The 72,089-nt window shown below is 32.8% G+C and overlaps 1 protein-coding gene across 3 annotated transcripts; it reads left to right on the top strand.

Annotated features, from left to right (window-relative positions):
* Positions 1-5,758: 5,758 nt before the first annotated feature.
* Positions 5,759-46,525, top strand: LOC149417189 (uncharacterized). Of its 3 annotated transcripts, none has more exons than XM_089640162.1 (6): positions 5,759-5,831; positions 13,662-13,741; positions 35,395-35,590; positions 40,435-40,964; positions 44,002-44,247; positions 46,248-46,525. In XM_089640162.1, exons 2-6 carry the CDS (start codon positions 13,667-13,669, stop codon positions 46,350-46,352), a joined length of 1,152 nt encoding a protein of 383 aa, XP_089496288.1. In that variant the 5' UTR covers positions 5,759-5,831; positions 13,662-13,666; the 3' UTR covers positions 46,353-46,525. The 3 variants fall into 3 exon arrangements, with proteins under 3 accessions (XP_089496288.1, XP_089496289.1, XP_089496290.1); XM_089640163.1 differs by lacking the exon at positions 5,759-5,831 and adding an exon at positions 5,942-6,098; XM_089640164.1 differs by lacking the exon at positions 5,759-5,831 and adding an exon at positions 13,552-13,572.
* Positions 46,526-72,089: the final 25,564 nt, after the last annotated feature.

Consider the following 72,089-nt stretch of genomic DNA (forward strand, 5'->3'; position numbering starts at 1 on the left):
GTTATAATACGTTTGTTAAGATAGGGAAAACTATCAAACGTACCGCTGGTTTCTCCAGAGTCCAGGGTTTATTAAGGTTTTTTGGAGGTCTAGTCCAGACTGTCCAGAGGTGGCTGCCAAAATCAAAATTAGGGTGCACTTGCAAATTGTACAGGGTCAACAGCTGGATACTATTAATTAATTCGATTGCAGAGTAACACGAAGGCTTAAAGCAGCTAGAAAAGTGCTTATTATTATTATTTATCTCGTTACTATTTAAGTAACAGGGTGTCTAAATCTGAGGACATCGTATGAAAGAGAGAATGCCCAGTTTACAAAGGCGCCCGGGGTCATGAAATTTGTCTACAATTTACTGCACTACACAATGTGCAGTAAATTATTATTTTATCGGTTTAACCGGTAATAAATAATTTTAAATTGGGAGGGGGTTAAATAGAGTCATATAAATAAGTCGTCTAAACGTGGCTAAAACCACAGTTTGAAAATGGCCTTAAAAGCCGAAACAGCTGTGACAATAACAAAAACCAAAATATACTTGCAGAACTTAATAATTATATTATTAAATTTGATTTCATTAAATTTTAAGAACCAAAAATATATATATAGGTATATCGGTAATCCAGTTAAAAACGAGATTGTGGTCCTTAACGAATGAATTAACGGGCTTACTAATAAAATGTTAGTAAATGACGAACATATTATCACTATTTCGGAACACGTGTTCATGAACGTCCCAATATTTTCGCTTTTCGTTACTATAGACTATCAACGCAAATGCACGTGCATGAACACATATTCCGATATACCTTAAATATACCAAAAGTTTATCAGAAAACGGCCTGCAATCCCGTTTTAAGCAGATTACCAATAATAAGAGGTTCTCAAGCTCATTTATTTCCGTGTACCAGGTTTACACTTTATTAGATTATTATACACAATAATAATGCGGTTGGTGTAATTGTTGAAACATTTTCCTCGTTTTATGTTTTGAATATGTAATTACTAATTATTATGAATAATGTTTCTGAACTTTGAACGCGTCGAAGTTTTCAAAAGATTTTTTGTTGGATGATCCAACCTCAATGGGGAAAACCATTTTATAGATGCAAGCATCAATAATATGATAAGCCAAAAAGTTGTGACGAATACATACAATATTTTTTTTGTTATCAACGATTTTGCAGTACCGTGCAAAAGAGCCATTTTTTTTGTTTGTTAATTGCCAATTTTCGTTTGTTAATCATCCTATTAAAATTAAACCTTTTTTGTAAGACCTCTTTTCTTTTCCCTTCTCAAGTCAACAAATACTACACTCCCCGTTCATTGAATACCAATCTATGTAATCTTTATTTGATCATTGAATACAATATTAGCGATTCTCAAACGGAAAATTGAAACAGAAAATCGAAAAAACCTACGATCTAGGAAATTAACCCAGGACCTTAGCCTCTGCTCGACCCTATGTCCGTCGGTCATATATATCTGTATCATACTTCGAATAAGAACTACAAACATTATTTTCATTTTCTTAACGCATATTTTATTGGCTGCTTTCATTAAGTATGATCGCAAGATTCTTCCCGAACTAAATTTCATTTTTTGTGAGGAGGAATGTTTATAATGTATATAAAGTAAAGTTGAACACACCTCTGCCATAGGTCACCCCAAGTGGTTCACCATGTTTGGTGATTTAGCAGGGGTGCCCGGGTTCATTGAGTTAGGTGTGTTCTAAATGCGCTTGCATCCAGAGTTGCGTGGTGTGCCAGATCGGAAGAGGCTGGTCTGGGGAAACCCTTTGACCTGAGGAATATCCTTCACAAGCTGTACGCAAAACGGGTTATTTGTTTCACAAAATCATTAATTCGAAAAAAAGTCGCCATGAGGTTATCCTTCATAAGCTATTCGCAAAACGGGTTATTTGTTTCACAAAATCATTAATTGGATAAAAAAGAGTCCATAGGGAATATCCATCACAAGCTGTACGCAAAACGGGTTATTTGTTTCACAAAATCATTAATTGCATAAAAAAGAGTCCATAGGGAATATCCATCACAAGCTGTACGCAAAACGGGTTATTTGTTTCACAAAATCATTAATTGGATAAAAAAGAGTCCATAGGGAATATCCATCACAAGCTGTACGCAAAACGGGTTATTTGTTTCACAAAATCATTAATCGGAATAATAAACGCCATGAGGAATAACCTTCACAAGCTGTACGCAAAAGGGTTATTTGTTACACAAAACCATTAATCGGAAAAATAGACGCCACGAAGAATATCCTTTATAGGCTATACGCAAAACGTGATATTTGTTTTACAAAATCATTAATCGGTAAAAGAGACGCCATGAGAAATATCCTTAACAAGCTATACGCAAAACGGGTTATTTGTTTCAAAAAATATTTTTTTTCTCCATTTTCCTGAGGAAGAACTCTGGTATTGAAAGGATTAAACACAGGAATTATCAAATTATGAATGAAAGCTTTCACTGTCCAACTAGAAAAATTCCCGTTTGCAGATTTTTTTATTGTTTGTATATTGTAATTATGAAATACCAAAAAATTGACAATCTACGTCTTCTGTCAAAACGATAATTAATAAATAAAATAAAAACTGATGAATGAATGTCATAAATCAGTGATGTAAGCGGAAAAGTAAATGTATTGATATTTGCAATAATATGACCTAGGTTTTGGTAATGATAACAACTTTACGTAATTCGTGACCACTTAGCGCGTGTGTTGTATTAATTTTATTTCTAAGTTCGAGCACTTTTTGGAAGTGGAAATTAGATGCACACAAATTAGATGGTGAAAAGTTGTTAATTTACATAACGTTGAAAAATGTCACATAAAAGGCCACGGCTTAGCGGAAGTGTGATATGAGCTGAAGGGGTTTAGTTTGTACTTGGGTTGGAAGATATCCTTGCAGAATGTAATCCTGCAAAAAACTTGCACAAATCTGCAACGTTTCACCTTAACCTTTTTTACATAAGAAATGACCTTATCTCACAGAAGATGCAATGAGAACAGTAAGCACTGAGATTCCACACGGAAGATTCTGTGAACAAAATCATACTAGATATAATACAAATATTACTTTTACAATAAATTATTATTATAAGCAATAATAATTCGCCTGAAATACCCATACAAATTGAAAAAAATCTGCTAAGTAAAATCGGACAACAGTCCGATTTCCGGTCAGTTGCTCTAAACCACTAAGCTATGTCGACGTATTCCAAACCCGCCAAATAATACAATATGTAGGTACTAGTGTTTCATTCAACCATTATTACTTATTACATTATTTCACCTGTAAATAACCAACTTTATTTTTACACGGCAGATATTTTCAATTTGTATGCGTATTTCCGGCCAACAATTATTGCTTATATTAATTTGTTATCCTTTGTGCTATGCGTAAACCTTGTCTTATAAACATTATTTTATCATAAAAATATTTATCCAACAATTTTTGTTTCTAAGAGGGTCTAATGTATAAAATGTGTAATATATTAGTTTAGAAATCCATAATTTTGTAACGGAACACCGGGTCATTGTCTCCGTTGTAACCACAGCGGTAATCGGATTTTAATAATATGTTTGTACATCATACTCATTACTCATCACATGTTTAATATATTTAGGTAGTTTACATTTGTCCTGACAAAGTCACGGTTGTATCGAAACTGGTTGGCGTGTTGTTCTAAAATAAGTTACTACCACAAAGTCCTCTATATATATCATATATTATGGACATATTAATACTAGTATCAAAAACGTTTCAAATAATTGTTACATCACTGACAAAGTCCTCTCTCTCTCTCTCTATATATATATATATATCACATATTATGGACATATTAACACTAATAGCAAAAACGTTTCAAATAATTGTTACTTCACTGACAAAGTCCTCTATATATATATATCACATATTATGGACATACCAGTGCTTACGTACGCAGCCGAGACGTGGGTTCTAACTAAGAAGAATGAGAGAGCACTGGATGTTTTTGAAAGGAAAATTTTTGAGGCACATCTTCGGACCGGTTCTAGATAATGGATTTTGGCGCAGACGTTATAACAATGAGCTCTATACTCTGTTTAAGGAGCTAAACGTCACAAAGTTCATAAAACTGGGAAGACTTCGGTGGCTAGGTCATGTGGAGAGAATGACCGAGCATCAAGAACCAAAGTCCCTGCTGAGCTCAAGACCGATAGGGAGAAGGAGCCTGGGAAGGCCAAGGTTAAGATGGAGCGACAACGTCCTCAAAGATTTGTCTGCCTTGGAGCTTCGAAACTGGAGAGAGCTGGCGCGGGACCGAGATGAGTGGAGGAAGACTCTTGAGGAGGCCAAGCAAGACCCACCAGGGGTTGTAGAGCCAAAAGTGATGATGATTATGTACATATTAATACTAATATCAAAAACGTTTCAAATAATTGTTACAACTTTAATCATTCAGGCCTCTGGCATATTGACCGTTATATTTCCTAAAGATGCTGTTAGAGAATTTGTGTGTATTTTTGCTTCTCAATAAAATTCAAATAATGGTATATTTCTGAACGAATCCGAAAATGAAAACTATTTTTAAAAGGTGATAAAATAATACGCTTTCTAATTTTAAACATGTATTTTTTGATATACTATAATTTTGAAATCAAACATAAAAAGTTTCAAAAATTGCTCACCTATTTAACTGACCTGAAACAAAAAAGAATACTTATAATATCAGAAAAATGTATTATATACATTACCTCTACCTCATTTTTAGTCGTTTGATATAAAAATAATTATTTTATTTTTTTGAATAACTTAGTGAGTAAAACCTCAAATTTTAATATTTAATTATTGAAGACAATATTAGCGATTCCTAAACAAAAATCTAAAACAGAAAATCAGAAAAATATACGGTCACATCTAGGAATCGAACCCAGGACCCTTGTGTTGCCGGGGCACCGCTCTACCAACTGAGCTAATGGGACCCTATGTCCTTCAGCCATATTTAACTGTATCATACTTTTAAATAAGAACTACCAACATTGTCTTCATTTTTTCTCACCACACATTTTTATTGGCAACTATGTATGATCGCAAGATTCAACCCGAACTAAATGCAATCAAGACAGTGTCTTTTGATAAACATATCTTATTTTTTTATTTTAATGTGCGACATCTATTGACTTTTCTGCAAGTCTATCATGAATATTTTATTTTTTATTGTATCATTTTCTGTTTCAGATTTTCGTCTAGGAATCACAAAATTAATTGTCTTCAATAAATAAAAATAATTTATAAAAAAATCACATAGTTTCATGAACTTGTCTCAGTTTCCAATCGGAACCTTTGGTTCATAAAGGAACACATTTTAATTATTCTGTAATTATCTTCTATATTTGAATATAAAATTGTAATTTCTTACCCCGTTTAGTTCGTATTTCTAAGTATGACGGTAAGACTTCATAAGCTGTTCACAAAAACAAACAAATTTGTCTGTGAGTTAAAGATAAATACAATCACCTTTACACTCACACACGCAAATACTTATAAAATATAATATGTGCGTGAAGTATGTGGGTACATAAATCCATTTGCAATAAAACTTATATTCAAAACACCACATGCAAATAAAAGCATGCTCCGACTACAAAGCTACACATTACACTCAGTTCACTAACGATGAAAAATAGTTGAGCGCCGAACCTTGATATCAGAATGGTGATTCAATTGTAACCATGTGTGCTTGGACATTTAAAGAAAATTCTAAACTCAACTTGGGTAGTCTCTTCTTGTGGCTGTTCGAGATACATTCTTAGTTCCTACGCAGGTTAGTGCAATCTACTTTAGCCGTGTTTTATTTTACCATGGGGAGGAAGTGTGTACGTCAGGCAGTATAATATTGTAATGTAGCCTTGGATGGCGCATTTGTTTCCATATCAAAGTAGTAAACTTGTTTCTCTTTAGAGCTCTATCCGCAGTAGCATCGAGTCTGGCTTTGAACTCGCTGTGGCAAGGTTGAAAAAAAGTTAATACCCTGCGGTTAATTTATTGTGTTTTTCTCCACAATTTGTACATAATATTCAAATTATTCAATGTAAGTTTTTTTTGTAATTATTTTCGAAGTGCGTCGAAGTATTTTAAGCCTTACGTGAAGATTTTGATAAAAATTAATGTATTATAACATTGAATTAATCCTCTAAGACTTCTTAATGGCTATACGGAGTCAGTGAATTGATAGTAACCCAATATTAAGGAGTGTTTTGAGGGAAAATATACCTAATTGTTGAAGGATATATAAAAGAAAGTTGAAAACATTTCAGGCATTTCTCAAAAGTGTTTTTAAACTCGTAATAATATTACACCATTATTGATGATACTACTAGCAATCTTCAATTTTAATATATATTTTTTTAAATAGCGTACCCACTTGATCGATTTTTGGCATATTGTGCCAACTATAGCGATTTATTTTTGGGGTATTATGCCGTGTTGCGCTACCTCCTTTTTTAACCAACGTTTCGGACAGCAAATTTATTTTAAAAAATTACACATATGCCCTGGTGATGGACACTGCAATGCTGTCCGAAACGTTGGCTAGAGAAGGAGGTAGCGCAACACGGCATAATACCCCAAAAACAAATCACTTTAATACTTTTGGCCGTGAAAATCTCAAATCATACTACGCAAAGTTTGTAAAAACTTTTGAGCGATCGTTTGCCTAATGTGCCAAGTTTTTAGAACCTAAAAATATAGCATGACAAATGAAATCTTCTTTAATTTATTGTCTTTAAACCGCAGTAAGTAGTTACATTTGTTTCTATTTTAATATTTTATTAAATAATATGGTAAATGTATCAATATATGACACAAATTGTTCGAGTGGTATGTTTTTTCTTACGGATTTACAAATTGATTTATTGATTTCTTACGATTTATTTTCCATCCTTACGTCGAGTGTGAATGCAATTAAATAATGAAAGAAAAATCATTGCATTTAGAGGCTTTCTCATTATTTTTTATCGGGAAGCTATTAGCACGGATAATGTAACTTTGATGATCATAGTGTCATGGAATTTACCATTAAATGCAGATGTTATTTTATAGTAATAAATAAACAGCGTCTGATATAACTACTGGAACTGTTCAAAAAGCTGTAAAAAACGTATTCAATAAATTAATATTTTAAATAAAGAAATTGTTAAATTATGCACAGCAGAAAGTCGAACGGGGTTTTTAAAATACATTATTAGTTTTTCGTATATCAAATAATCAATACGCACAATAAGTATCAGACATGCTTTGTAATATATTAAATATAATGTGAGATTGCAATATATTATATTTTATTATTTACCTTTCTTATAGCACACAAGCAAAGCATTTCTATTGGCTTCTCTTTCGATATGATTCCAGTCATGTTTCCGAAACCAGTATAATATAAATTTAATATTTTTATTCCTTGTCTACTATTATTCCATCTTGCATTTTAAAGTATTCTGTGTTTGTATTTTTCTGCACATTTAGTTGTTCTTTGTCTTAACTTAAAAAACAAATAAATACATGAGTTATATCATTTAAATATAATAAATAACTTTGTATACAACACTATTTAATCAAAAAGAATGGAAATATTTCATAACCAATCCTGACTTAGAAACCATTGGATTTGAAACATATCGACACTTTTTGATTAAAAAGTGGTGTTAAAAAATTTATTTATTATGTTTTTTTATATTAAAATGACGCCATAATGTGAATTTGCAATTATTATAGAATATATTATGTCATATTTATTTGTTCCTTATTATTTGGATATTTTTTTAAATTGTGCTAATAATTGAAATTGAGTGACACATTTCCATCATTAAAAACATTATCTTTAAATATAATCATTAACTGTCATGAAAAATAAAAAACAAATACATACCAATCAATCTCTTTATAAAACTAATAATTTGCGTGTAGCGCAATATCTATTAATAAACGTTACAAATTTTATTTTTGAATTATTTAATTAATTTAATAAAATTGTCTCCACATTGTTTGTGAGACAGAAAAAAAAGTCTTTGAGTTAATAAATTAGTATTTAGTTTGGGAGGAGGGTTTTTGTACCGCCGCCCCTGATATCACGTATTGGATAACCAATATCTCTGCCATAGGTCACCTTAAGTGGATCGCTACGTTTGGTGATATAGCAGGGATGCCCGGGTTCATCGGGTGACATATGTTCAGGATGCGGCTGCCCGACATCTGCACGGAGTGCCAGATCGGGAGATGGCAGTTTGGGGAGACACTTTGTCCTCTCCAACTGGTCTCACGACCCATCGCCACACTGATCTCTAGATTCATACCAAACCCTTCCCATAAAATCCTCTCCTTTCTTTCCTCAACCCCCCCCCCCACAAAACATCCCCAAAGATGACATAGGCCCCGAAAGAAAATATTTTCCTCAGGGCCTCCTACGTGGGTTTAATTAAAAAAAAAAAATTACGATAATTTTATAACTTTGAACATGGGACTAATTTCCATCCAAAGAGTTAGAAAATCCATTAGTGGTTGATTAATATGATATGAAACGATTGACGTCAATTATAATTATATTAAATATGCAAGTTCATCAAATGATTCATGATCAATAGTGGTTTTATCAAAAAAATATTTGTCTTTGTTTCCAGAAGATTTTGATTTAGTTCTTTTCGTCTTTGAATACAACATTATAATATTAATTAAGTTTTATATTTTCAGTATTTATTTTATGAAACGTTTAATACTTCTTGTCTGTTTTAATATTAGTGAAGAAAAATAAATGCACACTTAAATAGTGCGTTTGATTATTTATTTATTAATTTTTAAAAAACATTACATATTACAGTGATCTTTGGCTGTCCAACTAGGAGATTAACCTGTTTTAGGACAGTCAGAAATAGGCAGATTTATTAAATGCGATTATTGTTTTGTCTAGTGTATTGACTTTTACTTAATTATTTGAACTTTATAAATAATTTGAAAAGTTTTATTGGTTGATATAAGAAGTTGCTAACTATATATTTTAAATAATATAGACTAAAAGAATATTCAAATATGATAATTCAAAAATAGCAATATAGTAAAAAATTATTGACATGTGAGTTTATCACATTGAAAATTTTACTTTTTATTTAGATGAAATTAATAAGCTAGAGAATCAAAAATAGATAAAAGAAAGAAAGGAGATTAAAAGAAAATAGAGAATAAAAATAAAAATAAGCAAAAAAAAATAAAAATAGGAAATTAAAAAATATGCAAAAAAGAAAAAAGTATATGTATGTATAAATATAAAAAAATAGAAACATGTATTAAACATGTATTACTATCTAATAAAATAACAACCATCTTTAAACAATAACCCGAATATTTCAGCCATGTTTTCCTGTTTCAACACGAAACATGTTATTAATTTGAATCGTCAAAAGTGTTATAAAAATATATGAGTAAAAGTTGTTGGACCTCTGTTAATTATTTTTCGGCTGTACCAAGGTGAATGACTAAAGTGCATATTAGTATTGTAACATAATAAATTTACTGAGGATAATATCATATTGAAGGTTTTTTTCGTATTTTTGTGTAATTTATTTCTTATTTATTCATGTAGTATCAAAGGTTTAGAGGGTCTGTATCAAAAACACTTATTTTTAAATGTCGCAAAATTATTGTGATTAATGTGCTTAACCAAAAACTATTTAAATTATTTTAAGATGTGAGTATTACACTGTACAAGAGTCACAGCTGGGATTTTAGCATCCCCAATAATTGACAGACCAGCTCCCTTTCTGTGATTTGTCAGTAAATGAATCTGACAGTATACAGGAAACTCGCATTGTAATATCACTATTCAGTCCTGGAAAATAAAATCTGCTTACGAATTGCTAGCCCTAGTTAAAATACACTTAAGTGCAAATTCCAAATCGTTTTTTCTCCCTCACTCAGGGGGTTCGTTTAAAAACAAACATTCAGATCCAGCGCAAAAAAGTTCCGCAATGTACTGAGCTGCAAACCTTTGCCTTACTTTAGTGAATTTTACTTTTCTGCGCAGTCTGGTTATTTCAATGTGCGCTCTTCGGCGGTCAATGCACAACTAATGTCGTAGAATATTCAAAGCATTATTATGTGGTTTGCTTCAAGCTCGTCGAAATGATTCCCATTTTGCATGTTGGGCGAAGTCTATCAATTTGGAAGTCTATGGGGTATGTTTTGGTTAGTATCAACAGCGAAGGGATGAGAAGGAGGTGAGAAAGAGGAAGGTGTTGTAGTAATAGCGTACAATAAATTATTCTTTATCACATTTTTTTAAATTCATATTTACAATCGAAAATTGGAAATGGGGAAAACAAATTAAAACAAAAACAAAAACAAAAACAAAATGCTACAAGTTGTGTTAATATTAATATTCCCGATATTAAATTACTGGGCCCTAATGTCATTGAAAAATAAACTATGTCAATATAATTAAATTGGATTTTCCCGATTATGGGTTTCCAGTCTAAAAAAACAACTTTCAGTGATTCTAATCTTATGAAAGTAAAAATCAACAAATAAGCTTATAATTTTGTAAATGTAATCCTCTTTTTTCTCTTATATCTGTTACAATCTTAAAGGTTGGCTACGTTGGTATACATATTGGGGTCATGTGAACTATAAAGTATGTAATTAAAAATTGTACAACGGAACAATCAAATAGCAGTTACTTTTTTCAAACATTGACGTCCGGTAATTACTTAATGAAAATGAATGTTCACCGGACTTGATTTCAAAACAATATTAATTAAATCAGTTCAAAAACACATTTTTTATGCGATTTACATCGTGCAAGTTATTTAAGTGAGGTTAGTTAATTTATCAATATATCATAAAGCACACAGAATGTCTGCGCTCATAGTAAATTATTTGAAAATTGTGAAAATAAAAGCCACAACTAGCCCAGACCTGTGAAAATTCCCTAATAAAATTACACTCATAATTACAATTCATTTATAACTCAGAAAATTTAATAATAAAAAAGAATAGAATACCAACCAATTGATTGGAATTATTGACGATTACACAGCAAAATATAAAAAAAACGTATACATAAATTTGTTAATTATACTCAGTCTTACTTACAGATATTCCCTGCAGCGTTGGTATAGCTAAACAAGGAAAAGGGCCGTATACTGCTCGGGTTAAATTCGTTACTCATAATGATATTCATACAATATACTTACATCACTTGGTTCCAAACCTCAAAAAGAGAGTAATTTTTGCGTTTTGTTGCAAATTTCACGTTTCTTCAGATGACATTTGAAATGTCATTGACTCTGTCTGTTTTTATTTGCTTCGAAATCTGACTAATTCGATTATGAGTCGATTTAAAATATACTTTAAAATATATTTCGATTTAAAATATACTTGCGATAGTGCTACAAATGGGTATTACTGCTTTTTTACATTTTAATTACACGATCGATCGATAAAAACTACGCGAAAAACTTCAATAAATTCGCCATTCTTCATAATACCAAAACGATGACTTTTAATGGCCTCCGTGGTCGAGGGGTAAGGCTCTCGGCTAGCAGACCGAAGGTCACGTGTTCAAATCCCGGCGTGCGCAAGTAAATTTTATTTGACTAATTTTTGTTATTGCCACTAGCTCCAGAGAGTTGGAGCAGTTGGGACACCTGTGCGATATTATTTTTTTTTTGATTTTAATAGGCTTGTAAACGCATCCGCAGCGATTATGAGTAACGATTTTCACTATCCCTACCTTATACGCCCTTATAATATGCAATACCGCAATTATGAGTAAAACATACTGAAAATAACTATAAAATGCTACGTATACACAACCGACATTGTATTGTTTAATGATGTTTTATTGGAAGGCGCGTTTTGATCCCGCGACCTCTGTTCCCAGAGGTAATAAAATTAACGCTCTATTATCTGTAGGTACAATAATTCAACAATTTACTTGGAAATGTTATATATTTGTAGTTATAACGTTTTAAAAATATTTATCTCGGTTTTTATTGGAACTCTAAGAATGTAGTTGCTTACAATACTTACTTACCTTTTACCAATAAGACAGACGTGTCTTGAATATAAAGTTTTTTAAGCCGTTTGGCATGTGGAAATATGTTAATCTATTCATATACGTCCATTAATCCGTTAGACCAAACATGAGGGCTTCGGGGTGGCTAAGATAAATCTTGCTTTTTTTATGGTGTTATTTAGCAGCACATAACCCAACGATCACGATACATGATTAATGAACAGTTTTTTTTTCTCTTCAATTTCATAAATCTCATGGTCTAAATCAGTGATTCTCAACCTTATATGTTCCATGTTCCACTTCAACACTTACAAATTTCCATGTAGAAGTCCCCTTCCGTCACGCAAAGAAAAAAAAACATTAAAACAGTAATGTGAAAAGCGCCGCAGACGAAATTTTTCTTAGTTCTAAGAAAAAAACTAATAGTGATTTTCGCATATTTATAAGGAAAAACTCACGACGCGTATCATGAATTAACGCCAACAAGCGTTTTTTAGACATTTGCGCTAATGTTGGCATCTTCTTTTTCGGAAAATTGCCCCGGTGAGAACGAATATATCTCTCTCTATACCGAGAAAATAACAACAACAAAAAATTTGCATTAATTTGCTACTTTTCACAGTATTTTTAATAATAATTACAACGGTTTTAATCATTAAAAAATATTATAATTAAAATTTAAAAACTTCTTTATTATATATATTTCTTACCAACCGGTTAGAAATATATAAAAGTGGTATTCAAACAAAGTTATTTTTAAATTATTATTATTATGTATACCCACAACGTGTTTGTTACAAGTGAAACATTAAAAAATAATAATTTCATCATTTCATCACGGGTTTCTTGTCTGATGTAGCGTTGATAAAACTTGTTTTAACATTAACTCTACGCAAGAGTCTATGAGGAAAATTATTTCCCTCGGGGCCTGCGCCTTATTTGGGTTTGATGTGTGTCTTTTAGAGGGTCTTTTAAGGGTGGGAATGAGAATAAGTTCTGGGAAGGAAAAGGTACCAGGGTTGGGTTGGTAGTCTCCGGCCTCTCCCAGCCCGCTACCTATTTGCCTCCAAAACCTGGACAGACCTCTCCCCATGAACCCGGGCACCCCTGCTAATTTACCAAACGTAGCTAATCACTTGGAGTGACCAATGGCAGAGGTGTTGGTCATTCAATGAATGGTTCAAATTTGGGTCGTCACGATTTCTGATTAAGCCATTCAATTCCTCTGCAAATAATAAATAATACGATTTTATTATAAAATTCATAGATCACTCATACAAAGTCTCGAGTAGAATCATGGGTTAAATGTTAATTAGTACAACATATCCTAACCACACATAATATATTATACATGTGGTTAGGATTGAATCATTGATCATTTTCTTGTTGCATACTGAAGTGATAGGTTGTGTTTATATTCTGCATTATTACTTTGTGTCCATCAACGTCATTATATTCTTGATAACTCTTTTAAGATTTTTCATAGAATCATCGCCTTGAGAAGGTGTGCAATCATTTATATATGATTTAGATAGTTTGTTCATATGTGTATTATAATAAAATGTTGTATTTAACAATTTTGTACATTTTCAGATAAAATGGGGATCTTCAGAACCTTTCTGATGGCCTTTGGTTTGGCGGTGGCTTTCTTCGAACAAGTCCAAGGACAAGGAGTAAGTCCATAATTATGTAATAATAGAATTGAGAGCATGTGAAATAGTTAATAATCAAGATCAACACGTGGTATAGTAAAAATATCTTAGGTTCTTAGCCAAGCTTATAGTAATAATCAAATAATACTCTGAATAATTTTTGTTTTTTCTCACAGTTTTAATTTTTTTGGATGTTTATCCCACAGAGCTTACAAGGACCTTTGCAAAACCGGTCAGTGTTAAAGGCAGTGAAAAAATCAACCCGTTTTGTTATTTTTGTTGTTCGTTATGAAGATGGTTTTCCCCATGATTAATGTATTCAAATAATTTATCACACGAGAAAAGGTGCTTTAAAAATCAAGTGATAAACGTTAACTCCCGTCCATGAGATCAAAATTGTTATTTTAACAAAAATAATAGTTTATAAAAGGAACTAGTTAAATATTACTCAGTTACTTTATTTATCTTTGATTTTTATAAGATTATTTACGTCATTATAAGTTAACCTTTAGTGACCGTGACAGAATATATTTTTTAATTTCATTGTACCTCTGTTCATTAGTTAATATTACTGTAAATGAAACCATAAAATCAGTACGAAAGGTTAAATAAATAACAAACTATAGGTCAGGTATCTTTATCCAATAAAAATTTATTTAAAGTTATATTGGTATCGACACCGTCTTACTAAATAGATTCTTACACGCCCGTTCAACGTTGGCGAGACTGGTTTAAGACTGTTTCAAACGAACCAACTCCACAGAACTCTAGAAATAACTCATTTTTTTCACTGACCTTACGCGCCGCGTAATATTTACACCACGTTTTTTAGTAAAGCTGATTTTTATTTAATAAATGATTTTTATCTAAAGAATAATGCAGGAAGACTTTCACAGCTTCTAGCAGCAGAAACACACGAATGCCCGCAGATAATCTTGTCAAAGTGTTCGTATTCCTGTTAAAAACGGGACTGCAGGCCTTTAACGAATTAATTGACAATTTCCTAACAAAGTGTCAGTAAAACGCCACGTGTTATGAGAACGGCGGGACACGTGTTCATAAAAATTCTAATATTTTCTCATTTCGTCATTTTATATTGCCAGGACAAATACAGGTGCATGAACATGTGTTACGGTATATTATAAATATGCTAAAGGTTTATAAGAAAACGGCCTGCAATCCAGTTTTTAACAGGATTAAGAAATCAGCAACACTCATTTTTCTCGTGTATTGTAACTTTACAAAATTTGCCGCATTTTCTGCCTGTAATTTTAAGACCAACTCAAACGTTTCGTGCTAACAAAGTTATCTTTGACTTCATTTGAAATAATTATTAACAATAATAGCATTAATAATGTCTGTAGAGTAATCAACTTAAATTTAACATGTTTGAACTGTTAAATATAACACATTAACTTCTAGGCCAGTATTGCTAGTAATAAAAACAGGTTCTAAATTAAAATATTTAAGCAAAAAACATTATACAACATTACATTTGTCATCATTTTATGGCGTATTTCTCGGGGTATTATATTATTGGTTACGCATTACTTGTGCTTTGGAAGGTCATTCTTTAATGAGTACTTAGTAATCTTCCAAGGGACCCAAACACAGGTCTCAGAGACCTCAGATCACGTCAACTGGAACCTAAATGATCTGGTGTGTAGTCTAAGAGCCATTTACACCAGAGGCAATTATTTCAGCATAGTCGTTAGTTCTATGGAACAATACCAAAGACGTGCATATTTAAATGATAAATACCAAATGACACATTATGTAAGAAACAACTGCAGTGAATATACTGTCATGTGTTTATGATGAATCATGTTCAGACGTATTATCAAATTGAATATTTAAAGAAAGAATGGAAATTTTTGCCAGTTTTAAAAGAAATAAAATTGTAGTAGATTTGAATAGTTAGTTTAATTTTGTAAAAAATATTTAAGGCGCCGTAATTAACATTTTAAAAGAAGAAGAAGATGGTTTGATAGGGAGATATGTAAATACGAATGTAAGAGGAAGCGCGGTAGTAAAAACATATATATAACTAATAAATATAAGGGGAGATACGTTAGTACGAATGTTAGAGGGAGTGCGCTAATTAAAAAAAACTATAATAATTAAGCGAAAATGGTGAAAATATTTAATAAAACAAGGTTTGTTTGAAATAGAGCAAAAATCTCTCGACAATTTTTTTTTTATTTTTTATTTTTTTTATTTAGTAGCTATATTATACATTTTTTTTACATTTTTATAAGAATATATATATAAAAAATAGATGTTGATTATATTCATAGTCCTCCTCACTAGGAGATCCTGTGCTGAGGGGGACTAGGTTTTGGATAAGTTATTCAGCGACTTCTATGGTATGACTCCATGTTTTGGGTAAGGGTTTCCAGAAACTTCTACGACGATGTTTTAAATATGCTAGTAAGTTCTTTTTCCGGTAATTCCTTAAGCCAAGATTTAATGTTCTTAATGCAGTTGTTTTTTGTTTTGATTTGTTTGATACTAAGTGGGAGTTTGTTATATACCTTTACTGCTAAAAATTCAGAGCTTCTTTGTCCAAAGGTAGAGTTACACTTTGGTATAGTTAGTATCTCTGTTTGTTTGGCTCTGGTTTTATGAGTATGTGAGGTGTTTTCCTGAGAATTATTTTTGAGGTGTTGTACCAAAATGTTTTTGGCATAGATTTTCTGTATACTTGGAACGTCAAATTGTTTAAAAATTTCTGTTGTTGACGTCCTTATGGGAACCTTTAGTATGGTCTTTATGATGCAATTCTGAGTTACCTTCAGCTGTTTTATATGTTTTGATACTGCTGAGCCCCATCCTATTATTCCATATTCCAATTTGGAGTGGCATAAAGCATAGTAAACTCTCTTTAAATCCCTAGCTGACAAAATGTTCCGTAATTTTTTGAAGAAGTAGATGAGTTTAGTTAACTTTTTTGAAGTTCGATCAATGTGTGAATCCCAGTGTAGTTTATCGTCAATTTCAATACCAAGATATTTTATGCTTTTGGTTTGAGTTATAATCGAGCAGGAACATTGAGGAATTTTTTTTTGACATTCATGTAGTTTGAGTTTATGCTCATTCATTGGTTGTCCTCTTTTGTTTTTGGATAAAATTAAATATTTGGTTTTATTCACATTTAATGTAAGGGAGTTTGCTTTAAGCCAGTTTTGAAGAACAGTTAGGCCATGTTCAGCCTCCTTATATGTGCTTGTCCAATCTTGTTCATGGAATAAAATTACAGTTTCATCTGCAAAGCTCATTATGTTTCCTTTGATGGGAAGATTCATAAGGTCATTTATGTAAATTAGAAATAGTATAGGTCCTAATACGCTTCCCTGGGGGACACCGTACTTAATTGGTAGAGTTTTGCTCCTTCTTTTACCAATTTGTACAAATTGTTCTCTTCCCGTTAAGTAACTTCTAAGTAGGTTTAGGGTTGTTTCGGTTATTCCATTTTTTTTTTAGTTTTAAATACAGTATTTCGTGGTCAATGGTATCGAAAGCTTTTTGAAGATCAATGAAAACTGCTAGGCATTTTTTGCCTTCATCCAATTTTCTAATAATTGTATTTGTTACATTAGCTATAGCGTCACCAGTACCCAGGTTTTCCCTAAAACCATACTGCGTAGATGATAATATTTTATTAGAATCCAAAAATGTAAGCATTTGTTTTTTTATAACTTTTTCTAATATTTTTGATAGTGTAGTTAAAATACTAATTGGTCGATAGTTTGATACATCATTTTTGGGACCGTTTTTATATATTGGAATGATCGTAGCAATTTTAAGACAAGCAGGAAAAATACCATTTGATATTGACAGATTTATAAGATACGTCAGTGGGTGGATTAACTCATTTTGTAGATATTTAATTGATTTGCTTGATATCAGTTCATTTCCCGATGAAGTATTTATATTTAGGGAGGCTATAATATTTCTTATTTCATCATTTGTTATCTTGACAATATTGAGGCTGTTTTCTTGATTTACATCGTCAATCCTCACTGTATTTTCGATAGTACTAATTGAATTTTGTTTAATTTTATTTGCTAAGTTTGAGCCTATATTGCAAAAATAGTTGTTTATAAAGTCAAGAAGTTTGTCCGGGTGTTCTGTAAAAGATGTGGGAATCTCATCAATGTTTAATTCCTTAATGCTATTGTCATTATGTGAGGCTTTAGCATTAGTTATTTCATTTATGATCTGCCAGAGTTTACGTGAATCATTATTACATTCATCAATCTTGTTTTTATAGAATGTTTCTTCAGCATAACGTATTACATTTTTACATGTATTACGATATCTTTTGTAGAATCGAAGTGTTAGGATATCATAAGGGTTGTTTTTGACTTTTTTGTGCAGTTAATCTCTTTTTCTGATTGAGTTTATAATATTCTGACTAATCCAAGGTTTAATGTGTAAATTTTTATGAGATAACTTTTTTTCTATGGTTTTGGTGTTTGATAGGATAATGTTCTGTAAAACTTCTATAAAATAACTCCAAGCAGTATCAGTATCATCTTTTTCCAGAAGGCTTGTCCAGTCATTCACTGTTAACTCGCATTTGACGTTTTCCCAATTTGTTTCAGACTTCGTTAGGAGTGATTTCTTTTTTTGGTTTACATATGTATTTTTTTTGTAATAGATAGAATTATTGTATAATGGTCTGTCAGTGTGGTAGTACAAATAATGGCTTGAGTTTTTCTATTAGTTTTACAAAAGATATGATCAATGCAAGTTTTGCTTTCATTATATACACCTGTTGGTTCATCAATTAGGCTTTTATATCCATGGTATGCTAGTGTTTGCATATAATCAAATTTTTTTGGATGGCCATTTTCAAGAATATCAATATTTATATCACCGATGATAAATACATCTTTAGTTCTTTTTAGTAGACTTAGTTGATTAGATAAGGAGTTGAGGAATGGTTCTAGATTTTGTGTAGAAGGAGATCTATAAATTGCGAGTATTGTTGTGTCATTACCGATTGATATACTTAGACAGTTTGCATTATTGATACAGATCTCTCTGACATCAGCTTCTATATCTTCTTTAATATATACGATGACACCATCATTTTTTGTGTTGTTCATTATTGTAGAGTAAGGGACATAATTACCAATTTGTAGGGGGTAGTATTTATCAGTTAGCCAACATTCAGTAAGAATAATAATATCCCATTTTAAATTTAAACTTTTCATCAATATTTGTAGTTCGCAAAGTTTTTATTGATACTTCTAATATTCTGGTGCATTATGTTAAAATTATTGTTTATGGATGATATGTTTGGTATGTTTGTTGTTAGTGCGTTATTCATTTTCTCAATTTAAATTATTAAGTGGATTAAGTAATGTTGTTCATATTATTCACTAAATTATTTTCACCATATCATCAAGGTGCTTAATGTAGATAATTTTATCATCTTGTTTTTTGCGTATCATAACTTTACCCTGTTTGTACCATACATATTGGTAATTTTTTTCTTTTGATAATTGTTTTGTTTTCCATAGGATTACTTTATGATACGGGCTTAATTCTTCCCCGATGAAGATTCGAGATGTCGCCAGATCCTTGATTTCATTATAATTTATTTCCTTTTTCTTATCAAGGAGTGAATCTCTTTTTCTTTTATCGGAAAAGGTCACAAGAAGTTTAGGAGGGGCTTCATTTCGTCTGTCTGAGACTCTCGTGACGTCAGTTATATCAGTGTGTAAGAGGTGGATTCCTGCTGCGGCAGCAACTTTTTTAACAATTTCCAAAGGTTGTTCGCGGTTTTGTTGTGGAATTCCTGCTATTTCTAAACTATTAGATTTTGATAACGTTTCCAAATCAGAAAGTCGGATTTCAAGTTTTTTAATTATCATATTTTTTTCCATTTGGCCTTTTTTTATATTTTCAAAATCTGTTTGAATCGCTCGATTTAAATTATTTGAGACCTCAATTTTTTTTAACATCTCATCGTATTGAGCACTGATAAAATCAATACTTTTAGTAGTTTCTGTAGTTTGTAAATCATTTTTTGTAAATTTATCTCTTTTCAGGGTTTCAAATTTTTTATCAATGTATTCAATAATCTTATCCATGTTCAATTTATCTTCCGAAATTATTGGGGTTTTGCTACGTGTGCTAGACATCACTATTTTAGTAAGTTCACAAATGCCCCTCTTTAATTATGCTTGATGAAAAATTGATGGTGGCAATCACTATTTAATATTTGTTTTATTGCATAGACAAAGTCACTCAACTTGACATTTAATATTTTTTTACTTTAATTAGTTTTTACGCAAAAATCACTCACACTTTGAAATCTTAACTAAAACTTTTGATCCCACAAAACGTAGAAGGTTTAAACTTTAATTTAATCTATTTATTGTGGCTTTAACAACTTAACAACTCCTATTAATTTTTCGGCTAGTTTATAAGGGACGCGGAAATTTCAGATCTTAGCACAATAGTTGTATGTAGCATGTGAATACTTTAGTTGTTTCATTTAAAGATACGCTGTGAATTTTTTCATGCCTATAACATATTAAATAATAAAACAAAACGTGTTTTGATAGTTTTCGGAGCTTACTTTGATTTTTTTTCTATCGAGGGAATTTTATGTAATTAACGTATCGGCATAATAAATGAATAGATATTATCTTCAAAAATAATCAAAACTTCTTTTTTTAACTTCAAAACTTGATTTAATGAGAAACTTGTTATAAATCGATAGAAATTAAGTATGTAGGGGCTTAAAGAAACGCTGTGAATTTTTCACACCTAAAACATGATAAATAACGTGTTTTTTTAATTTTCGGAGCATGCTTTGCGATTTTTTTTAAGTAGGCAAACGTACAGAGATTATCTTTAAAAAAAAGATCACACACAGAGCTTAAAAACTTTAAACAAGTGTTCCAGGGAAGTATGAATCGGTAGAAATTCGGAATTCGGGGTCTTAAAGATGGAAAACGGGAAATACATAATTCACACCCCTAATGTTACGATATGTAAAAATTACGACTTGGGCCGGACTATCAGTAATTTTTAACAATGGTATCACTAGGATTATCTTGCCTAGGCTCCTACCAGAGAGCAACTTATAAAGCAACTGAAATACCGATTGTCATGATTTCCTTAGGTTAAAAAGATATAATAATTTGCCTAAAACAAGAATATACGTCAGTTCGTAAATATAAAGGAAACACAATAGTAGAAATAATTTTTCTACCCACCATATAACAGCAGTTTTGTGTCAACAGCTTGTTTGTTTGCAATAAATAAAGTTGCTAATGGCTCTAGTGGAAAAACCTAAAAATACATAATATATTCAACAATAACATCATTCACCTTTGTAGGTATTACTTTGATTATAAATAATATACTCGTAGTTATCATGAAGAATGTTGTGTTTTATCGCGTCGTGTATTTTGAAAAATTAATTTTTAAGTTTTTATATTATATAATTTTGTTCCATAATGTTTAGGTATCATGCATGTAATTTATAAAATCCACTGTACAAAAAAACAATCAACAACGAATATCAAGTTAAACAAGTTCAAATCATTAGAACTATTAAAACAAATAGCCTATTTGTTCTGAAGTAATTTTCCACTCTTAGAAGTAAGCCCATCGAACACGTTACGATGATACGTCATTCAACCACAAGTCACCTACTCGTACACGTTGCTCATCGTAACATAATTATACTGTACCCACCGTGTATAATTTTTCGTTCGTTCTTAAAGAAAATTTTAGGTTCACCCATACAACGAAAGAAATGCCGCCAAGGAATTATATACATGGGAATATGTCAACTTTACTTTTTTCCTGACCTTAATTCTCGCCGTTTCCGATAAATCTTTTCATACCTATTCGTATTACGCATAAATTAAACAGATAAATTTTCAGTCGGCATTACGAAATTTCGCATGACTCAGGACCAGGGTATCGATTCTCCAACTCAGACCGCTCGCAATCGCCTTCGAAAGTTCATTCATTGGTCGACGTTTTTTATTATCGAGTCTCGTCGAAGGTACCTAATACTTACATACGCCAAACGTTAAAAGTCACTCTCCTCGAAAAACGAGTGAGTCGAACTACTCATTGTTCGATTGGAATGACTTCGTGGAGAATCGAGGCCTAGAACTGTTGTAGTCAACGAGCCGTGTTGTGTACCAACCCCAGCAATATAGTATGGCAAAAACCCAAGAGCGACGCGTATGACACTCATACAAAACTAGCTCGATAATATCCCCGCGTGGATAGGGCCCAAGTATGGCATTTTAACAATGAACTTATCCATACTAATAAAACTAACGGGCTGTTTGCAAAGGAATATTTCAAATTTACAAAAAAAACGATAATAATGCCTTATTTGTTTTAATTTTTTGTAAACGAATAAATTTTTGATTTGCAGCCATAACGACATGTTCGTTTTTGTTTGTGAATGATGTCAATGATCCCATCATTGACATCACGCCGCCAGTGTCGCATTTTGTCGGGAACAGTCGAATTACCAGTTTAGTAGTTTCTACGTTAAAATAACGTCATAGTCAGTTCGAACCGCTGAATGAACGGTTTTAGACCATTTATTAAATCAATAAATGAAAATATTAAAATCACACATTTTCAGAACCACGATCAGAATTAGAAATATTATTTTTTTATCTTTAAGAGGAAGCTACAAGCCAAAAATGTGTAAATTCAAGCAAAAAAACTGTTTTTTTTTTATTTTGTAAATAATTTTATAAGAAAGCAAAAAAGTTGATCAAGTGAAACTTTTATTTATTTATTTAGTACAGGTATTTTTATTTATATATATTTAGTACAGGTATTTAGTACAAACTGTTACAGATAATCTTAGGTATAATACTTATGTTTAAAAGTTGTTTCCTTTTTGCCTTCATACATTTCTATAGACAAAATATTTCTTTTAGTAGTTTGCATTTATATTTTTTATTGAGTAATTTATTTATTTATTTGTATTTTACTCAAGCGAAGTGATAGAAAAATCTTCAATTTATCTAAAGTATATTTTTTGGTATTTGGTGTCGCGAAGCTGCGACTCCACTATATATTTTAGAGGTGGTGTGATATGCCACACGCCCAAAGGACCAGTCCCAAACTACTCCGAATGATAGGTATGGGACGATATATGCATCCGACAAACCCGATGGACAGTGCAATAATCAAAGGTATAAATCTGGGCTTCTGGAGCACAAGATAAGCCCAGATTGGAATGCAGGAAAGATGGACTCACCCGTTGATGACTATCACACGTCTTCAGGAGTATTAGTTGATTTCACTTCACAATTTATATGTATATTCGCCCTGTCTGATATTAATTATCACTCCGAACTCTGATAAGCAACTGACACCACTTGTCAGATTTTACATGTGTTGCAACAATATTTTTAATATGGTGACATTTTGGGATGGGTAAGAGGGTAGGTAGGACATTTGCAGGATTTGGTATTGACATTACACTTGTCCTTTAAGCCTGTGGATGCATACCTAACAATCCCATATATATTGCGCGAACATTCTCCCGGCGTTGAAAGTACCTTCCGAAATTTTAAGTACTTTCAAATAAAGTAAAAAGTTAAATGTAAAACGAAAGATGAAATATAAATATTCTTATCAATACGCTATTAATATTGCAAAGTTAAAACGAAAATTTATAAAATAATGAAATAAAGAAATAATAATTATTGTGTAGGCAAAGGACACAATTTTACGACTGGTCGTTTAAAGTTCCCGGAAGGGGTCCTTACGCGTGCGACACGAACCACTCCGTCTTTACCAGGGAACACCTCCTCAACAACGCCCACCGGCCAATAAAGTGGAGGCGCATCCTCTTGATGCACCAATACTATGGTACCTACTAGAATGTTATTCGCGGGACTATTCCATTTTTTTCTCATCTGCAGAGAGTGAAGATACTCTATATGCCACTTCTTCCAATAAGATTGAACGAGGTGGTCCAAAAGCTCTTTCCTTTTCAGTAGACTAATGCGTTCATTAGTCAAATCATAAGCAGGTAGATGCTGAATCGGGTTAGACATCAGAAAATGAGCCGGAGTAAGAGCTTCTGGATAATGAGAACTGCTTAATAAACATAATGGCCGTGAATTAAGTACAGCCTCTATTTGTGTCAGAACTGTGAGAAGTTCTTCATAACATAAAAGTTGAGTACCCACAACCCTATACAGATGCGATTTAATGCATTTAATATTTGACTCCCATAATCCTCCAAAGTGAGGAGCGCGGGGTGGAATCGTCTTCCATTCAATTCTCCGATTGTTAAATTCATTGCGAAGAACTTCTTTAGTTGAATTTGCCTCTAAAAAATTATATAAGTCATCCAGACAATTCTTTGCGCCTATGAAATTTGTCGCATTGTCACTGTACATACACGAAACCGGTCCGCGTCTGGATAGAAAACGCTTAAATGCGTTTAAAAATTTGTCCGTGCTTAGATCTGATACCACTTCCATATGTATAGCCTTCGTTGTTAAACAAATAAATAGACATATATATGCCTTTTGACTTTTTACCCCACGACGCCTAGAAAGGGTTATATTTATTGGTCCGGCAAAATCTACACCCGTATGTGTAAATGCCTTTGCTTCCTGAACTCTAGCTGTAGGTAAATCTGCCATTAGCGGTATAATATTAGAAGGTGCAGTTTTAAAACAGAAATTACAAGCATGTACTCTTTTGCGTATTAGATTTCTCCCCGATAAGATCCAATAACGCTGTCTAATTATTGACATAAGGAGATGTGCACCAGTATGACAATTCACACGATGGTGAAAGTCTATAATTATATCGACAATATGATCCTGTCTTGGCAAAAGTACTGGATGTTTGTTTTCAAAAGGTATATTCGCGTTTGTTAATCTACCACCTATACGTAACAAGCCATTATGATCTAGGAACGGGTTTAGTTTTCGGATTGAAGGTGAGCATAATTTATCCCTCTGTATTAATTGTATATCGGCACTAAAATACCTATTCTGTAAAGCTTTTAATACATTCATTTCAGCAATGTTTAATTCCGTGGAATTTATAACTGTTGAGCGTGATAACTTTCGCATAAATCGTAAAATATATACCACAATTCTCAGCAGTTTTGGCCATGAGGAAATTTTTAAAGCGAGATTATATATGGGAGAATTTTCCTCTATTGACGTTATCGTAAATGTATGCGATTTTTTCAATTCCAAAGTATTCTCCTCCTCTCGTGAGGGGGAAAATCTTTCGACAGGCCACTCGGATACTGGGTTCGCAGCCCAGGGCGGACCGTGCCACCAAAGAGAATGATCGACCAGCTGAGCAGGCAGTAGTCCTCGTGATAAACAATCACTAGGATTGGTAACGCCATCTATGTGATAAAAATGTTTCGCGGGTAAATTTTCCTGGATTTCACTAACTCGATTAGCTACAAAAGTTTGCCACCGGTGCGGGGACGAGTGAATCCAAGAAAGTGCTATTTTTGAATCTGAAAAAGCAAATATATCGTTTATCGAAACGCGATTTCTATAAGTATCTATAATAGATCTAACGAGTCTAGATAAAATAAGCGCAGCGCATAATTCCAATCGAGCGAGCGACACTGTTTTCAGAGGGGCCACCTTGGATTTAGAACATATCAAATTCATTGTAGTGTTGCCACCCTTATCCGTGACATGAAGATATATTACACAACCGTACGCTTTCAAACTCGCATCTGCGAAGGCGATAATATTTATCGTGCAGTCCTCCTTTACTCCCAAATATCGAGGTAAATTTAAATTAGAAAGCATCGGTAATTCTTCCTTGAATTTGACATATCTATTAACAATACTTTGGGGTAGTTCCTCGTCCCATCCTACTTTCTCTAACCACAGCTCTTGTAAAAGTAATTTGGCATATAAAATTACCGGAGCAACCAAACCTAATACATCGAATAAACGAGCTATTGTGGAAAGAATTGATCTTTTACATATAGTTTTTTCCTCCGTCGGACATATCATAAATCGAAAACAATCAGATATCGGATCCCATTTTAATCCTAAAATGCTACATTTATCCGAAAAATCCATTGTCGCGCGGTGCGACTCTGGTAATTGGGCCAGTAAATGAGGAGAATTACTCGACCATTTGACTAATTCAAATCCTCCACACTTGAACATCGCCATTAAATCTGTAGCCAAAGTGATGCCTTCACTTATAGTATTTACAGAATATACAAAATCGTCCATATATAAATCATTAATTGCAACTTCCGCCGCTTTCGGATAACGATTTCTTTCATCGCTCGCTAGCTGCCGTATAGTTCGCATTGCTAGAAATGGTGAACAGTTCAAACCAAACGCGAGTGAATTAAATTGATAAACTCCAATTTGTTCATCTTCGTGAAATCTATAAAGAATTTTTTGATATTTACGATGGCTTTCCGTTACCATTATACGTAGATACATTTGCTTAACATCTGCGGTTAATGCTACAGCGAATAAGCGAAATTTAATTAAAAGTGTAAATAAATTAGATTGCAAATTTGGACCTGTATACAAAGTATCATTAAGTGACAACCCTGAACTGGTCTTTGTACTTGCATCTAATACAACACGAGTTTTAGTTGTTGATTTATCTTTACGAATTACTGCGTGATGAGGAATGAAATATCCCTCATCAATATTAGATGAAGACGGAACTTCAACCCTCATATATCCCTTTTCCAGATATTCAGAAACTACTTCATTATAACTGCAATGCAATTCTGGCGACGTATTAAATTTCCGTTCTAAATATTCATATCGACGCTGCGCGACACGGCGCGAATCACCTAAATTATTAGGATCTATCTTAAACGGTAAAGATACAATATACCTTCCCGATTCATCCCGTTGGACTGACTCGAGGTACATTTTCTCACATTCTGCATCTTCAGCACTCATCAACGACTTAATAGGCATGTCTTCCATCGTCCAAAACTTGGATAACGCATTATATAAATCTACATTGGTTATGGGGCCGAACGTCCACGAAACCTCCGGCGTACACGTAGGTATTTCACCCATTACAATATACCCGAATACTGTCTGTATAGCCGGTGGTGCATTCGTATTATGTTTAGATAAAACCTTATTCCCCAGCAGAATATATGGAAATAACTGTGCACCTAATAAGATATCAACATCGGATGGAACGTTCCAGGATTCATCCGCTAAGTTTAAACCCACTAAATGCTCACATGACTTTGTGTCAACATGTTGTGTAGGAAGCTTATCAGTTATTTTATCGACAACTAATAGACTAATTTTATAAGTATCTTCTGAAACGCGGGATTTAATTTTTAACGCAACGTGTCCCAATATTGGTGTCTCTACTGAACCAACACTTTTAACTACTGAATTATTTAAAGGAATTATTTTAAGATTTAATTCATTACAAGTGTTTAAACTGATTAAATTTTGTTGCGAGGCGCAATCAATTAAACACCTTACGGTTACTTGATTATTTTTATTGTCATAAGCAAATAACTGCGCGGTTGACAGTAGTACATTCGTAGCTATATTACCCGCAGAAAAATTATTATAATGTTTATTATTACGCGCTATTAATGTAATGGCTTCGTTTTTCGATTGACTTTCAGTATTCACCGTGCTCTCAAAATGCAGAGCGGTGTGATGTCGTTTTTTACAAATTCTACAATCCGATTTAGATGGACATTTCACAGTTTTATGTTTATCGCTTAAGCAGTTTACACATAAATTATTTAATTTCACAAACTGAAAGCGAGCATTTGGTCTTAATTCGTTAAATTGTTCACATTTAAACAATTCAACATGATCAGAATGATTACATTTCCGGCACCTATTACGATTATTATTACTTGACTTCTGTTCGACCACAGCGAATGAATGCGTAACTTTGTTTTTATTATTAACAACTTTATTATCATTTTGCCCAGTTCGTTCTAGGATTTTGACATGCGACCGAATGTATTCTATTAAATCGGTATATGTAGGTATAGCTTTCTCCCGTATAGACATTTCGAAATTTTGCACCAACTGTATATCTAATTTTTTCAGTGCAACATGTAATATTATAAAATCGGTTAGGTCATCAATACCTAATTCCTTGAGTGCAGCTATGGAAGACGCAAACCGTTCGATAAAATTATTTAACTCATTTGGGTTACTAGGTTCCAATAATTTTAAATTCAAAATATTGTTCAGATAAAAGGTACCTAGCACGCGTTTGTCTTGATATTTCTTTTCGAGAGCTTCCCAAATTAAAAAATAATTTTGTTCGTTCGGAAGTATTCCCGCAAAAACTGATAACGCCTTTCCTTGGAGTTTCCCTATCAGATATTGCATCTTTTGCGACGTATTCAAATTTTGATTTGAGTGAATGTTTAATTTAAAAGCTTCATAAAATATCGACCAATTCTCTTGATTACCATCGAACGATGGCATCTCGATCGGTGGGAGCTTAATTAATGGTGAATTATTTAATTTCTGTCGATCACGTGATGAATCTTGCTTTGCTATAATGCTTTCGCGTATAGAAACTACAAAACAGTACTTATTTTCGAATTTACTCCATAAATCGAAATTCATATTGTAATTTGAATCCTTTTTCAACTGAAGTGTATGAAATTCATCACAAAATGTGTTAAATTGTGCATAATATGTAGCTATATTAACCGTTTGTTTAAGAAAATCCTCCGAACTTCTCGTCTCCCTGTCCGCAATACTTTTCGCTTTCTCGTATAATTCATTAACACGATTATGCATCAAATTAATCTTCGATTCTACTAACTTGATTTTAATATCCTGAGTACTATCGCTAGTCGCCATGATTAATTGTATGTAGGAATTTAAACACAACAATAATTACAAATGCAACCTAGTACATACAAATTAACAAAGTATAAAGAGGAAATAATATTTATTTATAACTTTAAATATGTTAATTTTAAATACCCCGTTGGTAATCCGGCTCGAAAGAACCAAAAATGGTGTCGCGAAGCTGCGACTCCACTATATATTTTAGAGGTGGTGTGATATGCCACACGCCCAAAGGACCAGTCCCAAACTACTCCGAATGATAGGTATGGGACGATATATGCATCCGACAAACCCGATGGACAGTGCAATAATCAAAGGTATAAATCTGGGCTTCTGGAGCACAAGATAAGCCCAGATTGGAATGCAGGAAAGATGGACTCACCCGTTGATGACTATCACACGTCTTCAGGAGTATTAGTTGATTTCACTTCACAATTTATATGTATATTCGCCCTGTCTGATATTAATTATCACTCCGAACTCTGATAAGCAACTGACACCACTTGTCAGATTTTACATGTGTTGCAACAATATTTTTAATATGGTGACATTTTGGGATGGGTAAGAGGGTAGGTAGGACATTTGCAGGATTTGGTATTGACATTACACTTGTCCTTTAAGCCTGTGGATGCATACCTAACAATCCCATATATATTGCGCGAACAGTATTCATAATGTACACCAATTCGTTATAAAGATTAATCAAAATAGTGATTTGCATTAAGCTTCGCCTTTGCAGATTTTAAACGGTATCGATAATTCGTGAAAAGATAGATGAAATCTTGGCTTCGAATAATTCTATCACTGGCAAGAGTGCAAGAACTGGGTAGAGTTCCACAGAGTTGACGATGTTTGCCCTATCATAGTGAACCTCCGATAGGAGAAAACACCAGAAGCAAACTATATCAAAACAATAATCTGTATATTCAACAATTATTAAGTGTGGAGCCTTTTTTGTAAGCATGATAAATAACCATTAAATGATTTCAATGAAATCATGATAATAAATGTTAATTCTCAATGTTAATCAGGAAATAGCGTGAATAGGAAGGTACAAAGCTGTCGTAACTACCTTGTCGTTTATGTATGTAAAGTCTCAAAGTAATTTATACACTATGCAGATCATGCAGATTCATGAAGGTTTTATAATTTCTGTAAATAATTATAAATAAATTGCGCTATTCTTATAAAACAAACGATCATCGATGGGCATTATTAAATATTTTTATGCATAATTGCAGGCTTTAAAGTAAGATAAGATGTGCTTTGATAGAAATTCAAACAATTCGTTACATTAATTAATATTATTAATTACGTTTTTCTATCATTTCCGATTTTATGTCCGGGTTAAATCTTCCCCATATGAAAAACAAAACCCTTCCACACACTTTTCCACAAATGATCATCTAGTCAATCAACATTATGCAAGTGCATTATTTAAGCAAAATAAATACAAAACAATACAAGAACAACACGTCAACTCACCAGAGATCAAATGGGAAATAATTCACCGACTCCAGATATTTTCATATTAGAGGGTTCGGCTCAGTAGAACTCCTAACAGGGCCTATAAATCCTACTGATCCCTCAACATAAATATTTAAAAAATCTTTCGTTATCCTACATGTATTCAAAATGACCGACTTTTCCATCTTTATACACGGTGTCCGGAAACTCGTAGTACAAGCGGGAAACTGGAGAATCTACACCACATGGGGAACCCAAAAAAACATAAAGTTTTTTGATTTGAGCATTTTCAAAAAAAAAAAAAAAACCAAAAAAAAATATTTTTCGGCTATTTTAGGGTTAAAGTTTTTTCTGGTGTTTAGGGTTGAATAACAGATGTTTTAACCCTGCAGAGCAGAAATATTTTATGATTACACCGGGTTAAATGAAGGGTGATTTCAAAATAATGCTTCAAATCCGAGTTTCTTCATTTGTTTTACTTTCAAATAGTTTTAATTAGTTGGGTACTTTGATCTTCAGTAATAATTTATAAGAATTTGATTTAAAAAAAAAAAAAAAAAAAAAAAAAAAAAAAAAAATCAACTTCAAACTCGATTTACTCGATAACGAAAGCTCAAATAAAAAAAAGTATACTACAAAATCGACTCCAAATGTGATGTTCACCAGTTTCCCGCTTGTACTACGAGTTTCCGGACACCCTGTATATACATTTTTTGATAGATCTAATACGCCTCAATTTTTAATGAGAGAGCTAGGTATAATGCCAGTAGCCGAAATAAAATTAATTCTTTTAATATTATTAATTGATAAATTATAATTGTTGATTTTAAAATCAATGATTTAAAAGATGACATAGACCCTGAGGGAATATTTTTCCTCAAGGCCTCCTGTATGGCGCTAATGTAAAAAAAACTCTGCCTTTCATCTGGATTTTCTAGGTCAATAATAACTTTTCAAATTGCAATGTTATTTCAATTGAGCGAGTATTACATCATTGTGCAATGAAATTTAAACATTTATTTTTTGTAAAAGAATACTTAATATTATAATCTTAACGTAACCATTAGTGTTTCATAAAAAATACGTCTATGGGTACAGAGTTATAATAGGTATGTTCGCTGTGTGCTATTGGCAGTCAAATGAGTAAGCGGTATATAGACGCAAGGTATAAAAATAAATTAATGGTTAAAGTACCTACTTAGGTAATTTATTAATAGCTTATAAAACCATATTATTTTGTAAATTATTTGCGAACGTATTTGTGGTTAAAATTTAATGGTGTAAAGCAGAGGTTTCCAAACTTTTTTACCCCGTAGACCCCCTGCCTGCCGAATATTGAATTTTTCTAAAACTATTAACGTCCCATGTGATAATCATTTTTTTTTCGTAAAAAGATTCCCTTCCCTTGCCTGTCCAACAACCGGGCGGCGGTATAGTTGCTCTGTCTTTACACTGTGCAGACAGGGGCGCCCTTGTGAGGTATTACACCAAATGAAAATGGAGCAGGATAAGCAACGGGAATTTCATTCTGTAGCTAGACCTACAGAACTGCCCCTTAAGTTTTTGTTAGTGCTTATTCCGATCAGTTCTTCTTGTCACATGATATTCGATTCTTCAACATTCAATTTCCATAGTCAAAATGTCCTCAAACTTAGTTTTGAAGTCTGTGTGAAGTGCATTTAAATGTTGAACGTCATTATTACCCTGGACGTTTTTCAAAAACAAGTTGGGGAACTAGGAAAATTCGCGGCTTCCAATGTGCAATGTTTTGGTTCAATATATTAATTCTGACGAGAACAGGAACGTAGACTCTATTTATGTACCTAATTAAACAACTTTACAATATATAAACATACAAATATCAAATAAGTAATTTCTCAGTATTAGTATTATTATTATTATTTATTAGTATTACGTAAACTGTGTTATTTGTGTTAGGTGTATTGTGTCATTTACGGAACTCCTAAATATTGAGTTGAGGTAAATGGGGATCCGCTCGTATGTACCCCCATTTGAATCTCGTGGACCCCCAAATTTTTTTCTCGCTGACATAGACCCCCAGCATGCCGATATCGACCCCTGGGGGTCCATATAGACCACTTTGGGAACCTCTGGTGTAAAGTGTGCTTGCTTATTCATCAGTTCTAAATTTGATTAACCTTGACAACGTTTGATCTTGTAATTTGGCCAATTAGTACCTACTTGCAATTATTCTGCGGTTGAATATTTTCTGAATTTAAATACCTACATTAGTACCTACCTCGGGGGCTTGGGATCACAGGGGCCTGAATGAAAAATCTGTTGTTTGGATTTAAGCTTGGTTTCTGTAATTCCATAATCATATTTACTAGTGACACGAAGCTCTACCTCGTACACACAACTGTTTAAGGCGATGCACTTAGTCGTGTAATATTTTAAATTGAGCCGCAATCAATAACAATCCTTACGTAGATGGCGATAAGTTTTAAATTCCCGCTTATCACCATCCGCCTGCTTTGATTTATGCAAGAAAAAAACATGACCAAAAAGTGCCTTTTATTTTGTTTTGTGGATATTCAGGTATAAATATTTAATTTTTTTGCGATCATTTTATAAATTACTTAATTTGCCACATTATTCAATAAAATTTTAACCGAAAATGGGTTCGTAAATAGGAGATTTTGAACTTTAAAGCAGTTTTCATAGGCCTTATACATTATTTTTTTCTGGGCTTATAAAAAGACTTATCTAAAAAATGCTCGATTATTGCAAAGGCCAAGATGTATTCTACTTGCAGTATTTTTTAAAGCATCTGAAAAATTTCTAGGCGACCAAATTTTCAAACCAAAAACACATGATTTTGAATTACTACGTATGAGATACAGTTGGGCAAACAGTCGGGCATACGTTTGGGCATATGAGCATTCTAATCTTTTTGCGTTTATCTCAAAACTATGTTTTTGTAGATACTTAGACCCCTGTGGTCCTAAACCCCCGACTTAATAGTGAGTTTTTTTTAGATTAAAAAAAATATTAGTTGCAATTGCGAAGTTTGTACATGATGTAGGTATAAAGTATAAATTCAGTTTAATTCACAATCTTACTTACTATGGGTTCCTGTTCTGAAGCGGCTTAATAAAACTTACTACGTAATACAACAAAACAACTTTTTGTTCTTCGGGTCGACTTGCCAGAATTTCAGATGCTGATTTGAATAATAATAGTTTTAACAACGACAGGAAAAAATACCAATAAATCTTCAGAAAAAACCTGTAAAACTATATTCACATCTGACGGTAGTACATAAGCATAGGTATAACATTTTTAAATCATCTATTGGATTTATAATGGTCGTTAACTGTGTATTATATTTACAAAAAAATAGTGACTGACCACTTTCAGACCATCTATGGAGTAGTTGCCTGGCTCGTCTGGGGTCTGATCCGTTTATAAGTGCATGGAGAACAATGACTATTGCTAATTTATTAAGAATCTCTTCAAATTATTGGTAATTGCGGTTAAAAACGGGGTTGTAGGCCTTACGAATGATTTAACAGGTTTCCTGATAAACTTTTAGTAAATTACGAATATATTAACATGATGTCGGAATACGAGTACTTTTACATATAACTAAAATTATTTTAGCCTTTATATGGCCTGTTAATTTATTATTGATTGTTTTTTATTGAGGGAAAAATTCAATTTCTCTCCGTATACTTTGGATTGCATTACACAGAGAAAAGTGAGTACTGATAATTTATTAAACATCTCTACATATTATTGGTAATCCGCTTATAACGAGATTGCAAGTCTTTAACGAATGCCAAATTTTTTAGAAAAATTCCAATATATTATCACGATTTCCGAACACAAGTTCATATGAAAATCCTAATATTTTGGCATTTCGTCATTTTATATTTTCAAGGCAAACGCATGTACACGAAGACGTCATTATATACTATCAAGGCAAACGCATGTACATGAACTGAACACGTCTCTATATATTATCAAAGCAAACACATGTACTGTACATGAAGACGTCATTATGCAAACGCATGTACATGAACACGTCATTATTTATTATTAAGGCAAACGCATGTACATGAACACGCGCACCGATATACGAGTATATTAGGATTTTACTAAAAAGCAAAATTTACAGGAAATCCCATCAAAGCAATAACGTTTTTAACTGGATTACCAATAATTCGAAGAGATTTTTAATAAATTAGTAATACTCATTTTCCTCCGCGCATAGACCAATGGGATTCAGATGACATTATACACTCCTGTTCGGCAATTAAATACAACAAATACAAATAAAGAAATATTCGTTTATTATATTCGGTTAATATGCGGTTTTTCTTTGATAAAAATGCAATTGAACAAATATTATCTTATGATGGTATCTACATTATACTTTTTTGTATAAGGTACTCAACTTGAAATAGGAGAAAAAATATACCTCCTGCAAATTTGCGCATTCTTTTCATTGAAGTTTTTTTCATGCAGATGAAGTTGTTCAATCGCACTTGAAGTGTTATTCTGAAGAATATTGACGCAGTATTTTCACTAAGCCTCTCAAGTTCGTAAAAATATCCTTGAAAAAGAAAAAAACCTGTCTGGACCGTTTCTCGTTATCCACCTACTCGTTGACAAATAATACGAACCACTTAAGGATATTTAAATAGTATAAATACTGTAGAACGAGAAAGTATTCGGATATGGAAAATAATAGATTAAAATGAAATTTTGTAGGCAACGCATTTGGTGGTACTTTTAATTCAGTGTAAATCAAATTTAATAGTCTCATTAAGATCTGCAAGTGTTTTAGTATTTTATTATTGTGACAGCTGTTTCGGCGTTCAATGCCATTTTAAAACTGTGTTTAGGCTACATTGAGACGACTTATATATATGATTATATTTACCCTCGCTCGATATAATTTTTTATTACGTCTAAAATGATTAATTACGATTTTCTTAGAATGTTTGAATCTTTGCCAGTAAATTGGTTGAACCAGTATTTAATCATTTTATGATACGTATACATACGCGAGCCGTACTGACGAATAGAACCTCAACTTATGCAAAAGGAACGAAGCAATCGCAAATGGCGCGAAACGCAGCTTGCAGTTGCTTCGTTCCTTTCTCGTAATTCGTGGTTCGGTTCGTGTTTCGGTTCGCAAATGTATATATATATATATATATATATACGTACCATAAGATATCAAAAAAAATTAAATTTGGCCGGAAATCTCGCCACATAACCTTGTGTCATATAAGGCTATTTTTAAAAAGTTTATAATATGCTTTGAAAAATAATAAAATTTGATGGTAACATTATATATTCACTTTTATTAATTGCAATATTTCTTTTCAGATCCCTCCATTGATATCCTTTCAAGATGGTAAGCTCGGAGTCAACTTCCTGGGCTATCACGCCGCAGTTGGCATAGGGGGCAACAACGGACAAGGGGGCGCAGCCGGGGGCCTCCACGCCGAGGCAGGCACCCCCTTCGGGCAGCGGGCCGCTGCGGGACTGAGGGGCTCCGCCGGAGAAGGGGGACACTCCGCTGGTCAGTGACATCTATGGATTATTTGTACAAGTTTTTAAAAGATTAGTTGGGAGAATTACCGATGGATTAAGGAGAACAAATTATTCAGTCTAAATTATTTCGATCTCTCCAGAATCAGGAAGTATTTTATATGCAAGTATTGTACCCAATGATAATATGCTTATAAAATTTCACATATAATTGAATACCGCACATAATTCACAACTCCAGTTGAGTAATATTCCCAATCTTCCCAACATGCCTTCTGCACGGAGGCTCCATCGACGCCAGTGTCAAGTTAGCCTCTCAGAAACTGGGTGTACTGTTCAGGTACCGCAGATAATTTAATAGTACACAACTTCTGACCCGGTACAAATCGCAAGTGCGCCCCACTGTTGACTTAGGTAGCGACCTTTGGTCTGGAGCCCCAAAATACCTGAAAAATCCTTTGAATCTCTGCGGAAACGGGCGGTCCTTTGATAGATTTCCCTATCTAAGAAGCAGATTGGAATCTCTAAAAAACATGCGTCAGGTAGGTATGCTGTATTGTTCTACCGGTATTACAACGAAAAATGCTCCGAGGAACTAGCGTCATTGATCCCTTCGGGACCGGTGCATTATCGGGAAACACGCTAAACGAGCGCCCATCATATGTACACGTTTGACATTTGTCCCATGAGAACGGGTCGCATCTACGACTCGTTCTTGATTTGACGGTCTCTGGGCTTCCTCCCTCCTACAACATGGGCCTCTAAAAGACCCATGTTTACTCCTTCTTCTCCTCAAAAAGACCCTCAACACAGCATTCCAAGAGATGGCATAGGCCTTGAGGGGAAATATTTTCCTCAAGGCCTCCTGTGTTAACATCTGGATCCAGTAGGACTATGGCATCCCAAAATAGTGTATGTTGTGAGGCTGGAGGATGTGGAGAGGGGAAGAAGGTGGGAGAGGAAAGTTAAAAATGCACCTGGTTATTCAGATCTGGTCGATAAACTCGGCTATTGCCTTTTATAGCAACGATGGTGATCTTTCGCCGGAGTGAAACCTACTGATATTGATGACTATATGATGTTTATTTAAAGAAAAATTGAATCGATTTTATAGTATGTCATCATTTATGTCAAATTAATTCAATGTTTGCCAAAATACAATTAAATAAAAGAAAAAGACAAAACAATATCAAGCTCTTTTCTTATACCGATTTCTCATACTATTTTTCAATCATTATGAATTTGTTTTTTGGCACATTTGTTTATAATTCTGGTACTGACAAACTTACGAACAAAGATGGTCAAAGATGAATAAGTATGAACTAACGAACGAACGCGCAGTTTAATTTCGACAGTGGGTACGTCCCCGACAACAAATTCGTATATGTTTAAAAATCTACAGTGGTATACCTGTCGATAAAATACCATGGCACGCATTTTAAAATTCTTGCCCAAAATAATTTAAAAAATACAACTTTCAGTTCGAGTATTTAGGTATTATTTATAAAGATAAGTATATTATTTTCTAATATTACATACGGCCTCACTTTGCTGACATTTAAAATCATCAATTTCTGATAAAATCCAATTTTCGCCAAGGATGTTTTTCTCTCTCTTCGATGCTTCCTCTTCTTTTTTTTCCATATCCACCCTAAAGATTGCGTCTCTGCCCGAAGGAAAGTAGTCGCAAATGAAATGATTTGCCAAGTGCCTGCTGCTTTGTAACTAATACCAAATTGGCGCTTGAGTTCCTATCTAAGAATAAACAAGAATAGGAATAAAGCAGAAGTATAAAATTCAAATGTCACCAGTATAAAAGATATAATGGTAAATAATGTAAATATATTAAACATGGAGATAAGTTTTTTGAATAATTCTTTTAATGTCTTTGCTATTTATTGCACCTATTCTTCGATTCCTACTGCCTACATAGAAGAATTAAAAAATATATATTACAACATCATAAAACTAAGAAAAATATAATTGTCGTAGACATCATTATAAACATTGCTAATGACAACACTTCTAACGATAAAGTTAGGCACATCCAATTCCGGCCATAAAAAATCATTAATCATCTCTCGATAGCGCAATCCATTCACCGTAACTGTTGCTCCAGCCTCATTATCGAAAAAGAAAGGTCCAATGACTCCGCCGGACCATAAACCGCACCAAACAGTCACACGTTGAGGATAGAGAGGCTTTTCAACAATAATTATTGGGTTTGATAATAATTTAATAATTATCCGAGCCCCAGATGTGACAATTTTGCTTATTGACGAAGCCACTGAGGTGGAAATGGGCCTCATCACTCAAGATGATTTGCATTTGATTCATTCAAGTGAATTTTAATAATTTCAATGCGTTGTTGAAGCGTGTATCGTTCCATTTTTATTAATGGCGTAGTTTTTACTTGTCAAATGTCAAAAAATGACAGCTTCAAAAGTAACATCTACCGAAATAGCGGGCTATTCAAAATAACACCTCTTATTGGAAAACCCCGTATAAGATATAAATTAGATTAAGTTATGTCGAAAAAAGATGTAAGATGTCAAGATGTAACGACGTAGAAGAATGCTGCAAGATATTCCATAACAAATTAAGTTTACAGATAAATGAGTGTAGAAATATTACATCTCAAAAAATATTATCAACGCTTAAACCAATAAACCATGGATAACCCAATTGATGAATTTGTATTATTTCACAATTTACTAATTAAAAATAATATTAAGTATATTTGTGGCAAGTTCCAAAGTGGAAGATATTCTCAATAACCTTGGAGTAAGACAACCATTTTGAATTGAAACGTTGCTTTAAATGGCGTTGACCGTGTTTGGTGACCAGATCTGAATAGTCAGGTACTTCCCCACCTTCTTCTTCCCCATCTCCCTCACAACATACCCCAATTGGGGATGCCATAGTCTCACTGGGTCCAGTTGGTTGGAAGCAGTTGGTACTCTTATGCGGTATCACATTAAAACATTAAAGAAAACATATTATTTAATTTAAATTTATGTAACCGTTAATGACTAGTATACCAAAAATTATACTGCTAGATTCATTATTATATAAAGTCACTATTTCCTGTTGCGAATATTAATTTTACAACTTTCCGGGTATCTGTGAACCAGTTTCTATGCAAATTTTAAATTAACAACCACGCGCACTACTGTTCAGAAAAAGTTGAATGTTGTTATTGTGTTTTCGGTAATGATTGTTTGAAGGTAACCCTCTTACATGTTTTTACGATTAGCTTGAAATTTTTTATAAATATTTATGAGAAGTATTATGCGGTTTTATTTACGTAGTTCAAAATGTTCACAAATAGTATTTACATTGATCTTCCATTTTGAATTAGTATAATAATGAATAGTAGATATATATGATATGTATTTAGTATACCTACGGAGATTTTAGATGTATCATATTAGCACACACGAAGATGTGAGCTAACTTAAGATTAATAAATAAATAAATATATTTGTGGGGAGTTTGGAATCACGTCGATAATTCGTATATCATAAATAGCAAGTAACCTAAACAAAATTTAATAATTTTGTACACCGAAATAATACGTGTTTTTAATATTACATGATAACGGAATTACATTTTTATCCATCTTTCTTCAGTTAAGTTCGTACTCATTTCGCAATAGCAATTAATCAAAAGGAACAACATTTGCTTAAAACTCTAACAATCACTGCTATCCCTTGATGTTGTTTATATTGGTCGATGACTCTTATCACACGCCGTTAAATCACTTGCAAGTGCTACAACATAACATTAAATCACTCGCACGTGCTACCAAATACCGTTAAATCACTTACACGTGCTCCCACATACCACTAAATCACATACATGTGCTACCACATGCCGATAAATCACTTACACGTGCTCACACACACCGTTAAATCACGGGCACGTACCACCAAATATGGTTAAATCATTTGCACGTGCTACAACATATCGTTAAATCACTCGAACGGGCTACCACATACCATTAAATCACTCGAACGGGCTACCACATACCATTAAATCACTCGCATGTGCTACCACATACCGTTAAATCACATGCCTGTGCTACCACATGCCGGTAAATCACTTATACGTGCTCACACATACCGTTAATCGCAGGCGCGTACTACTAAATATGGTTAAATCACTTGCACGTGCTACCACATGTCGTTAAATCACTTGAACGTGCTACCACATACCGTTAAATTACTTAATAATGCTCCCACATAGGTTAAATCACATGCACGTGTACCACATATCGTTAAATCACAGTACATATATTCTACGTGATTGCATGTGAATCTATTTGCATCGAATCACAGAAAAATTATAAAAATAATAATTTAATGAAGAACACAAGAAATGCCTTGCGGGCGTGTTTCGTAATCCAAATATTTGGCTCATTGGGCCTTAAATTTCACAATTCAAAACTCAGTTTACATTTCATTTTGGATGAAATTCAAATGGAATTGAGATTTTTGTGATTTCAAATGACAGACAAATGTCAGGCGAGTGTAAATGAGACATAGCGTGTGCTAAATGTAACTCTTGTTTCTAGTTTTTTTCTTTTTATTTGCCTGGCAATAGCCTCCCATGTTACTTGCTCTAAAATACACATCAATTGAAATTAGCTACAATGTACAGTAGACACTATAAAACGTCCGTGAGGTTTTTCCGTTGCTAGAAAATACCGTTAAAAATTGTTCAAACAATAAAAATTAATTAATATTAAACAAATTTTTTCCAACCTTATGTAATAGCATAATTATGTTATTTTTTAATTATAAAACCATATCGCAAAGTATCTGCTTCGTATGAAAAAAAATGTTATCATAATTTAATTTATCGATTTTTCAGGTGAACTCTATGCTGGAGCGACCGCCGGAGGAAACGTTAAGGCTGCAGCTGGTCTAGGCGGTGCCGTGGTGGGCGGAGAGCAGCCCATCGCCTTCGGGAACAAGTATGCCGTCGCCGGCCACCCCGGTGGAGTCTCTGGCGTCTCCGAGAACGGCTTCTCTAACGGAGCCTCCAAATACGTCGAATCCACCGTCGTAGGAAGTAAAGCACCCGCACGTAAAACTGTTGCACTTAGGGTGGCGGAAAGTGAAGAAGAAAATGTAGATTACTCTGAGGAGGTGAGCCACCAGGCTAACTTCGCTCCCAAGGCCGCTGTCCTGCAAGGCGGAGTTTCCCAACAAGGATACCAGGCTAACGTTGCTCCACAACGTGTAGTTCCTCAACAAGGGCACCAGGTGGAGATCGCTCAGGCTGTGAACCAGTATAACCACGATAACCGCAATGAAGTGGTTGTCATCAAGACCAAGGGGTTGAGGAAGAAAGGACACCATGTCAGACCGCACAAAAGAGTTCAATATATTGTTGAGCAGGTTAGTTAGAATTGTTGGAAGGAATGTTTTAATGCTTTCATCAGTAAATTTTATTTCAAGATGGTGCACGTATACTAGTCGCACACAAATTATTTTAGTCATATTTCTTTTTTTTATTTATTTTTTTATTTTTTTTTATTTATCATAAATTTTTAAAGATACAGGTATATGCAGTCCCACAAAGCTGTCACACATGACGGCTTGTCTGTAGGTTCTACAAATAATATATATAAAACATTTTTAATTTTTAATACATGTATGACACAAAATTATACAATAAACAATATCACAAAATAATATATATCAAAGTACCTACCTATATACAAATTATTTAGGCAGGTACGTTGAGATGTTCAGGAATACATCAATAATAATGTTCAGAGATACATTGATTCATCGCTTATTAGCCAACGCTTAGTGTTTTTGGGGCAGGGTCTCTCATTATTCTGAGGTTTAAAATAATTATTAAATTTATTGAAAATCTCTGGTATTAAATATTTAAGCGTTCGGCTTCCATACTTATTTGTTACTCTTGGAATAATGAGGCCCTTATTTTCAGTGAATCTTGTTGTGTGATTATGCACCGGTTGCTTTTTATATTTGCTATCTCCCTCATTATCCATTATAATAATGTACCAAAGAAGACCCTTTATTGGAAGTAGGCCCTCAGAACCATACAGTAGTTTTAGATTACTTCTTTGTCTGTAGATATTCGGTGGTACAATTTTTTTTATTATAGCAATTTGTAAGTTTTGTATATATTTAATATAAATATTGCTTGAGTGCCCCCAAGTTCGTATGCCATATCTGAGTATGGATTCGACCATAGAAAAATAAATTATTTTAAGAGTACAATGAGGCAAAACAAATTTCAGTTTATAAAAATTACTTGCAAAAGATCGGAGCTGGTTACAGATTTTAGCCACTTGTTTATCCCATTTAAATTTATTGTCTACTATTAGTCCCAGATAAGTATATTCGTTAGTAAAGTCAATTGTTTCACAGTGGCAAATATTTTCAATTTTTCTATGTATACATTCAGAATTATGAGCAATTATTTTGGGTATATTCCATATTCCCAGGCTTGGTGATTTTACATACATACATTTTGTTTTTTTAACATTAATAATTAAACCAACATCATGAGCCCATTTAAGTAGCTCGTTAAAGTCACTTTGCAATTGTTGAATAGCTATGATAGGATTTTCATTGGATACTACAAGTGCAGTATCGTCAGCAAAAATGAATCTAAAGGCCTTTTTAAAGAGTTTTGACATAACAATAACATATATAATGTACAATTTTGGACCTAAAATTGATCCTTGCGGTACTCCTGATTTAATATGTCTTCCTTTACTCATATCATTTAAAATCTTTACGTTCATTTTTCTATTAGTTAAGTAGTTTTTAAAGAATGAGAGGAGTTTACCCCGGATTCCAATGTTTTCAAGAACCTTAATTAATTGTATATGGCTGAGAGTGTCAAAAGCTTTTGAGTAGTCAATAAAAAGCACCAGTACATGTTTTTTAGAATTAAGTTGAGAATTTATAAAATCAGAAAATTTTTCCAGCAATTTATCACAACTTTTTTTTTTCTGGAACCCGTACTGGCATTCATCTATAATATTCAAATTATTCAAATATTTATCTAAATTTATCGAAATATATTTTTCTAAAATTTTTTCTAGTGCCGGGAGAATAGAAATTGGCCTGTAATTGTTAATTTCGGAGTGATCTCCATTTTTGAAAATAGGTCTTACAATGCTATTTTTTAATTCATCGGGGATGAGGCTGGTATCGATTATTCTGTTGATAAAGTGAGCAATAACAGGGCTAAGTAATTTGACATGTTTTTTTAAATCAAACATACGAATTAGATCTATGCCCGGTGACTTTGAATTTTTCATACCTCCGATAATATATTCAATTTGCTTAGCATTAGCTCTAGGTAAGTACATTGAATGCGGTAGGGATTCTTGCAAGTGATTAGACGCTCGGAAATCACATTCATGTAACAACTTATTAACTCCTTCATCAAAAAAGTTAGCAAAATTTTCTGCCACTGCATCAGAAGATTGTGACTTTAGGAAATATTTAGATAAGACTTCATCGCAACCAGATTTATTTTTCCTACCCAAAATTGTATTAATTTCATTCCATGTTTTTTTAATGTTCTTGAAACAGTGATTAAATTTGTTATTATAGTATGCCTTTTTTGTGTTTAATATTTGTTTATTAAGTTTATTTCTATATTTTTTCAAAGAGATTTCATATTTTATTAAACCTTAACTTTAACTGTTATATCTCTGCTTACTTGCAGATTTCTGTGTTAGGAACTCTTTGAAAAAGTAAAAGGTTCTTTACTATAATTGCGTTTATTTATGTTACAATAAATAAGTCACTGTTCATTACCCGAGGGTTGGTAATTCTCTGTTTCTAGAAGCTTGTTATCTGGCAATAATATCCCACAGGCAATTGCTACAATCTAGCGACATCTGTCGGACTCTGGAGTAAGCTTTATGACTAGTGCCATCTATCGCTTGAAAAACCAACTTATTACCAAACATCACACCTTATCTATACTTATTTAGCCAACGTTTTGGACACTGTAATGTATTATTATACCGTACACATTTTAACAATAAAAAAATTGCAGATTCACACATTTTTCTTAAATATTTTCATCGAAGTTTACATTGAATTTTTCCATGGTTAACTTCTAAATTTGAATCTAAAGCGTGGTGTTTTCTCTTTCTAACACCGTTTAGATCATATTTCTAATCACGAGGGTAAGGAAGACAACGATTTCTATGAAACCATATGAGCCTAAGGTGTTAGGTAATAAAATAATTATGAATATAAAATTCTTAAAATTTAAGAAACTATGCAATTAATTAAACGATTGATGAATTTAAAAAATACATATAAATTGATAATATTGCATTCTGATATTTTTATATAGTTTAATTACTATATAAGACTCGCATTATCTATGCCATTTCAGTATTTTTGGTGATGAAATTATTTCCTTTCCCAGGAGGTCCCATCAGAGGTCGTGCACGAGACAACCGTATACCATCAAAAGGCCGCCGTCCCAGCGTTCAACAGTTTCGGCTCCGCCTACCTGAACGCGTTCCTGTCTCCCGGGTACAGTCAGCCCGCCCCCGCCCCCGCCCTTCACAAAGAGGTGGTGCACTACGCCGCCCCAGCCCTGCAGAAGAGGGTGACTTATCAGGCTAATTCTGGCGTTGACGGGGGTACCTTCTTCCAGGATATTTTCAACGTGAGTTTTCTTTTATATATAAATTCATTTGAATAACTTTTTAAGGTTATACATACCAATATAATATTTAATCATTGAAAAAGCAGATAATACTTACAAATCTGAACAAAACATCAAAGAAAGAGTCGAAACGTGTCATATAAACAGAAAAAACCGAGACACTATCTAGGTTACAAATAAATTCATGTAGAACTTTGTAATCGTACGAGAAGATAGCAGCCAAAAATTGAGAAAATTACTTGAGAATAATAGCGTTAATTCTAAAGTTCAAATTAATTTGTATTATAGACAGTCCTGATAGATACTCGCTTTTACTTAGATCGCATGTAGTAATAGCATGTAGTAATAGCAATACTTTCTCAGAAATAATAGTTGATGTGTTGAACTGCACGGAAATTACTTACAAGAAGGCTATAATAGCTAATAACATACCTTATAAACATATATTAATGTTGGTTTTTATTATTCTTTTGCATGTGTTATATTTCATAACTACTTTAACAAATTTTACTTCTTTAATAATGTTCAAAAAAATTATTATATAAACCACATGTTTGTAAAATCCCGTATGGTTATGTCCTTGGGAAGAATCACTAGGTTAATTAACTGCCTTGCAGGAAATGTGGATATTTTCCACATGTCCTACAAGGTATTTAAACGTGAAATATTATTATTCAAGACTTAACATTGTAAATCTGTATTTGAAACTTTTTTTTTGTCCCACTTGTAAATGTATTTGATATTCACTTTTTTCTAATTTTTAATCACCGATATTGCAATGTACTGGTTTATAACATTTTTGCAAATAAATAAGCATAGTATAAAGATCGACATGATTTGATTACTAGTTGCGACTATTAACTTTTTTATTTTCTGTGTTTTTGTTTGTTTCATTTAGATTAATTAGTTTTTATTTGACGCCCAGCTTGCGACATAGGGGCATGATTCCAAGAACATATATATATTATTGAAGCTGTGGCTAAATCAAAGAATGAGCAACAGGTCAGACTTCTTCTTCTGGTGTCTTCTCCTTCCGGATGTTGGCTATCATCAGGGCGATGGGTTACCCTGCCTACTGAAGCCCGTAACAAACGAAAAAGACAGAAAAAAACTACGTTCAATCTCGTATACCACTATTAGGAAATGGCATGATAAAAAGATTTAGTAAATTAAGAGAAAATGTATTTATTTATTACATTAGAATTAACATATTGAAGCTTTATGCTTCATTGAAACTTACTCTATCTTGGACTAACGTCTCTGACAATTGAGCTAGTTCACTACTGACCTTATTGAATTCAGTCTTATTAAACTATTATTATTTTTTGATTAGTTTCGATATGTTGACTGACATCTGTGTATGAGATTGCAAAGCTTAGCCACGTTTCATAGTTCGAGTTTCCATCGTGACTTGGATGATTCGAATTTATTTTGTGTTCATTCAAACCTTCTGTTTGAGCCAATGTGACATTGTTTAAGGACTAGTTGTTTCACAAAATTTTAAAAATTCATCGAATTTCAATGTTGATTTTCACGATCTGTGAAGGTTCTATTAAAGTTCAGTATTTATATCATTATTGGCCAGCTGTTTCACAAAACTGAAAAAATAACAGATTTTGAATAGAACCTTCACAGAACATGAAAATCAACCTTCACTCGCTCCCGAACAATGCGTACATTATCAGTGAATTTATTGGCTATCTGAAATATTAATGAAAATCACTTTATTTATCACGATAACAAATCCCAATCAAAATATCGCCATGTGAATAAAATCACTGAAGATAATATTAACAACTCTCAAACGAAAGATATGAAACAGGAAAAGGTCGCATCTGAGGTCCTTCAATTCGTAGATGCTACCGAATCTTTTTCAGATCGTCCTGTTTCACACTGTTGAGAGTTGTTGATATTATTTTTAATGTTATAATATTAAAATTTGAGGTTTTACTCAATAAGTTATAACTTACGTTCAATGTATTTTTTGTGTTTTTTTCCAGATTCCAATTTCCACATTGTCGGCTGTCAGCAAATTCCTGAGCAACGGAGCCCAAAGCGCTGGAAATATCCATGTCCAGAAAACGGTCTCAGTTCACAGTCACTAATTTGATGATAAGTCTAGCCCACGAGGGTTTGTTGCTGAGACAAAAGCCGACATCTTAACACCTTCATTCATTTGTAATAAGTTTTTATTTTAGTTTTAATGATAATAAAAAAAACGTTTCATTTGAAAATGACGATTTTTTATAATTTTCAAAAATAAATTTTACAAAATTAAGCAGATGTTTTATTTTATTTTTCAAAATACATTGTTTTTATACCAAAGTAAACCACGAACATAATTCGAAAAAGGGATCAATTCACATCATAAAAAATTCAAATTTCAAATTATTATGATGTGACCTCACTTTTCGACTGCTAATGCATTATCCATCGCCCATTTAAAATTTCATTCAAATCCCATTGATGTCACACCCTTTGCTCTTTTTCTAAATTATTCGTCGTCAAAAGAATATACTGAATAACTTGGTGTTTTCAGATCTCATTTAGCCAGCATCTAGTTAGGTCGACTATCGAGTCACCATTGTAATACGCGAAGTATTAATAAATCCCTGACCTAACACAAAGAACCTATTATTTAAAATCTCCTACCACGACGAGTTGGAGAACTGTTGGAACACAACAAAATACAAAGCATTGTCTTAAAATCTCGCACTTGAAATTAGTGATGCATTCATTATTTTTAAGAGGAAGCTACAAGCCAAAAATGTGTAAATTCTTGGTATACCTTAAATTGTAGGTAATAGGTAGAGATGGCAAAATTTAGCATTAATTTTCAGATTTTTTAGCATTAATAATTGGAAATTTAGCGTTTTATAGCATTTTGAGGCATAATTTAGCGTTTTGTAGCAAAATAGAAAAAATGTATTTCCTGAATGTTTTTAGCGCATATTTTAATTATGTTTGGTAAAATATATGTTTAACCTTCATTTGCAAGTATTTCCATGTGAAAGATTATAAATAATTAATTTTAATATTAAATTAATAAGGAAGGAAACTCTAAATACGGGTCGAACACAAACATAACAAATGCAGATTGCGATTAACATCAATAGGCGTAATTTATTTCGCACAATTTGTGTAATGTCAAAAAGCAATTTTAGCCCACAGTACAAAAATATTAAATATTTACACATAAAATAGTAACAAAATTATAAAAAAGTGGGTGTGTCAAGCCTACGCAAGACAGAAGTGAAACTTCTAGTATTCCTCTCTCTCTATTTTCATTTCATCATCTCTATTTTCTCTCTTAGGTTAGTTTGAAAATTAGAGGTTAAATAATTCAACGACGAAGCATGGATTTGCTTTTTCTAATATTTTCTTATAGATGAATGACGTTCGATTAATGTATAGTTCCAAAAATTTTCAATTTATTCACAAGTATACAATATTACATAAATAACAATATTACAATTAAAAATTACAAAGAAATTACAATGACAATGATGTGTTCATCACCTCTATCTCGTCACTACTCATTTTTAACACTGAAATTCTGTACCAAACCGTATGAACCACAATCAATTACGTATTTCACTCGTATTACACTCACGACGCAGTATACTAACCAAGCAGCTGATGCTTGGCGTGGCGCAGTTCGCTGGTGTCTGAGAGAGAGGAAAGAAGAGAAGAGAGAGAACGTTCGTGAGCGGCTCCCCCACCTCAACAAGCGCATATGGTGAGAGAGGGACAGTGAACGGTGAGCGGTGGTGGGGGTACCCGCATTTTCGTGTCGATCCTGACTCGGTTTTACTCCGTCCCCGAAAATCCATTACGCGCCTAAAGAAGTTTCACTTCAAAATCTTAGGAAAGGCTTCCAAAAATGAAATAAAGTAGGCATAATACTTTTCCCTGCACATTCACATGAAACTACCTTCCTTATGCATTTTTCTCAATTCTTCTTTAGTTGTACTGGACTAAATATTACTGTATCAGCTTCTCCAATTTGTATGGTTCTTTGACTTCTGAAATACGCTATATTCTCGGAAAGCGTTTACGCACACAGTTGGTGGAGCGCGAGCTGAAGTTAGAGATGATTTTTAATCACTTATTTCCGCTGATAAATATCGATTTTTTGAAATTGTCACATATTATTTTAATACCCGGTATTTTCGGAAAATTCGCGCCTATTTCGCTAAATAGAATAATTTAGCTGAAATACGGCCAAAATCACGTTTTTCGCGTTAATTCGCGAAATAGAAATCACTGGAAACACTTTCAAATGCCTTGAAACGCAAAGAAAACTTATAAATGCCCTATTTTCGAACCATAAATATTTTTTCGCGTTTTTAGTTAAAACGAAATTTTTCTATCTCTAGTAATAGGCATTAAAATTGCTTTACAAACGGAGTCTAGAAACGTTCGATTTCATGCACAAAACTGGTTTTTATTTATTTTGTAAATAATTTTATAAGAAAGCAAAAAAGTTGATCAAATGAAACTGTCACAGATAATTTTAGCTATAATATTGTATTTTTTTAAGTTGTTTCTTTTACGCGTTCATACATTTATATTAGAAAAATATATTTTTTAGTATGTTACATTTATATTTTTTATTGAGTAATTTATTTTTTTATTTGTATTCTACTCAAGCAAAACGACAAGAAAACCTTCAATTTATCTAAAGCATATTTTTTGGTATTCATAATGTACACCAATTCGTTATAAAGATTAATCAAAATAGAGATTTGGCACAAAGCTTCGCCTAAGGAAAAGAGAAGGAAAACTACTAGGTAGGAATCTGCTTGTATTTTTAACCTTAAGCTTATTTAAATAAACGTTTTTAAAACTGGTATATTTGGGGATTGGTAAGGCGAGACGAATCAAAGATGGTGTGTAATATCACTGTGTTTATTGAGAATTACCACAGAGACGTTGGTTGATTGTAGCTTCCTTTTAGGAACGGGTAACGACGGGAGCGGTTGGCTCATGGCCCATGGTGCAGGAGTACACGTAGCGGTGTATGGGCACGATGGGCGGAGTGGTCGCCTGTTTTCAGTTGCAGCTGGACTAAAAAATGCACCTAAAATTTTCAAATAATTATTTATGGTTTTATCAAACAGTTCATAATAATAACTTCTCAGCTTTGATAAGGAATGCCATTAGGTCAGTGGATTCTCTTCAATAATCACAATGTCACTCGATTGATGAAAGAAGGTATTATGCACACGGCAATGAAATATTTTGCAATTACTATTATTTCAATCCACTGATGATAATAGTTACCTGTATTTTTCATCGCATTTTTGAGGTCAAAGTCATCCGAGGAAAAAGGCGTATTCATGAGAACCTATTTCATCTATCAATGCAACTTCTTGCAAACGTTAACTATATAAACTTGATGATTGTTCAGAGAAGTATTGTAGTTCAAGAACTTTACTGGAGTTAGTTGCTTTGACATCAGGTGAGTGCATCTTTATTTAGTAGAACCAAAACAGAAATGAGCTTAAAAAAAATTGCTCTATCGCCTGTAATGTAATTCTAAATTTTTTTTGGCTCAAACCTGTATTTTGCAAGGGTGACAGTTATTGAGGTGACAGACACAAGAGTCCCAACTGCTCCTAACCGTCTGAAGCTAGTGAAACTATGGCATCCACAATTGGGGTATTTTGTGAGGCTGACGGTGGTAGGAAGGGAAAGAAGATTTTCTTTTATTTCTATCATTTTTTATGTATAATTTACATAAGTTTTGTTAAAACTTCACTAGGAGAACCTGTGCTGAAGTGTTCGCATGTATTAAGAAAGATTTATTATGCCGTCATGAGTAAAACACACATCATCGTCCTTGAGGTACTCAAGGAGGATACTGTGGTTATAGACAGTAATGTAAATGTTAACGGAAATGTATGTAATCCATCATTGTATTCAATTCCTAGGAAATGTATGTCGTTCCTTAAATCGCCCGGAAATGTGTGAAATAAATTATACTAGACACATTTCCTAGGAAATCTATACATTTCCTAAATAGCATTAGGAAATTTAAATCATTTAAGATATCAATGGGTACGTGGGGATAGCGGGGCAAGGGGATGGTATTGCATCGTCTGATGATGAGCTCTATCAAATTGGTACCAAGAACGGAATCTTAAAACAATTATACTCTCGATCTCAGTTGAATGTGTGTCCAAGAGTTCTTCTTGATGCAGAGGATGTACGAAGTACGAAGATTGCACTACGGTCAGTTGCTAACCTCCAAACTTTATAAGAATATAACATATAAAACAACGTGTTTTATTAAAGAAAACATTCTTTTTATACATTTCCTAATACAATATTGGAATTATATACAATTCCTAGGAATTGTATATATTTCCCAGGATAAGTATGTGTTAAATAATTTTTAAAACAATATTTTATACATTTCCTAAATAGCTTCGGAAACGAATACATTTCCTAGGAGTTGTATACAATTCCTAGATATCATACATTTCCGGTAACATATACATCATAGGTTAATTGTTCCTACATCATAATGTTACATATTACATATACATCATTTCGTGGAAGGAATAGGATACTAAATGAAGTGAACTTAAAAATACAGTTAAGAGAATATAACAAAACAGAAGTAGATGAAAATCAGATTTCAAAGTACGTTTCAATTCTGAATTGTGGTTTTACACCAGGCCGATACTGAGAGTATCTTTCACTCTAGAATGTGCTGCGTGCGTAATTCATATTATTTTTAATGAGTTAATTGTGAAATAAGACAAATTAATCAAATAAAATTTACGACCTTCAGATTGCTGGTCGAGAGCCTTACCCTTCGGCCACGAAGGCCGTCAAAAAATTGAGGTTCCACTCACAACATCAAATAATTAAAGCGTCCCATGGAATAAAATCTTCTTGTACAAATTTATGTGAAATCACATTTCAAAAATCTCAACCTAGACATAAACATTAGTTTATAAGGTTTTTATTACTATTTTTGTTTAAACCGAATATTTTTTATTATTATATAAAGTAAAGCAAATTAAATTAACTTATTTTTTACAATTTAATGAATGTTAAAATAGAAACTGTTTAAATATATTGATAACTAAAAAATTGTACCTTAATAACATTCTGAGAATTAAATTAGCAACCTTCTTAAATGCAATCACTGTTTATTATCCATAGGTTACTTTTTAATTGACATGGTTGTATTTTTTCAGTTAAAATGGCAAAGCTTTCAGCAGTTTTCTTGTTTCTTGCCACTCTCTACGCATTAAAAAATGTGGATGGTGAACCTAACAGTACTCCGAGTGTAAGAACAATTCTGCATATTTTACTTATAAATTTCATTTTGCATTAACCTGTTTGTAGTTATCCGTAACTTACTTCTTATAAACAATAATATTTTTTTTTATTTTAGAGCGGCCTGGACTTCAAGGGAATGGTCAAAGTTGCCATTAAAAAGATGATGGATTCTTCTACACAAACGCCGCCAAAAATGCAATATGACCACAACCACGAGCAGGGGTCTTCGTCTCATCGCCAAAGTGATCATGGCAAAAATGACGATTCAAACCAAAGTGCCGAACTTGAGAAAACTCTAAAAATGATTCTCACGAGATTGTGGCAATCGTCTTCTACGCTCAATCCTAAAAATATTAACCATGGTGATGTTGATTATTATCAAGGCCAAGATCATCACAATAATGAGATGTTTATGAAAATGATACATGCTAATCCACATGAGAATAAGCACACAGGACAGTATAAAAGCTATCCTGGTTCGCCAGGAGATAACAATGGTCAGTACGGAAATAGTCGTGGACAATACGGGGACACCCATAGCCAGTACGGGAACAATCATGGCCAGTACGGTTACAATCCTGGACATTTCGCTAAAAATCCTGACAGATTCGGTAATGGCAATGGTGGTCCATTCAGCAATCCTGGTCAGTATGGTAATAATCCAGGCCTATTCAATCCGAATCCTGGACAACATGGAAATAACCCAGGAGTATTTAATGCTAATCAAGGACAATATGAAACCAATCCACGACTATTTAATCCAAATCAGGGTCAATATGGCAATAATCAAGGCGCATTGAATACAAATTCTGGTCCATATGGCAATTACCCAGGACAATTCAATAATAATCCTGGTCAACACAATTCGCAGCTTCAGGACATTAGAACAACAACTGTAGCCCCTTCGACAACCAGTCCTACGCTGGCAGCTTTACAGGATCAAAGAAGAAAGCAGAGCATTCAGCAAGGAATCGCAGTAAGTATTTTATATTAGGTAACTTTAAAAAACAAGTATAAGTCAGATTGTGTCGCCAGCACAATGACATTTTTTTCAAATTCATCAATTACCAGGCTGTATTTGTATTTGCGGATTGTGTTTAATTTTGTCGACGGAATTCGATGTATTGTGGCTATTTTCATATTAATATTGTTTTATTGCTTTGATGCGGTAAAATTTTATTCCAATATTACAGATTCTTTAAATCAACTTAATCAAACCTCCAGTTACAATCAAGTAATCTCCCGCAGGTGCTGGCAGATTCGATTTATCTCCGCAAGTCCCTGGCCTGGAATACAATACTACTGACTTCTTCCACAATTACCTAACTTTAAATGATTTATTTTAATCTTTTTGTATCAATGGAATGTTTTTATTTTCTAAAATTTTTAACCTGCTTACATAATAAGCTTTTCTCCATTATAGGGAAAATTGTGTAGCCAGATTATGAAAGGTCGTAACAAGATATTACGAAAATAGTTTCAGCCGTTTACAGAGGGAATTTTAAGGTTTAATTGATAGTTCAAACCACGATTCCAGAATTTTTCACAAATCGAAAAAAGCATTCAAATCAATTCAATCAAACTACTTCTAAAATTATCCACCCTTTTTCAAAATTGTGCCATTCTTTGATCTAATATTTAAATAAGGGGTACCTCTTAAGGAAGTTTTATTATGAATTCTTTTTAGATTTAAGATGAAAAGCCTCTTTTTCAGATTCCATTGGGAATTCTTTCATCTCTTCGCCAGACCCTAACTGGAGGAACTGACTCACTCTCTGGCTAAATCACCTTCTCGAACATCCAAGATATCATAAAATGCATCCCCTGACTGTGATGATTATAATTTATGCATCTTATTTAATTAATTTTGTTATGTAGTGTTAAAATCGTCTCTAAAGTAAACATTTATTTATTAATTTATTCACGAATAAGACACAGAGATGGCAGTGAGAGGAAAGCATAAATAAATAATGAGCAATAACAATATACATATAATATAAAAAGTACTGATGGAAGGCAATTACACGTGTTACAAGACAATAACAATGCATGAAGAAGGTTTAAAGGGCTTTAAAAATTACACATTACGTATCGACTGTCGAAATTCATTCAGGCTTACACCAAAAAATTCAATGCTTTGACTCGACGGTGAGCTAACAAGTCTTGACATTTTGGAAAAGGGAGAATGGTAACCATAATTAGTGGAATGCTGATTGAGGAACAGCAATTCATTATTTCGGAGTCTCAAGCATCACAAATAGTAGCATGAAAATCATTTTTAAGAGCGCACTTTTGGATGTATTTGTGCGTACCATTGATGTATTATACTAGATTGGCCCTGTCTATATTAAATCCATTTTAAAAATGACCCCACATAGCGCGTACGTCACAAATATGGAGATGAACTTAACAACCCAACTCTGTTTAAACTCTTTGTACAACCGTTCAAACTCGTAAGCGAAACCACGGAGAATTTGTTGTCAGAGGTGCTGTAATATGGACATAAAACCAAAAAGAAACTAACACTTACAGCAAATTTTATGTGCTGAATAAGGGCTGAATCAGGAAAAGAATTGATAAAAAACACAAAATGATTTTAATTTATTTTATTTGTGTTTTTGAATTTTATACAGGTCCTATAGAACCAAAAACGTTTATATTTTTATTACTGTGCATAGGTTTTTTTTTTTAATTTACCATAGTTTTTATATAGAATGGTATATAAATATTGAAGAAAGCAATCACTTTGTGACTTGACATCATTTTATTTTCTTTGGTTTTATTCCCAGTCGGGCTTTTGCATGCATTTTAATACAGAATATATCTAGTAAGCTATCGAAAATTATACAAAATAATTAAAGCTGATGAATATAAAATAATATTAGTAAAACGTTTAACAGTAACATAAAAATTATAGAGACTAGAACAACACTATGTAGCATTAAATAATTATACCACTATCATTCAATTAAAGTTATTTTGTCTTCAACCACTTTGTTAGAATTGAGACATTGTGTCAAATAGTTTATCAATCTTCTTCAAGATAGCATTATTGAAAACTAACCTAAGTACTAAACGACTTTTCATTAAACATAATGTAAGATTAACATAAAGAGAGAGATAAATCATATAATGTTGCGTGTTCACAAGCGAGCTGAACCACGACTTATTAAGAAATATAAGATTGCTTCGTTCCTTTCCCATAATTCGTAGTTCGGCTCGCGTTCCGGTTCGCAAATGAATACGCAGCAATGATGAGGACAGAGCTTCAGGGATCGTATGGGAGAGGGGTAAGGGGGGAGGGGGTGGAGGTTACATGATTACAATACATACTTATTTATTTATTTACGCCCGTTAAATAGAATTTTACGTGTTATTTACGGCATTCACGCACATCGGTTGTTGCGATTCTGGTAGAGGAACAACCGGCTTGTCGATTACAGAAGAAGTTTCAGCAGGATCCAGAACCAGTCCTGTTCGAGAAGAAACAATGACGGTATCTCCTTTCGCAGGACCTGTGGCCATGGTGGACAGCAACTGTCCAATAAACAACGACATTATCAATTAAAACCTGTTTAAAAAAAAACTTAAAAATTAAAACCAATCAATACATAATAAACTTGCTTAAGTTTTCACAGGAAAATCAAACCAAATAATTACCGGAATAACAGGCAAAGCTTTTCAGTCTACACGTCGGAAGCCGCTTGCAGTTGAATAAATATGTTTGGCGTGAAAATTATTAGAGCAAACGCGGTTTCCTGCTGATGGTACCCAGTTATTGTCACATAATTGAATGCGGATTGCTTCTAACCATTTCTCCATTTTTTTCCGGTTTATGTGGAAACCTAAGCGAAAATACACAAAAAATAAATGAAGTTATTAAATGACGCAATTTTATTTCTATCAATTCTTCTGCAAAAAATCGAAAAGGCGAAGCCCGAAAGGCAATGACGACTTAATACAACCCTGATTAGCAAAATGTACGGACCAAATAAATCACACATACACATGAGTTGTCGCGCCTCTCAATGCGTGTCAACGCTAGACGACTAATACATCCATAAGTATCACGCGTTGGTTGCGTGATTTTCGTATGCTCACCATGTGATAATAATTAACTTGAATCACCCTATTGGTCGAATCACTTGGAGGTGTGTTATGCATGTGACGTCACAAATTTGCCGGAAATAAATCTAATCTCGTTGAATTTTTCACATTTGTTAATACGCTGCCCTCAATCGATCTGTAAGGTACTGATATTTTTTTGTATTCAGATAGCTGATTACATTTCCTAAAATAAAGTCCGCGATGGGTGCAATCTAAAATATTTGGAACTGGGTTATTTTTGTGATTGAAAAAATGAACTTGCCCAGCATAGCTGACACGCAAAATAGCTTAACTCTAGACCAACAAAAGGTAAAACGCAATGCACAGTTGCAATTTCGCATTGCGACACAATGCGTGCGCCTTTTCATAAATGTGCACGTGAACCAAAACAAAATTGAGTTGGTGTTATTTTTCACTGGTTACACCTAGTCTAGTTGTATTTAGTCTATGGTGCGTACCGATAGTGGTTTGAAATACCCGCCGGCAGTCCCCTCTTACCCCTCAGTGTCCCTAAAACATAATAAACCACTACAAAAGCAAGAATATTTTTTATTTAGATTTTCTTTATCTATTTGTAGTTTTAAGTGGTATGACAACTTGTGTGAAAGTGAACTGAAATATTTATTTTCCTTCAATAAACACTCAAAAGCAATTAATAAATTATTTAATTTGTATCATTACTCTCATAATAATTTAATCATTTAGGTAATAAATAAAAAGACTTGACAAAATTTAATTATTGATTTATTTTAATAATTATTTTATCTTTCAATAATAAACATAAATTAATATGAAATACATACTTACCTACATTTCTGAAAGTTTATTATATAAAAAAACAATTGATAAGGCGATTCCCAGCATCATTTAAATTTTACCCCATCTCCTGCCCCTCCCTATCTTCGTTCAGTGTCACAATAATATATAATCCCTCTAGTTGGAGATGGCACAGTTCTACAAAGTTTTTACAGAGTACGTAGAAGTGAACTATTACCGCCATCTGTGTTTATTTCTACGGATTATTTTGACGTTTTCATGTCAAACCTTACAAAATCAGTCAAAGTTTTGAAAAAGGCCCCCGGGGACTAAACAAAATCCATATCTTATATAAAGTCGTTATGTTTAAAAAATAATAACAATAACAAAGGAAAACATTACACTCATATAGGTGGTGAAACATCGTACATAATACGTAACGTTCAGTTAGAATTTTAACGCGTGAGTACACACGAAACCGCAAAGTATTAAATATTTTGTGTAAATTTACGCTTTGCTAGTTCCAACCTTTACATAGTAAAGTTATTTTATAATAGTATCTGTATAATTTATTATTTTTTGGGAAATCAAAATTTTATATTTTTTGGCGTGCTATGACGTTTCTTCCAATTTTCTAAGGCAGTAGTGTTTGCTTATGTTATAGGTAGGTTATTTTTTTGTAATTCAGGAACATTTGGGGAGTGTGTTTACAAGATATGGGAAGGTCTATAGAGATTGAAAGAAGGATAAATGAAGGTAACTCCATTAAATAAGCACTGAACGCGGTTGGCGCTAGCAAAAAATTGTCCGAAGAAGCGAAACTAGCAGCCCACAATGGAGTGCTGGTACCTACCCTGGTGTATGGCAGTGACGCATGAAACTAGTAGAAGAAGGATGAAAGTAGACTGAATACTATATAAATGAGATCTCTGAGGCGTATGTTTATATAACCATGTATGATCGTGCGAGAAATGCAGAGATCCGCAAAGAATGCAAGGCAAAAGTAAGCGTAGTGCGTAAGATTAAGAATGAATGAAGAAAGTAGTGTAAGAAGAATAAATTACTCGAATGTAAATGATAGAAGTAGTCGGGGACGCCTGAGGAAGACAATGCACGATCAAGTGAATCAGATACTTGTCTGGGGCCATGCCAAGAGTCATAATAATAGAAGAGTATGTATGAATGTGAATGAGGTAACGAGTATGTGCCAAGACCAAGTTGTTTGGCGACCAGCCATCTCTGCCTAACCCTTCGAAAAGGCATGATGGTTTATTAATTTGTTTAGGTTGCCTATTCGGAAAATGGAAGGTATACTCATCTGGAAAAAAACCACCTTATATAAATACAGGTATCTACAAATAACGACTTCAAAGGGGGATAGCTTTTTTTTATGATCAACAGTTTATACTTATTAAATTGCTCGAAAGTTTGGATATACTACGAAAAGTGTTATTTTGATGTTTAATATTTCTCAAACAAATGGCCAACCGTTGACGAGATTCCAGAGTTAGAAGGTTCGATCAGTTGTAGCGTGCCGGACAACTCTTTCTCGTCACAATTGCAATAAGACGAACACGCAATAACGGTTCTTAACACCGCCAATGCTCATTTTCACAACAATAGGCTTGTTTGATTACTGACAGGTGGAACATAAGATTATCACGCAAATAAAGAAGTAAAATTCAATTCCTAACCCCACTTATAAATAAATACTATTAACTACTATTTACCGTAGATAATGGTTTATCAGTTGTATAAAATTCAGAAAAAGTTTATTGGCGAGGTAGGTGAGTAATTTTAATTGAACTAGTGCAGACCCGTGATAAATCATGGGAAAGTAAGAACTCTTGAATTATCACTTACAATTTTGTTTTTTTTTAAAGTATAAAATAATAGGTAGGTAGGTAATTTTTCACAAAATAAATTTCATTTTTTTAAAGTGACACTTAAAATCCAAGCAGATTAGACTTCATTGAACAAGGATCACGCAGGATATACGGACAACCGAAATTAGTATTTTCGATAATTAACTTTCAGGTAGGTACCATATTTGTGTTTTCTTTTGGACGTTCACTTTATTTAAAAAATTCAAATGAAAACATGTAAATACATACAAAATTATTTAATTTATTACGTAAAAATAAAGCTGTTTCACAATTATTTAAAACTGTTAGGTGGTACCTTTACCTACCGGGGAAGTTACCTGTCTTCCAGAATCCATTATAAAATTGCTATCTTTCCATTCGCATCCCCAATCTTATTGGTATGTTTTGTGAATTAGAAGGGGGTGAGTAGGAAAAAAAGTGTGGGAAAAACAAAGTTGGGGAGAAAAATTCTTTAAAATTCTCTCCACACAGGAGTGTTATCTTTTAATATGCTATGTGGAGGATATTTCAAGCAAAGAACGATGAGGAATTTCTGGGAAGGATAATGGTATGAGGGGTGGGTAGAAATCTGTGAGTTATTATGAGGAAGCTTTTTCTTGTTCTTCTTTCTTCTTTCTTTCATATGTAATTCTTGATATACCTTATATTGAAGGCATAATAGTCATTAAAATCGTTTGACAAACGGAGTCTAGAAACGTTCGATTTCAAGCACAAAACTGGTTTTTATTTATTTTTGAAATAATTTTCTAAGAAAGCAAAAAAGTTAATCAAGTGAAACATTTCTTAATAAACAGTATCATAAATTTCTATTGAAAAAAATAAATTTAGCACTTGACATTTATATTTTTTTATTGAGTAATTATTATTTTTATTTGAATTCTACTCAAGCCAAACGATAGGAAAATCTTCAATTTATCTAAAGCATACTTTTTGGTATTTATAATGTACACCTAATCGTTATGATTACTCAAAATAATGATTTAGCATTAAGCTTCGCCTTATGTCTAGTATGCATGAATCCATTCCTCCTTCCCTTAAGTTCAGCCCGTAAGGCATTCTGGGTAGACACATTCACCATCAAGACCTGGACAAACCCCGTGTGTACCAAGCGTACCAAGCCCCTTGGAGTGATTTATGGAAGAGGTGTTGGTTATCCAATGAATGGTTCCCGGGGCTGCGGTACCCATAACCACCTCTAAACAATTCAACAAACATTTTGATTCTGAATGGTGGTCTTACACCAGAGCTATACTGAGAGTACCACATTCATAACGGTAGAATAATTTAGTTTCTAAGTTAATTCAAGTTTAGTAAGAATGAGACAATAACTAAAATGACACTGAATACTAAAAAACTATTTAGTTGAAGCAGGTTCCCAATAAATACAGCTAAATGTATTTTTAAAAACACATCGAGTGATCGACCTGCCTGTAAGGAAAAAGCAGATACAGCCGGTTAAAACAATTTGTCTAAATCATTTAAACAAATTTATCCGTTAACCCAGTGCCTTTGAAAGCGTTGTTTTTCTGGGGTAAATCTTCGGTAGGTACTTACTTGTCAATACAAATTGATGAAATGAGATGAATGCTCACTAACCGTTACTATTATTGTCAGTGCTTGTCATGACCTAAATCTGAAATAGCTTTTTGACACTGCCATGGCTAAAAGATGATTTTCGTTCTTAAGATTTTCGTATTTCTTAATTAGTCCGAGAAGTTTATATTTTATGTAGGAACATAGGAAAAAAACATTATATTTTGGAGGCGGGTATGGGTACCGCTGTCCCGAGAACCATTTATTAGTAACAAACACCTCTTCCATGTGTCACTTCCAAGTGGTTCGCTTCGTTTCATGACTTAGCAGTAACGCTCAGGTTCATTGGGTGAGGTTTGTCTAGATCTTGGCGGCGGATGTCTCTGCCTATCTACTGCGTTATTTTATATATTTTTTTAAATTATGTTATTTTTTAATATAATATCTATACATTTTTATGCCTAATCGTTAACATATGAAATTCCCTCGATAGAAAAAAGTCACAAAGTAAGCTCCGAAAATAGGTTATAGGCATAAAATCTCTATAGGGATGAAAAAATTCACGGTGTATCTTTAAATGCAACAAAAGCATTTGTCTAGAGATTTTTGGTATATTTCAAACGAGTCGTATTTTATTAAATATTTTCATCATTTTCGCTTAGTTGTTATCGTTTTTTTTAATATTAGCGCGCTCCTATTAACATATCTCCCTTTCAAACCATCTTTGAATGCTTACTACGGGGCCTTAAGGGAGACCGTGTGATCTCTTCAACAGAACTCTTTCGACCCATCGCCTTGCGCCGCAGTAGGAGAGATGGATACGTCTGTCACTCCTGGACTTACAGAACCCCAGATTTTTACCACCCCTCACACCTGTTTCCTTTCCATAATCTTCCCTTCCCTATTTCCTTGAAAATACACGCGCAGCATCCCCAAAGACGACATGGGCCATGAGGAAAATTATTTTCCTCAAAGTCATCTGTGAGGAGCTAGTGTAAAAATATATATATTGTTAGGGGAATATTTACAACTCTCAAACGAAAAATTAGAGACCGAATAAATAGACAAAGATTCGATTGCATCTGGGAACTGAACCCACTATAAATGTACGATTGGAGATTTTAATCAATAAAATATTCCAATATAAAAATATTGAATATTTATCCTAGACTTGTAAAAACTCAATAGATGTCGCGTATTAAAACGTAATAAAAATTATATTTATCCGAGATACTATTTGGAATCTTGCAAGGAACAAGGAAATAGCAGTCAAAAATATGCTTTAAGAAAATGAAGATAATGTTGATAGCTCTTAAGCCGAAGTTTGACGGAGGTTGATGTGGACGAATTAGCTCAGTGGTCGGAGCAATGCCCCGGTAATGCAGAGATCTTGTATTCGATTCCCACATATGACCGAATCTTTTCGGTCTTTACTGTTCCACATTTTTTCATTTGAGAGTGGTTAATATTGTCCTCAACGATTACAATTTGAGATTTTATACAAAAATTATTCCACCACAAAAATATTAAACAATATGTATAAACTTTTATTTTTAATCGACATCATTTTGTGGGGTAAAACGAATTAATCCATATTGGGTAGAGAATAGTGTCATTAGAGTTAGGTAAAATGAACAACTTTTAACCAAACTTGCAACAAATCAATCCTTTAAGTGTGTTCATATTAAATCCACACAGAGGTCTTGAGGGACATTAATTCCTCAGGGCCTATGTCATCATGAGGGATGCTGAGTGACGGCCCTTTTTGAAGAACCAAAGGATTAAACAGGAAGGAGGAAAACTAACCTTTTCTTAAATGTTTTTAGTGGTAGTTTATTTTTCCTCAACTCCATTCCACTTCGTATCTTTGGCTGGCACATGAGTACCCAGGTGGTACTGACTTCTGTAATACTATGTGCGTTACACTTTTAACATAATGATATTAATATTAAGTATAATTAAAACATCATAAAAAAATACGGATTTTTTTCTCTATCATAACATCAAGACTGAAAGCATCCATTATCTCCACGAATATTCTTAGGTGTACATTGTGGCAGCACATTTCATGAATATTAATAATATGTTAAGATCTCTTACATATATTATACTTTTCAAATAAGATTAAGTAAGGATTATTGTTGGCAATTTGTCACCGGACCACGTTGCGGGGACTGGAAATATCCCAACAAATACGAAAAGAAAATACTATTATGCATATTAGTAAACAGGTAACTGTTCAAGATTCGTTGACAGGAGTATAAAGAGAATCAAGGAAGTTATTCATAATTAGTACGAAACCGCGTGCACAAAAGTGTAATAAATATTTTTCACCCATATTACTATAAATCATATCTACGCACAGCGCTGTGCAACGCCTTTGTTTCTACCTACTCACCAAACAGTTACAGTTTGTACGTTTGTTTGTTACTTACAGTTTAGTCATAGCATGGCGACAGTTGGCAAGCGAACATACCATATATCCCACTGTTTTTTTAATGTAATTTTCACGGTAATAACTATTTAATTAACTTCTCACACCACGTATTGTAATATTTTTGTTAATTATTACATGTAATATTTTTCAATGCACTTTGTATGCTGATGAAAGAAACTTTGAATCTGATACAGAATTTTTACTAAAATTATTATTAATTATTTTTTGGTAATGGCGTAATGTATCTTTTATCAGGAGATTTTTCCATATGGATGAGTGTTTCAGGCTAGTAATTATTACTTATAAAAAAAATTAATTGTTAAAATTATTATTATTTTCATTATTGATGACAATATTAACGACTCTCAAACGAAAGATGTGAAAGAGGAAAGACAAAAAATTACAGTCAAATCTAGGAATTGCACCCAAGACATCTCCGTTGCCGGGAAAGTGCTTTGACTACTGATCTAATTCGACCATATTAACCTTCTTCATTTTTAGAGCTGCCAACATTATTTTCATTTTCTTAACGCATATTTTTTGACTGCTAAGATTATATTCGAACGAAATACAATCTAGAGAGTGTCTTGGATTAATATATCTATTTTATTTTAATGTGCGACATCTTTTGACTTTTCTACAAGTATAGAATGAATATTTTCATAGTGGAATAACTTAACGAGTTAAACTTCAAATTATAAAATTTAATCACTTAGACAATATAAATGACTCTCAATCTGACGAAAATGTGAAATAGAAAAAAAAATCTGTGGAATTGAACCAAGATTATTATTTTTATTTAGTTAAAATGATACAAATTTTACAACTATTTTTTATCATCATTTGTTAATATTTCGTAAGACATAATTTAAAAAAATCTTTCTTAGAGTCATTAGTCATTATTCAATCGAACGCGGATGACTAACTTTTTCCAGCATACAATGCATGCCATGAACAACGAACTGTGTCTTCGTCGAAATCTTTAGGTTTTTTGGATTGAATTATTTTGAATGCATTGTGGCTGGAATACATTATTTAATTAAAGCTACCCATGAGTGTTGGGTTTTCACGTAATTGGATAAGGCGAAAAAATCGAATGCCTTCATAGACATATGAATATTATTCATATGTCTGTGAATGCCTTACAGATTAAAATTAATTCTTAAGACCATTTACAATAAGATGTTAACCCTAATTTGTGTAGTAGGTTTTACTATTGACGTATTATATTTTATTTAAGACGAGACAATGCCCTAAAATATAGCCAAAATCTTAACGACGTAAGTGAAACAGCCGTGCACAAAAATTAGCAAAGCGCGGTCTTGTGTATTGGACAGACCTGCAATTGAATTTGCCCTATAAATCTCTCAAATAAAGTGGATATCTTAAAGACATAAGTGATGAAGTCATGAAATAAAATACCTCGGTGTAATTGTAGACCGGCATATGAAATGGAACAGACACATATGTGAACTTGTTAAACGCATTAGAAAATGTATCTATATATTCATTAGATTAAGAAATGTTCTCAAGATAAACAACCTGAAAAAAGTCTATTACGCACTAGTCCAATCATTACTTCAGTATGGAATCATTGGGTGGGGAGGTGCGAAAAATTTTTAAGCTCTGTTAAAGTGGTACAAAAACTAATTATCAAAGTAATTTTGAAAAAAAAAACAACTTTCTCTTCAGCATCATTGTTCAAAATTTTCGAAGCACCAAAAATTGAAGACCTCTATAAAAAAGATGCAATATTACAAATATATAAAGAAACTGTAGTAAAAAAAGTTAAATTTAACTCATCCTTAAGGCATAATTTTAACATCCAAATTCCTCTATTTTCAACACAACAAATGCACAATAACTACATTTACAAAGGCATAAGATATTTTAATAGTCTTCCCGAAGAAGTGAAAAAAATACCAGATTTTATTTTATTCAAAAAGAAGGTCAAATTTATCTTTAAAAAAAATTAATATCACCTATCAAATGTTATAACTTCAATTCATGTTACAACCAAAATTAACGTCACAATCCTCTTTTAAGTTTATATTTATTGTACTGTAATTATGTTAATTACTGATATAAACAAGAAATAATTGTCAAATAACTCCTACGCCAAGCTCAAGAGCTAGCACTCTTCATTGGAGTAGAAATTCGATAACATATGTTTTACACTATTACCTATTATTACCTAATTTTATGTACAATGTAACAATGTTATAAGTTAAACAATAAAAAAATTAAAAAAATGTATAACAATATTCAGCGCGTGGCCCGGCGTAATAGATGGATTTACGATCGACTTTGCCCTAGCAGGCCTAGAAAATCGATATTTTGTGGGGTTTTATTTTAACTACGGGTTTTCCAAGAAGAGGTGTTATTTTGATATTCAATCGTAAAAGATCAATGGTTTCGTTGCTTGTGTGGCACGTAGCGCCGTTTTGTTGAAATCAAACGTTTTTCAAATTTATACCATCCAATTCCGGCCATAAAAAATTATAAATCATCTCTTGATAGCGCAATCCTTTCACCGTAACTGTTGCTCAGCCTCATTTTCGAAAAAATAAGGTCCAATGACTCCGCCGAACCATAAACCGCACCAAACAGTCACACGTTGAGGATAGAGAGGCTTTTCGAAAATAACTCTTAGTATAATAATTGGGTTTTCCGAGCCCCAGATGCGACAATTTTGCTTGTTGACGAAGCCACCGAGGTGGAAATGGGCCTCATTATGATTTGCATTTGATTCACTCAAGTGAATTTTAATAATTTCAATGCGTTTTTGAAGCGTATATCGTTCCATTTTTATTAATGGCGTAGTTTCTACTTATCAAATGTCAAAAAATGACAGCTTCAAAAGTAACATCTACCGAAATAGCGGATTATTCAAAATAACACCTCTTATTGGAAAACCCTGTATTTCTCCAATATTTCTAAAAGGATCCCCGGGTAAGTTACCATTTTGTCGTCTAGAAAAATAAAATCTGGTGATTACCGCTAATTTAATAGTAGAAAAACGTTTTATACAATTATAAACCGTTTTACATAAACTTTTTTAATGGTAAGGTTCTGTGTTTATTAATTTTTAAAATAAATAACCCACATCCGTGGGGATCTCTCTAGAACCATTCGAGATTTTAGTAATACGTTCATTAGAAATAATTAAAATGTGAGTGTCGAGCAAACCCCCGTTATTAAAGTCTAAAGACACATTTATTACGCGTTACATATTTATCCCTATGAACATACTGTTCCTCTGACTAGGGATTCCTGTTCCGAGGCGGACTGAAGGTTGTGTTGGTGTTATTCTTAGAGTGTCTCCATAACTTTTATATTTTCTTCATCACATTTTTCTCTTAAACAAAATTAGGTGTTTTTTTTAAACTTACATATTAAGGGTGTACACATTTTGTAGCATTGAATTTATGGTGTTTCTGGCCTAAAGATATGTTTAATTCACTGTAGCGTATGTAGGTTTCTTGGCCAATAAGGTACTCATTTTTTCAGTTAGTCGGGTGGAAATTTTTTTATAAAACTGAAAATATGTAATTTAAATAAAACCTTATGTTTATTATAAAAATTGTTTGTGTTTTAACTAGCCAGGGAGAACCATAGATTTTCTCTTTTATAAGCCTAATGTAAAATTGCCTCCCCTTCGTTAAATATCTCATTTCTTCTATGTCTGAACTCGACTCCAATCTTTGATGTTATGAAATTTTTCCGTTTAAATAAATGTAAAATATATTTAACCTTCCTTCCGAAATAATGGCTTAGAACATCCTATCTGCTTCATGTGGGAGTTTAGGGCAGATCCCCATCTCATTTATCAAATAATTGTTTATTACATAATTACTGGACTGTTTAAATCTGAATCTAACCTTAAGTGACAATAATGTGTGTATGGTTTATATGTTTAAGGCGAAGAGTGAATGCTTTATCTTTAATAAAACCCACTTACTACTTTAATGAGTAAACCTGTATTAGTACTTGGATTATATTACTCAGTCGTGAACCTCAGTTTAACTTCCTACAAGTCTGGAATCGAGTTACTTCAGTGGATGTCAACCCTTTCCAACGTATTTACTCCTGTTCAAAAGATTTTAATTGAGGTAAAGAATAAAAGAAAAACCTTAGATGAGAAAAAAATTGAAATTTAAACTGTACAGTTTTATGCTATTAGATGCAGGTCTTGCTATATTAAGTTCTGTGTTATAATAAATGATAGGCTGTAAACGAGTTTACCTTTTTTAATTTGTCAGTATGTATGTTTCTTCGGGCCGTTGAATAAACTAAAATAATTGTTTATTTATTTTTGGAATAACTTAATGAATAAAACCTCAAATTGTAATATTTAACTATTGAAGACAGTATTAGCAATTCTTAAAGAAAAATTTTAATCAGAAAATAGTTAAAATACAGGACATGAACCCAGGACCCTCACCTTTCCGGGGCGCCGCTGTACCAACTGAGCTAATGGTACCCTATCTCCTTCGGTTATGTTTAACTCTATCATACTTCGAATCAGAATTACCAACATTATCTTAATTTTCTCACAGTAAACTTTTTGTTTGTTGCTATTTTTTATGTATGTTCACAAAATTCAACTTGAACTAAATGCAATCCAGACAGTGTCTTGGATAAATATATCCTATTTTTATTTTAACGTGCGACATCTATTGACTTTTTTGCCTTAATTCCTGGAAAATATTTATTTATGGAATAACTTAATGAGTAAAATCTCAAATTGTAATATTTAATTATTGAAAACAATATTAGCGATTCTTAAACGAAAATATGAAACAAAAAAAATCAAAAAAAGATACGCTCGCTCAAACTACCAACGAAGAAACAAAAGTTGTTAGTCATAACTAAAGATCCCATGAAGTAATAAACTCTCTTTTTAGTGTGAAAAATACACGCAAGACTGCCAATGTGCAATGTAGTTGTTATTTCAATTCGACATTGTCAATTTATTAGTATTTTTAACTTTTACGTGGCCGTCTAATATTTAGGAAAGTCAATTCATAGATGCTCCAGTGATGCCCGCGTATATCGATTTGCATTATTAATATCGGTCTGGGTATCAACAGCGCCACCGTGCTTGAGAAATCAGAATAAAATCATCGGTATTTACGCCTATTATTCCGATACTGTAAAGTTATCGATTTCACTTTGCTAAACCTCCTGAACATATATTTCCATAGACAACGATGAATTAAGACTTACCATTATATTGGAGGACCAGAGTATTTTTATATCAACTTATGTTTGTTGTAATAGAGTTATATATTACTTTTATATAGAGTAGCTATATACGTTTTCTTGGTGCACGTCGGTATAGTGAAAAATAAAAACTTAGTGACTTTTAAGTAGGTCAGAGTAACGACTAGGTATTTTGGCCATATTGTATAATATATTGGTAGGCAAAATAATGTATTTCTGCGTGTTAACAGTTCATACTTTAAAATTGCGTCACCCTAAGAGGAATGAGAAAGTTTTCCTCACATTGTATACATTTCTAACAAGTGCCATATTGTATGCACAACCTCATAATAAACATTAACTGTGACTCGCTCCAAATCTTCAAAATTCAAAGGAGTTAAAACCACCTCCAGTCATTGTGCACACTGCGCACACGTCATGGATCAGAAACTCGGCTACATAATATTATTATGGTAACGTATTTCAAAATGTCTTTGATTATATAGTTTTTAGATTCTTCTTACTAGCTACTGACATATCATAAAACTTTTTTTAAACATCCAATTTTTTTAATTTACTGTAAAATTTAAATATTTGAACGATATTATCGCTTACTAATTTAAGACACAACATCTAAAAGCATATATTTAAATGCTTTTAATGCTTGAGATATGTTTACATATAAGATATGTTCGAGAAATGTTTGAGAAATGTTTAAGCTACGTTCGAGACATGTTTTAGTCGTGTTTGAGAAATGTTTAAGCTACGTTCGAGACATGTTTAAGTTATGTTTGAGAAATGTTTAAGCTACGTTCGAGACATGTTTAGGTTATGTTTGAGAAATGTTTAAGCTACGTTCGAGACATGTTTAAGCTACGTTCGAGACATGTTTAAGTTATGTTTGAGAAATGTTTAAGCTACGTTCGAGACAGGTTTACGTTCTGTTTGAGAAATGTCTAAGCTACGTTCGAAACATGTTTAAGTCATGTTTCAGTAATGTTTGAGCTACGTTCGAGACATGATTCAGAATTTTCTATTCCTATTTCTATTTTATATTTTTATGAGCATCGCGACATGTTTTATATTATTTCTGTACATATTTTACATTATATAAATTGATATTCGTAGGACTATTTTGAATTGTTAATTTCAACAACATGAAGAAAAAAAAATCGCTGTACGAGGTAGCGAATCATTGTTAATAATTTATGTAAGTATTCATTCATTAGACACGAAAATGCATGCCAAGTTGAAGTGAAATATATTCACATCGATTCCGTAATAGACAACCATTTTTTTGTTGATTAGGGAATAATTTTTTTTTTAAATTCTATGAAAAAATCCAAAAACTGCTCTAATTTTTTTACTGATAAAGTTCTGTAATTTGAAATGAGAATTTCATAAATATTATGAAATTTAAGTATTTAAACAATTTCTCATAAAATATGCATAATTTTACGTGTGATCCCTTTTTTCTTTAATGGGTAGTTTTGTTTTTTCATAACATATTTTAAGTGATCGTGATGTACAATTTTGTGCATAATTATATTCATTCATAATGTAAGCTGGTGCTTGTGTTTTAGGAAAGAAGTGACCATTAATATAAGAAAATAGAGTTGGATCAATCGATCATTTTAAACGACCCTCTAGCGTTGGGAGTGGATCGTGAAAACCCACTTTTTCAAAGGGTTTTCCGGGAGCGCCACTGGCTGCCGTACCAGATCATACAAAGCCCGAAACCTGAAACCTGAAACCCGAAACCCGAAACCCGATTACCCGGCTACTTTGATTTTCTTTGACGTAGGTAAGTAGTGAGAAAAGAATTGTACTTACAGTGACAGCTAAATACAAACATTAAAAAAATCAAATGTTTAAACAAAGGAAGGATAAGTATACAGAGACATGAATAACAATTTTTAGAGTTAAAAAGAACCTAAATTATAAAATAAGTGTGTTATAAACATTTATATGCATTATTCATAAAAAAATCACAAAATAAACTTATGTACATAGTTAAATTTCATCGGTGCATGAGATATAATTAATCACAGTTTATAATAATAATATACCGAAACTGGTAGTCAGTTAAACACATTTTATGTTTTTACTTGTTCAATTCTTATTATTTTTGCTTATATCACCACATTTTTTATTACAAAACAATGTTTTTTTGTTTTAATAAAAAGGTTGACCGCATCTGCCCCAGAGATATAAGACAGATGGTTAAACTTAGGTTGAGTATACGAGTAAAGCCTCAGTCAGTTATCGTCAAACCTGCAATACACACGGTTGCCTGTGTAAACCTGAAACGACTAAAAACCACATCGAATAACTTTTACAATTCAGTCAAATTTCGCAAATACTACAAAAATAACGAAAATTTGTAACAGAAAAATAGAGTCAACTAATTTAGGTAACCAGTTTGCATTGCCTAACCTTAATAGGCAGTTTCTGTGAAAGTTACATAGCGGCAAGCAACAAGTAAAATGGCAGTAAACAGGACTTTCCTGGTTTTCCTTGTTTTGACTTCTCTTCTCGCAAGCTGCTTGTCCCTCCCATCCTCCAAAGACAAGGTGAGTGAACTCCAACCATTTGATTTGTTTGTTTAGTTCTTGTCATACAGCCATTCTAGCTCACAACGGTAAAGCTATTAAAATTGTGTTTTTTGCCCTTGTACCGTTGCATTCAAGTTTTTGCATATTGAACTGATTATTTGTATGTTAATTTATCTAGTTTTAACCGTATGTAGTCATATTTTTAACCATAAATTTCGTTGTGGATTACTATATTTGAATTTTTGTCGTTTCAATTCAAAACCATATTTCTATAACTGCTACCTAGTGGGTTATAATTTTTTTGTTCAATTTACAAAACTCAATTTTTATTTTAAGTTTTTCTTTCAAATATTCAATAGTATTTTTATTCTATTTGTAAAAGAAAATCACTGTTTATTTATAAACAATTTCTGTTGTGTAATTATTAGTACGCGTGACAGCTGTTTTGCCTTCTAAGATAATAACTACGAAGATTTTCACTTACAAACTTTTTTTATAAATTTAATAATAATATTATTGATAAATTAAATGTAAAAGAAAAAATCAAAATTAAAGTGGAGTTCTGCAAATAAAACTCGATAAAAATATATAAAATCAATTTTTCACAACAATGTTCTGCCAGTTTTTTAATGTTTTATCGTGATACTTTCGGCGTTCAGAAAGATTTTAAATTACTTTTCTGAAGAAATATTTTTGATATTTCAAAGTTATGAAGTCTAAATACATGCAGTTATTGGTGTGTTAATTGAGTATTGTAGATTTTATTTGAAACCATGTTATGTTGAACTAGATTAATAATCTTGCTTTATTACCTTGGTAACTTCTCAAATTATACCCAGGACCAACTGCCTTTAATTATGATTGCATTAAATCGATCGATCTTATAGCCTCACTTATTGTGACTAATAACTGAAAATAACGGCTATTATCGAGGAAAAACATTATTTTAATTCAAAAATAGCTGTATATATATGTAACCTGAATAAATGTTAATGATTCGTGGACCTTTTGACCTCAGAAAAAACATAGCTTGTTGGAATGTAAAACAACTAAACGAAAGTAAAGTTTTATAAGTAAGATAATTTAATAAAAAGACAATATTCTATTCAACAGTATTTTTAACTGTTTTTATTCTTAAATTATTACCCGGAAAAAGATATTATTGAACGTGTATTTCAGAAAAGGAATGATTTATTGGGGATTTTGCTACAAAATAAGAAAGCTTGATTTAATAATCTGATAATATTCCGAACATTTCCGAACCAGTCTCATTTACTTCCCGTTGATCGCTGATGATTACGTAAAATTAAACATTATTTCCTGATGCTGTTAGAATGATTACGCCGGGTCTGATCGTAAAAGGTGTGTTGTTTAGTTGTTTGCAGGAAATGAGATTTTAATATCGGTTTAATGATTCTACTACTTAACGTTAACGCAGTATTTGATTATATAGCAGTAGGAAAAATATATTTTTCTCATATCTACATAAATGGTGGTGTATACAAAATATTTCGTTCACATAAAAATATTATTTTGTTAAAAACAAAAAAGTTTGAGGTCAAATACAATTATTGCATTAACCGAATTTTATTTAGACTTTCGGTAAGTATAAGAAAAAATTAAGTCTAATATGCTTATTGAGTAAAGGAATTTATCATAATTATAGACTGGATGCTGTAGAAATGAGATTCCAGTGGCGTGTGTGTGGTAAAATCATGTATGACCGACATGACCCTCTTAAAAACACTGAGATATGAAAATAATGCAAGACAGATGTAAGTCTAATGGATGTATAAGAAAGGGACGCTTATGCGGTTTGGGTATGTATAACGGATGCACAAATGATGAGTACCTATCAGTAGAATGCGATGACACAGAAGTCAATGGTAGAAGCGCTTATTACTCATATTTTCGTATTTTATTGCCTATTCCATTAATGATTTCCGAGTAAAAAATCGAAAATTATTAGTGGTCATTATAATCTCATTAAAGTTTCCTTACTTAAATTTGGCTAAAATAAGGTGATACGAAATGAATAATTTGGATGACTCATTTTTCCCTGCA

This window comes from Hesperophylax consimilis, chromosome 15 (genome assembly GCF_061612785.1).
Source record: "Hesperophylax consimilis isolate HC1 chromosome 15, BYU_Hcon_1.0, whole genome shotgun sequence".
NCBI lineage: Eukaryota > Metazoa > Arthropoda > Insecta > Trichoptera > Limnephilidae > Hesperophylax > Hesperophylax consimilis.

Coding starts and splice junctions, on each gene's coding strand:
- LOC149417189 (XM_089640162.1), top strand. CDS start 13,667: ATGGGGATCTTCAGAACCTTTCTGATGGCCTTTGGTTTGGCGGTGGCT. Junction 35,591..40,434: donor AGAAGGGGGACACTCCGCTG/GTCAGTGACATC, acceptor TCGATTTTTCAG/GTGAACTCTATGCTGGAGCG. Junction 40,965..44,001: donor TTCAATATATTGTTGAGCAG/GTTAGTTAGAAT, acceptor TTCCTTTCCCAG/GAGGTCCCATCAGAGGTCGT.